Source organism: Budorcas taxicolor, chromosome 20 (genome assembly GCF_023091745.1).
Source record: "Budorcas taxicolor isolate Tak-1 chromosome 20, Takin1.1, whole genome shotgun sequence".
In the NCBI taxonomy this organism is placed as follows: domain Eukaryota; kingdom Metazoa; phylum Chordata; class Mammalia; order Artiodactyla; family Bovidae; genus Budorcas; species Budorcas taxicolor.
In genome coordinates, this window is record NC_068929.1 from 27,863,091 (window position 1) to 27,935,179 (window position 72,089).

At 42.6% G+C, this 72,089-nt stretch overlaps 1 pseudogene; it reads right to left on the minus strand.

Annotated features, from left to right (window-relative positions):
* Positions 1 to 6,615: 6,615 nt before the first annotated feature.
* On the minus strand, positions 6,616 to 7,975 carry LOC128066106 (tubulin alpha-1A chain-like; annotated as a pseudogene).
* Between the last annotated feature and the right edge of the window lie 64,114 nt (positions 7,976 to 72,089).

Consider the following 72,089-nt stretch of genomic DNA (forward strand, 5'->3'; position numbering starts at 1 on the left):
AACCTTCTTTTCTGATAAAAAATGATGTCTGACTCCATCCCATGAGCCTGAAAACACGCTCATCTGCTCTTAACTGTCACAGTAGCTGCAGCTGGGCTACTACTTAGTTGAGTTTGCACTAGTCCACCACCTGCCAGTGTCTGCCTGGTTTCTGCAGCGGGAAGCCTGGTGCATTATATGGAGATATGATGACCATTATTTCTGCAAAGGATGAAATACAAAGGTGGATGAGAGAAAGTTTATTGGTTTGGGAGCACTCTTCCAGTTCAGTTCAGTTCAGTTCAGTCACTCAGTCGTGTCCGACTCTTTGTGACCCCATGAATCGCAGCACGCCAGGCCTCCCTGTCCATCACCAACTCCCGGAGTTCACTCAGACTCAAGTCCATCGAGTCCGTGATGCCATCCAGCCATCTCATCCTGGGTCATCCCCTTCTCCTCCTTCCCCCAGTCTCTCCCAGCATCAGAGTCTTTTCCAATGAGTCAACTCTTTGCATGAGGTGGCCAAAGTACTGGAGCTTCAGCTTTAGCATCATTCCTTCCAAAGAAATCCCAGGGTCGATCTCCTTCAGAATGGACTGGTTGGATCTCCTTGCAGTCCAAGGGACCTTCAAGAGTCTTCTCAAACACCACAGTTCAAAAGCATCAATTCTTCAGCGCTCAGCCTTCTTCACAGTCCAACTCTCACATCCATACATGACTACTGGAAAAACCATAGCCTTGACTGGGCGGACCTTAGTCGGCAAAGTAATGTCTCTGCTTTTGAATATACTATCTAGGTTGGTCATAACTTTTCTTCCAAGGAGTAAGCGTCTTTTAATTTCATGGCTGCAGTCCCCATCTGCAGGATACACCAAAATAAACTAGAGAAGGCCCTGGAAATTGTTGTAGGATGCTGCTAGGATGCCTCCTGCCTGCTCATTTGCTCAGTCGTGTCTGGCCCTCTTTGCGACCCTATGGACTGTAGCCCAACAGGTTCCTCTCTCCATGGGATTTTCTAGGCAAGAATACTGGAATGGGTTGTCATTTCCTCCTCCAGGGGATGGTAGAAGAATGGTGAAAGAGATGAACTAATGAAATGAAGTAAAAAGGCTAGTGATTGCTGTGGCAGGCAAAGGAAGTGGAAGTAAAAGGTTCAGAGAAGGAAGTTTGTGGATATGCTATGTAAAGCTGGAAAGCCCAATTATGTTACGACTTAATTCTATCTATTGGTTTGGTGTCAGGAAGGGAGTAGAGGCAGATTCAGGGGTAAGCGAATTGCATATTGTCTTATGAGAGAAAGACATCTGAGTCTTCTTGTCTATCAAGTAAGTAAATACTTCAAAACAGAGCACCTTGATCTAACTTCAGGAAGAGCTTATTTCAGGAAAAATCCTTCCCCAGAAGCCTCTTCTGAAATAAATGTAGATCCTTGACCTTCGTCTTGTTGTAGCCAAGCATTCAGGCAAACAAACTCACTCAGAAGGACAATGCAGATAGTGGAGTGCATTTTATTATATCGGCAGACCCAAAGCAGAGTCTCCTCTTAGCCAAGGACCCCAACCAGTTTTTGAAAACCTTTTATAACCTAAGAGTACGTTTCCAAACCCACCTCCCCAAATCCCCTGAAACTAGTCTCAACAAAGGAAAAGAAAGATACAAAGTTAACCCGTGATTCATATGCCTTGAGCCTAGGTAGTTAACGGTGGACAAATATCAATAGGCCTGTGGTCATACTCCAATAAGCATAATAGAATTTATGATTCTATTCAGTTACACAGATAATTAGAGTATTGTTTTAGGCAATGGAGAGTCTAGGTACAAGCCAAGGGGGTCTTCCATCTGGGGGGTCTGGTTTCCAGTTGGTATGTTGTTTCCATAGATACTGGGCATATAGCTCAAAGTCCACAGTCCAGCCCAAGATGGAGTCCTTCTTTCAAGATGGAGCCTGTTCTGTCTGTTTCCTCCTTCAGTCTCACTGGAGAAGCAGAACCCTTTGGTAGGCAAGTCATCACTGAATGATGTTTGTTAGATTCCTACCATGTTCTCAGTCATTTCATTCAGCATAAAAAGAGAAAAATCTTGCAGGTTTCTAAATACATCTTCAAAGAAACATAAATAACTTTTGTCACAATTGCTAATATTTAGACTGAGCTTTGAAGGAGTAATCCCACTGCTATTAGAAGGTCAAAGAATTTGTTTTGTTTGTGAAGGGCATTGCTTAACCTTAGCAAAATTTTCAAATAATCTGAGGTTTCTACTAGTAGGTACTCTTGAGCAGGCCAAAGACTTTGATCAAATATACACTGGCCAGCGTTGGGCCCTGGGAGAACATCTGGAATACCAGTCTCAATTCCTCTAGCTTCTTGCAAAATGAGGGAGTGAGTGTAGAACTGTTTCCTAGGGACTTTCAAGGAGCCAGATGTCAAGTCCAGGAATTCCTTCCTCTCCTTGCACTAACTTTACTGTTCTCTGATGCATCCTATTGCTACACCATCCCTCACTCTGAAGCACAGTGGCCCACCTGGCAACCTGGGATGGGGAAGGAGACAGTGTCCTCTGGGGTACCTGCTGGTACCTTGGCCATTCCAGGAGACAGTGCCCACACTGAGGAGACTTGGGAGTGCCTCTCTCTTCCAAGCATATCACAGTTCTTTATCTGGTGGATTTGTTCCAAGTGGGGAAAGAGTTCTGGAGTCATGAATAGTCATTTTCTACAAAATTGTCATTTGACCATATTGTTGCGCCTGCTTTTGACCAAAAGTAGTTTGACCCATTGATTTTAGCTGGATATGTTTCTCCTAATAACTTGGACCCATTTCCCCTTGGCCTTCCCACTGTCTAATTATATGAAAACATAGAAGAAATAACTATTCAAGTCATCCAAAAATATTAAGTAAGACAAAGATCTCTCTATCTCTACTCCTGTCCTCACCCACCTCATTTCCAGTACTGTTACTCAGAACATTCTTGATGCCTAGTAATAAGTACTTTGTGAAAATATCCAAATTCTAGCCCTAAAGTCATCACAAGTAAAGGAATTGAGAAGAGAATGAAGACGAAAATAACCACATTAGCTGTTTGAGTATTTGTAATAATCTTTGAATAAAATGAGTAAATACATGTAAAGCATTTAAATAGTATTTATTGCATGCCTACTATATACCAGAAACTGTTCTGTTTATTATTTTACATATTGCAACTATGACAACTGCCATGTTATCATTTCCACTATAAGCATATTAAAATGTACCAGGTAATGGGCTGTGCTTGTCATTCAATTAATTATAGCATAACTGATTTCACATACTTGGATGCCAACTTGATAGGTTGTTGCTGCCTATTGTGTAAAAAATATACTAGAAAGTTGCTGATGACTTACATGTGTTTAGAAAGTATGAGAATGGCTAGTTACAGTACTCATTTCTTAGAATTTTATAATTTTGTGAAAGGAATGCATTACTTACTGCCCCAGAGGTATTTGGGGCCTGAGGCTAGCACTCATCTCCCAGAGGGCCTAAATTATAAGATAAAGCCACTTTTGTCAGACCAACTGTGTGGGAGGGTCTGAAGAACCAAGAACCTGGATAGACCTGCCTGAGATCTACCACCTATAAGCCATGGGGTCGTGGCCATGTTACTTGAACTCTGAGATTTTGTTTATTCATCTGTGAAAGGGACATAGAAATACTCACTGCAGTATTACTATGAAGATAGAGTATAAAAACTGTATGTAAAACATACAATAAATAGAAGATATCTTTACTGTTATTTATGTTATTATTAGCTGAGATTCCCTGAAGTACTTGCAGGAATGAATTATTTTCTAGTAAACCAGTCCCTTTCTGCATCTCTAATTCCTCATCCATAAAATGTGAATAATTATGGTACTTAGTCCAATGGCTCTTGTGAGGATTAAAAGAATTAATACATGTAAACTCCTTAGAATAGTGCTTGGCATACGGCAAGCCTTATTCAGGCTCATGCAATTTCAATTTACACTTTAACCAAATACAAAGATATAAACTACTGTTCCTCCAAAGAGATGTTTGATTTAGACAAAAGTATTATATCATTTTTCCTTCATTAACTGCAGACTTCACTCTTCAAAAGGCCTTTTCTTATTAACTGGAAGAGACAAAGTAAGCTGGTTTTGTTTAAAAAAAAAAAAAAGTGCCGGGCTTGGCTAGTAAGTAGTGGAGGGTGGTTCCAATGTGGCCTTGGAGAAGCTGTGTTCAGACCTTCAGTTTTCTCATCTGACAGATGGAAATAACATCCTCTCCAAACTACCTGAACACCTACTTGGGTGATTTAAGATCATACAAGATGAAGGAGATTCTTGCCCCTTGCCTTTTGTGATATTGCTGTTGCTGCTGCTGCTAAGTTGCTTCAGTCGTGTCCGACTGTGCAACCCCATAGACGGCAGCCCACCAGGCTCCCCCGTCCCTGGGATTCTCCAGGCAAGAACACTGGAGTGGGTTGCCATTTCCTTCTCCAATGCATGAAAGTGAAAAGTGAAAGTGAAGTTGCTCAGTCGTGTCTGACTCTTCGAGACCCCATGGGTTGCAGCCTACCAGGCTCCTCTGCCCAAGGGATTTTCCAGGCAAGAGTGCTGGAGTGGGGTGCCATTGCCTTCTCCGTGTGATATTGCTAGTGTTAATGAATAATGCTTGGCTTCTCCCAGTCCACATGATTGACTCCTAGACTTCTTCCTTGGCTATTGGGTTGGATGTAAATGAGGTAGCTATTTGAGGGTGCTCCTGGGATTCACTAAGGATGCTAACTCTGAGGAACAGTGTTCAAGCCGCCAAAGTTTAACATTCAAAATACTACAGCAAATACCACTGAAGAAGACTTAACCACTTTATACAGAAACACTGGACACTGAAGCTTAATGATGTGAAGGATTTTAGAAGTAGTCTATTATGGGCAGAATTATGTCTTTCTAAATTCATATGTTGATGTGTTAACCCCTAATGCTTCAAATGAAGTCATTAAGATGGGCCCTAACCCAGCATGTCCTTCTAAGAAGAGGAAACTTGAGCACACACATGTGCACAGGGAGGACAAAGTGAAGACACAGCCATTTATAAGTCGAGGTGTGCCCAGGATTGCTGGCAACACCAGAAGCTAGGGAGAGGCAAGGAAGGTGCTTCCTTTTAGGGCCTTCAGAGAGACAGTGATCCTGTTGACACCTTGATTTTGGACTTTTAGCATCTAGAACACTGAGAGATTACATTTATATTGTTTTGTTGTTGTTCAGTCAGTCGCTGAGTTGTGTGCAACTCTTTGCAACCCCATGGACTGCAGCATGCCAGGCCTCCCTGTCCATCACCATCTCCCAGAGCCTGCTCAAACTCATGTCCATTGAGTCGGTGATGCTGTTCAGCCATCTCATCCTCTGCCATCCCCTTCTCCTCCTGCCCTCAATCTTTCCCAGCATCAGGGTCTTTTCAAATGAGTTGGCTCTTCATATCTCATGGTCAAAGTATTGGAGCTTCAGCTTCAGCACACTGTTTAACCTACCCACTTTGTGATGCTTTGTTCTGGCAGCCCTAGGCAGATGATCACAGTGTCCCAACAGCCTCCTAGGCAGCTCTAAGTCTGTGAAGCTTGGAGCCTAAAGGAGGGAGTGAGGATTAAGGAGGAGACAGGGTCCATTCTCCTTTTTTTCAACCATTGTAACTCTTTATCAGTATTAGTTATTGAACTTCCAAGAAGAGTTTTGTTTCTGCTAAAAAATTTTAGTAAAAGAGAAGTTTGGAAACTACTGCTCCAGTGTAAGAGACCCTGTCAATATGCCAGCCCATGAGTCCTTCACTGTTTTTCCCTCCCAGGCTCTCTGGGTGCTTTTACTCCCAACAGCCTGAAACTGGATAATTGGTTGAGGGCAGCCCTCAAGTTAATGCCAGGGTTTTCTTTGCCTGCACAGAGAAAATTGGAACAAGAGTGGCCTGCAGTCAGTGACTGAGCTATGGGGGTATAAATACTGCAGCTCCCTCATGCCTGATCAGGACAGCTCTGAGGTGGGGCCTGCACTGTCTCCAGAGCTTCCCTGTGGGACTTGGCCTACACCTCACCCTTCTAGGCTTTCTACCTTTTTATCTGCTTCTTTCCCTTCTTTCTTAGAGGAAAAGAAAAGGTGGCCAAAGTATTAGAGCTTCAGCTTCAGCATCATTCCTTCCAATGAATATTCAGGAATGATTTTCTTTAACTGACTGGTTTGATCTCCTTGCTGTCCAAGAGACTCTCAAGAGTCTTCTCCAGCACCCACAGTTCAAAAGCATCAATTGTTCAGCACACAGCCTTTTTTATTGTCCAACTCTCACATCCGTACATGACTATTGGAAAAACCATAGCTTTGACTAGATGGGCCTTTGTTGGCAAAGTAATGTCTTTGCTTTTTATTTTTATTTATTTATTTTTTTCATTTAAGACAGGGAATACTTTATTCAAACCCATCAGAGAAATGGATAGCTTGGGTCTGTAACAAAGCATCATGTTTTAAAGCATAAGTCAGTAATTGTATATGAGCGTATACACTGCAACATACAAATTAACTGATCAGACCACAACTTTTCAATGTTTGAAACAGAATAAGCTTCCCTATAAAAGCAGCACCTTTGTGACATTTTAACTTTAGTATTCCGCTCCTTCTTCCTCTCCGTCTCCTTCCACAGAATCCACACCAACCTCCTCATAATCCTTCTCAAGGGCAGCCATGTCCTCATGGGCCTCAGAAAACTCTCCTTCCTCCATGCCCTCCCCCATGTACCAGGGAACAAAGGCACGCTTGGCATACATCAGGTCAAACCTGTGGTCCAGACGAGCCCAGGCCTCAGCGATGGCTGTTGTATTGCTCAGCATGCACACAGCTCGCTGTACTTTGGCCAGGCCTCCACCAGGTACCACAGTGGGAGGCTGGTAATTAATGCCAACCTTGAAGCCAGTGGGGCACCAGTCCACAAACTGGATGGTGCGCTTGGTCTTGATGGTGGCAATGGCAGCACTGACATCTTTGGGAACCACATCACCACGGTACCACAGGCAGCAGGCCATGTATTTACCATGGCGAGGGTCACATTTCACCATCTGGTTGGCTGGCTCAAAGCAAGCATTGGTGATCTCTGCTACAGAAAGAAAGCTGTTCATGGTAGGCTTTCTCAGCAGAGATGACAGGGGCGTATGTGGCCAGAGGGAAGTGGATGCAGGGATAGGGCACCGGGTTGGTCTGGAATTCTGTAAGATCCACATTCAGGGTGCCATCAAACCTCAGGGAAGCAGTGATGGAGGACACAATTTGACCTATCAACCTATTCAGGTTAGTATATATCGGGCGCTCAATATTGAGGTTTCTACAGCATATGTCATAGATGGCCTCATTGTCTACTGTGAAGGCACAATCAGAGTGCTCCAGGGTGGTGTAGGTGGTGAGGATGGAGTTGTAGGGCTCAACGACAGCTGTGGAAACCTGGGGAGCTGGATAAATGGAGAACTCCAGCTTGGACTTCTTGCCATAGTTGACAGAGAGGTGTTCCATCAGTAGGGAGGTGAACCCAGAACCAGTTCCCCCACCAAAGCTGTGGAAAACCAAGAAGCCCTGAAGACCTGTGCACTGGTCAGCCAGTTTCCGAATTTGGTCCAAGACGAGGTCAATGATCTCCTTGCCAATGGTGTAGTGACCTCGAGCATAGTTACGGGCAGCATCTTCTTTGCCTGTGATGAGCTGTTCAGGGTGGAAGAGCTGGCAGTAGGTGCCAGTGCGAACCTCATCAATGACTGTGGGTTCCAGGTCTACAAACACTGCCCTGGGCACATGCTTGCCAGCACCTGTCTCACTGAAGAAGGTGTTGAAGGAGTCGTCTCCTCCCCCAATAGTCTTGTCACTTGGCATCTGGCCATCGGGCTGAATGCCATGTTCCAGGCAGTAGAGCTCCCAGCAGGCACTGCCGATCTGGACACCAGCCTGGCCAGCGTGGATGGAGATGCACTCACGCATAATCGCTGTTTTGCGGTTGCCGAGCAGATGGCGGAGAGAAGAAGTTGTTACTTCTTACAGCGTGACTCTTAGGCGGTCGATGTAAAAGAACTTGCCGTGTCTTTGCTTTTTAATATGCTGTCTAGGTTTGTCATTGCTTTTCTCCTAAGGAGCAACCATCTTTTAATTTCATGGCTGTATTCATGGTCCACAGTAATTTTGGAGCCCAAGAAAATGAAGTCTGTCATTGTTTCCATTGTTTCCCCATCCATTTGCCATGAAGTGATGGGACAGGATGCCATGATCTTCATTTTTTGAATGTTGAACTTTAAGCCCAGCTTTTTCACTCTTCTCTTTAACCTTCTTCAGAATCTCTCCAATTCCTCTTCACTTTCTGACATGGGTGGTGTCATCTGCATATCTGAGGTTATTGATATTTCTCCCAGCAATCTTGATTCCAGCTTATGTTCATCCAGCTTGACATTTTGCATGATGTACTCTTCATATACGTTAAATAAACAGGATGACAATATATAGCTTTGATCCACTCCTTTCCCAATTTTGAACCAGTCCATTGTTCCATGTCTGATTCTAATTGTTGTTTCTTGACCTGCATAGAGGTTTCTCAGGAGGCAGGGATATAGTCTGGTATTCCCATCTCTTGAAGAATTTCCCACAGTTTGTTGTGATCTACACAGTCAAATTCTTTTTATAATTTTGAAATGTAGTTTCATGGTTTTTGAGTCCAGTAATAAAAATAGGGACTAATTTTAATTGTCCTTTTAATTTCATTTTTCAGCAATTTATTTCTTATTGTATTTTGTAAAAAACTGACTTTCTCTTTTGCTTTTGTTTAGTCACCAAATTGTGTCTGACTCTTTGCGACCCCATAAACTGCAGCACACCAGGTTTCCCTGTCCTCAACTATCTCCATGAGCTTGCTCAAACTCATATCCGTTGAATCAGTGATGCCATCCAACCATCTCTTTTTCTGTTGCCTCCTTCTTCTCTTTCCCTCAATCTTTCCCAGCATCAGGGTCTTTTCCAATGAGTCAGTTCTTCATTCTTCACATCAGTTGGCAAAGTATTGGAGCTTCAGCTTCAACATCTGTCCTACCAATGAATATTCAGAGTTGATTTCCTCTAGGATTGATAGGTTTGATCTCCTTGCAGTCCATGGGACTCTTAATAGTCTGCTCAAATACCACAGTTCAAAAGCATCAATTCTTTTGCGCTCAGTCTTTCTTATAGTCCAACTCTCACATTAGTACACGACTACTGGAAAAACCATAGCTTTGACTATATGAACCTTTGTTGGCAAAGTAACGTCTCTGCTTTTTAATATGCTGTCCAAGTTGGTCATAGCTTTTCTTCCAAGGAGCAAGTGTCTTTTAATTTCATGCCTGCAGTCACAGTCCACAGTGATTTTGGAGTCCAAGAAAGTGAAATCAGTCACTGTTTCCCTTTTTCCCCATCTATTTGCCATGAAATGATGGAACTGGATGCCATGATCTTAGTTTTTTGAATGTTGAGTTTTAAGCCAGCTTTTTTACTCTCCTCTTTCACCTTCATCAAGAAGCTTTTTAGTTCCTCTTCACTTTCTGCCATTAATGTGGTATCATCTAGATATCTGAGGTTGTTAATATTTCTCCTAGCAATCCTTATTCCAGCTTGAGCTTCATCCAGCCCAGCATTTCACATGATGTACTCTGCATATAACTTAAATAAGCAGGGTGACAATATACAGCTTTGACGTACTCCTTTACCAATTTGGAACCAGTCCATTATTCCACGTCCGGTTTTAACTGTTGCTTCTTGTTTTGCATACAGGTTTCTAGGAGCCAGGTAAGGTGGTCTGATATTTGTATCTCTTTGAGAATATTCCACAGTTTGTTGTGATCCACACAGTCAAAGGCTTTAACATAATCAGTGAAGCAGAAGTAGATCTCTTTTTTAATTCCCTTGCTTTTTCTATGGAGAAGGCAATGGCAACCCACTCCAGAACTCTTGCCTGGAAAATCCCATGGACGGAGGAGCCTGTTAGGCTGCAGTTCATGGGGTCGCTAAGAGTCACACACGACTGAGCAACTTCACTTTCACTTTTCACATTCACGCACTGGAGAAGGAAATGGCAACCCACTCCAGTGTTCTTGCTTGGAGAATCCCAGGGACGGGGGAGCCTGGTGGGCTGCCGTCTATGGGGTCGCACAGAGTCAGACACGACTGAAGCGACTTAGCAGCAGCAGTAGCTTTTTCTACAGTCCAACAGATGTTGGCAATTTGATCTTTGGTTCCTCTGCTTTTTTAAAATCTAGCTTGTACATCTGGAATTTCTCAGTTCACATTCTGCTGAAGCCTAGCTTGAAGAATTTTGAGTATAATCTTGCTAGCATGTGAAATGAGTGCAATTGTAGGGTAATTTAACATTCTTTGGCATTGCCTTTCTATTGGATTGGAATGAAAACTGATTTTTTTGACTCCTGTGGCCACTGCTGAGTTTTCCAAGTTTGCTGGTATATTGAGTGCAGCGCTTTAACAGCATCATCTTTTGGGATTTGAAATAGCTCAGCAGGAATTCCATCACCTCTATTAGCTTTATTTGTAGTAATGCTTCCTAAGGCCCATTTGATTTCACACTCAGGATGTCTGGCTCTAGGTGAATGACCACACCTAAAATCATCCCCAGCATGAAGGCCTTGCTGAAAGTGAAAGAGGAGAGTGAAAGAGTTGGCTTCAAGCTCAACATTCAGAAAAGGAAGATCATGGCATCTGGTCCCATCACTTCATGGGAAATAGATGGGGAAACAGTGGAAATAGTGTCAGACTTTATATTTTGGGGCTCCAAAATCACTGCAGGTGGTGACTGCAGCCATGAAATTTGAAGACGCTTACTCCTTGGAAGAAAAGTTATGACCCACCTAGACAGTATATTCAAAAGCAGAGACATTACTTTGCCGACTAAGGTCCGTCTAGTCAAGGCTATGGTTTTTCCTGTGGTCATGTATGGATGTGAGAGTTGGACTGTGAAGAAGGCTGAGTGCCAAAGAATTGATGCTTTTGAACTGTGGTGTTTGAGAAGACTCTTGAAGGTCCCTTGGACTGCAAGGAGATCCAACCAGTCCATTCTGAAGGAGATCAACCCTGGGATTTCTTTGGAAGGAATGATGCTAAAGCTGAATCTCCAGTACTTTGGCCACCTCATGAGAAGAGTTGACTCATTGGAAAAGACTCTGATGCTGGGAGGGATTGGGGGCAGGAGGAGAAGGGGACGACCGAGGATGAGATGGCTGTATGGCATCACGGACTCGATGGACGTGAGTCTGAGTGAACTCCGGGAGTTGGTGATGGACAGGGAGGCCTGGCGTGCTGCGATTCATGGGGTGGCAAAGAGTTGGACATGACTGAGTGACTGAACTGAACTGAACTGAACTGATGGGCCCTCCACTCTGGCTTTTCTAGTGTCCCCTAAGTGGTGAGAGTGGGGAGCCTGGCCTACAGCTGCTCAGGACCTTCCTGGGCTGTGTGGGGGAGAGTTGAGGGGTGGGGGGAGTCGGGTCCTCAGACATGTCATCTTTCCCAAGGGCAAATCTTCACCGTTCCTCTTTCCAGTCATACCCCAGTGCCTTACCATTTCCACCTTCTCTCTTTCCCTTCACTAAATGATTTTCAAAGTTTATTTTAACTTTTTGTTCTCTTTCTTTGGTCAGTTTTTTTGAGAGTGCATGCTCTCCACATATTTCACATGGCCTGCATTTTTATGAATCCAAGAATAAATGCATTTTTGGCCAACTACTAAGAAATATTTTTAGACACTAGGGCTATATTTTTGTCTTTTGCAGAGCATAATTTGAAGCAGATTCAGTTGCATGCAGAGCTCTTAATTCTGAACCCCATTTCAGATGTCCTACTGACATTCTACATCCCTTGAGAAATATGGTAACACTTTAATGAAAACCCATCTGTTATGAAGTATCTTAGTTTAGAGGGATGAACCATTCAAAGTACAAGGAGATGGGGTTTTGTTTGTTCCTTCAAACTGCTTTGTTCAGCTGCCATTTGACCTTTGCTTTGCCGAGAAGAGGGGATTTTGCTGTGGAGATGTTTAGCAAGCAACTAGAAGAGAGGATGGAGGGTGGTCAGTTCAGTTCAGTTCAGTTCAGTCACTCAGTCGTGTCTGACTCTTTGTGGCCCCATGGACAGCACCATGCCAGGCTTCCCTGTCCATCAGCAGGGAACTTACTCAAACTTATGTCCATAGAGTTGATGATGCCATCCAACCATCTCATCCTCTGTCATCCCTTTCTCCTCCCACCTTCAGTCTTTCCCAGCGTCAGGGTCTTTTCCAGTGAGTCAGTTCTTCACATCAGGTGGCCAAAGTATTGGAGTTTCAGCTTCAGCATCAGTCCTTCCAATGAATATTCAGGACTGATTTCCTTCAGGATGGACTGGTTGGATCTCCTTGCAGTCCAAGGGACTCTCAAGAGTCCTCCAACACCACAGTTCAAACGCATCAATTCTTTGGTGCTCAGCTTTCTTTATAGTCCAACTCTCACATCCATACATGACTAATGAAAAAATCATAGCTTTGACTCTCACATCCATATGTGGAAAAAGCATAGCTTTGACTAGACAGACCTTGTTGGCAAAATAATGTCTCTGCTTTTTAATATGCTGTCTTGGTTGGTCATAGCTTTTCTTCCAAGGAGGGTGTTTAGAGTCGGGCTAAGTTTCAAAGCACAAAGAGACCAGGCGGATGGCAATCGGGAGGCAGATGAGACCTTGCTCAAACTAATCACTGTTGTTGCCCACCTGCGACCCCCCCCCCCCACCCCGCCCCCGCACCACTCCAAGCGCCACGATGGAGCAAGAATAGATCCAGGAGAATTTGTATGACAGAGAAACCTACCAATCTGTCTCAATAATGGAATCTCCCACTTGTCAACAGATCTGGAAATAGCCGCTTGTCATCGTCTAGTACAAATTATATAGCTGTGCTCAAAGGCTCCATTTGGTTCTAACCTGGCTTTCTGTAATTATCATCTAACTAGATGTCAAGAAGTTCTTTGAACAAGTGGATGAATGAATGGAATTGAGACCCAGCAAAGGTTAAGCACCTTGTCCAAGATGACAGAGTTCAAAATATATCAGACTTATCTCCATACAGTTTAGCAGGCCTGCTGTCAGTACCAACAAAGAAGAAGCATGCTCTTGTTGTGAACCAGACTTGGCACTGGTTTTCTCCTGGCTAGCTAAGGGTTAAACAAAATGTCCCAGCTGGATTTAACTGGCTCTAGAAGCAAGAATTCTATGCATTTTAAAGCAAGAGGTCCTGGATCCCAACAGCTGGAAAGTTTCTTGCGGCTGGAAGGGCTAAATCTGAGTGAACATTCTGTATTATCTTATTTCACCTTAGAAAGTAGAAGCTAGGTTATGGATGGTTGGCCATAGTTGAAATTCTTTCAGTTCTACTATGATCAGAGCTAAGAGGGCATATTTACCATTTTCCCAGTAAAATAAAGAGCAAAGTTTGCCCCCCTGCCCCGCCACCAATAATCTTCCAAGTGTTGCAGATTTAAGCGTCTATTAGAATCAAAATTAAGGAAATAGCAACAGCATTCTGTGGCTAAAAGCTCATCTTACGTTGTCTAAAAACCTCATTCAGAGTGTGGGAATAACTCCAGAGAGAATAAATGACATGTAACTAGGATGCTCATCTGTCAGTATCTGACTGGGGAAAAGACTAGCCTGGAAAAGAGACCATGATCTTTGCCTCACAGATGGGCAGTGTGAACAATGAACAAAAGCTGTGATGTAGCACAACACGCCCGGCTGCTGTCAGAAGACTTGATGGGGCAGGTGATGTGCCTGCTCGAGCTTTGTTTTCTTCACATGAGAATGATCGTCACAATACTTCTCACAGAGCTGCTGTGATGAGGGTTATTAGGAGAAGGCATTTGGGTGGGCTAAGTTGCTTCAGTCGTGTCTGATTCTGTGTGATCCTGTGCACTGTAGCCTGCCAGGCTCCTCTGTCCACGGGATTCTCCAGGCCAGAATACTCGAGTGAGTTGCCATGCCCTCCTCCAGGGGATCTTCCAGACTCAGGGATCAAGTCTCCTATGTCTCCTGCATTGGCAGGTGGATTCTTTAACTCTGGCACCACCTGAGAAGCCCTATTAGGAGAATAATTTTATGTTAATAATAACAGCTAAAATTTTTCTGTGTGTGCGCTCAATCATGTGTGACTCTTTGCAACGCCTTGGACTGTAGCCCACCAGGCTCCTCTGTCCATGGGATTCTCCAGGCAAGAACACTGGAGTGGGTTGCCACGCCCTCCTCCAGAGGCCCAGGGATCGAACCTCTGTCTCCTGTGTCTCTTACATTGCAGGTGGATTCTTTACCCACTGAACCATCTCAGAAGTCCACTAGCACTTACTATATGCTAAGGCATTTTTCTGAGTATTTTTTTTTTTTGATACTGACTTATCTCAGAAGCGACTTGGGCAAATTATCCTTTATCCTCTCAGCTTTTATCCTTTGTTAAGAATAAGCCTCTGGAAATTAATTTTACTTACCTCAGAATTGCTGCAAAGATTAAATAAGTCAATCTAGGAACACACTTATCTCAGGTTATACAACCCATGTTAAGTCCTCAAAGAGTGTTAGCTATTCGGATCCATTATGTTATACGGCCTAGTGGTAATTAACAATATAATACTGAGTTCCCATGAATATTGCCTGCAGGAGGAGGGAGAAGAAGTGGACAGTTAGGATTTTGGTGACTGTGGGAAGTTTCCATTTTGTCCCTCCGTATAGACGCTCCCCCTTGCTCTATTCCCAGGGAGGCTGAGATATATGGGCTACATCAAGAGGTTTCCTCACCCTCTGACTTCTGGTTAGCTCTGCTAATGCAGAGCCTGAGCAAAGAAGGAGGAGGGTGGGAGAAGAGTGAGGTAAAGGCATTCATTCCCTGCTTCTTTCCTGTGGGCCATCTGGCTGCAATCCTTGCTATGACCCTCTTCACACAGCTTTTTCTCTGGGGCTCTACATAGGACTTCCTCCCTTAGCCCCTTCAGGCCAAAGGATGGTAAGTGCCGTTTGTCGCTAGCTGAGAGCACTTCACTATCACATGTGGTTTCCCTGTATTCTGCTCACACTTTGGAAACAGTCCCCTTATCACGCTCTTCTTGAATTGCCCAAGCAAGGCCCATATAGTCTCCCTGGGTACTGTCTCTTGCGTTCACGCCTTTCCTGTGCTAACATCCAATACAGGTAGCAAACACTTACTTCAGAGGAACAAGTTCAATCATTTCCAAATTGGTCCCCCTGGTGTGTTTCTTTTACACATCTGTACTTCTTCTACTCCCTTCCCATCTCACTCACATGGGAGGATTGTGACCCTATTCAGATTTTTCTAGACAAGGCAATGGAAGGACAGCTTGAAGACTCTGGAGTGTGGGTAAAAGGGTGTTGGATGAATTGGGGCTAAACAGTTTAAGAATGAGGCCAGGAAGGTGCTAGTAGACGGGAAGAAGATTAAAGAGCTCCAGGGACTAATGATCTGCATGAGGCTGAAGTTCAGGTGATAAGGGAGTGAATAGAAGGGATAGCTGAAAATATAAGAAGTTCTGTCTGAGGGTGAGATAGTAGGTTGACAGGGTTAGAACAATTATAAGAGATGACAAGAGCCAAAGTGTGTGGTGGGATTAGGTGGGCTAAGTGGAACAAATATGTCAGCCACTGTATTTGAGGAGTTCCAGGAAATGGAAGGCAAGGTGAAGGGTGAGTTGCCCATGTGGTCACTTGAAATCAACAAGGATGGAGTCACTAGCACCAGACTGGTGCTGGAAGGACAATGAGCTGGGTGCTGAAGATGTCAGTGAAACCTGGGAGTGAACCAAGAGGTTAATAGATGACAGCAATAGAAGGGACAGCTATGTGGCACAACATCTCAAAGGAGTAACTCCAGGGCAGTTATTCCCATTTGTGAATGTCAGTGCCTCTAGGCCCTAAGGAAGATTTATGGGAGAATAAACAACCTCCTGTGCAACTTGACTCATAGCAGAAAATAGATGGCACACTTACTAATATTTTGGGTAAAACATTTTAGGACAGTGGGAAATTAGAGTAAGAGATGAAGGACTCCCACTTGGAGAGGAAAGAGATCATGACAAACATGTTTATTTAAATGTTGACCTAAGTCTCTAAAAATCTCAAAAATTCTTTCCCATAATTTTACCTTCCCAATAGAAATGTTTTCATACTCATTTTTTAGCATTTGTGTAATATGTTCTTCCTTTAAATACTGTAGTTTTGCAAGAATTTCCTGGTTTAACAATAAATAAGTCCCGCAAAGTTACACAATCCATTTCTCATAGTTTGCTTGAAAAATGAGAAGAAAAAGAACAAAAGATCTAGGATATGAGATTAGTTTCCACTTGATTTACTGTAAAATACAATTTGCCATTTCATTTGGTGTTTGATCTCTAGAATCAATTTTAAACTTTTTGCAAAGGAAAGACTGAAAATAAGAGGAATATTTAAACAATACAAATACATTTCTTGAGGCCGACAGAATTCTTCATGGTCACTTTTGGCCTCTAGCTGTTCAACTTTTGCTTCTGGCAGAGAAGCCAAAAGTTACTTTAGTTTTGCACTTAGAGAGGGCAGGATCTTTTTTCAGGCTGTATGGCACATTGCCTATTTACCCCATCATCCACTTTCTCTTCTTTTCCATTTCCCCTGGATTTATCACTGGACTGACTACGACCACCCAGAATAAAGATAGTATTTCCCAGCCTTGGTTGGAACTAGGCTTGAGCATGTACCTAAGTTTCAGCCCATTGGTGACTGCAGCCATGAAATTAAAAGACGCTTACTCCTTGGAAGAAAAGTTATGACCCACCTAGACAGTATATTCAAAAGCAGAGACATTACTTTGCCGACTAAGGTCCGTCTAGTCAAGGCTATGGTTTTTCCTGTGGTCATGTATGGATGTGAGAGTTGGACTGTGAAGAAGGCTGAGTGCCAAAGAATTGATGCTTTTGAACTGTGGTGTTTGAGAAGACTCTTGAAGGTCCCTTGGACTGCAAGGAGATCCAACCAGTCCATTCTGAAGGAGATCAACCCTGGGATTTCTTTGGAAGGAATGATGCTAAAGCTGAATCTCCAGTACTTTGGCCACCTCATGAGAAGACTTGACTCATTGGAAAAGACTCTGATGCTGGGAGGGACTGGGGGCAGGAGGAGAAGGGGACGACCGAGGATGAGATGGCTGGATAGCATCACGGACTTGATGGATGTGAGTCTAAATGAACTCCGGGAGATGGTGATGGACAGGGAGGCCTGGCATGCTGTGATTCATGGGGTCACAAAGAGGTGGACATGACTGAGCGACTGAACTGAACTGAACTGATGTATTTGAATCCATTGATGAACAAAGTTCACTATTCAGGTTGCTACGAGTTCCACAGAATTTGCCTTGATGGATAGGAGCACAGAAATTAGCATCTTTTTCTGCACACGTCAGGTGTGTCATGTGGGAGCATCACCTAACCTCTTGCTGTTGTTGTTTAGTTGCTAGGTCTTGTCCAACTCTTTTGCAATCCCATGGACTGTAGCCACCAGGCTCCTCTGTTCATGGGATTTCCCAGGCAAGAATACTGGAGTAGGTTGCCATTCCATCTTCAGGGGATCTTCCCCACCCGGGGAATCAAACCCATATCTCTGGCATTGTAGGTAGATTCTTTACTGCTGAGCCACCAGGGAAATCCTAACTTTGCTACCATCTGTAAAATGAGAATAATATATCCACCTCATGGGGTGATTGTGAAGATAGGGGGGAAAATGATACAGTAAAAAACAGTGTTTAACTGGGCACTTCCCATGTGTCAGGATCTAGGTACATATATTCCGTATCACACATTTAATAAATGCCAGCACAAGGCTCCCAGCCTCCTAGCCACACTGTGAACACTGTGCTGCCCTAGACTCCCAGACAAGTCTACATGCATCTCGGCCCCAGGGCTCTTCCCTGCAGCACATGGGTTAGAATTCACAGGAACTTTAGTCTCATGGGACAATCTGAGTGAAAACAACACTTCTGTGTTCAAAATAGTTCCTTTCCTACCCTTGACCTTGATATATTGTAGTTAAGCCAAATAACATGAGTCACCCCAAATTGTTCTTGTCTCTCATGCAAACGAAGGAGGGAAGAAAATGTGCCAGATATTCCTTGCAATTTTGTTTAAGTTCCCTGGATATGTCTAGGCATGTTTGAATCCCAGGGTGAACAGTCTCCAGTGGAGACCTATTCACCCTCTCCCCACCCCACCCCTGCAGCAAACACTGTACACATCACTCCTCAAAATGCAGGGTTGGGATACTAATATCTCTTGACATGTTACTGTGGTACAGTTGTCACCTTTTGGGGACAAAAGGGTCTCTGAACCCAGGAGATTTTTTTCCCCACAACATGCGGGCTGGAATCAAAGAAAGACAGTCAAGAATCACATCAAAACACTAAGAGCCGCTACCCTCAGCAATGTGGGCCCAGGTCATTTCACCCTTTGGGTCAGATCCGACATTATTATTGAGAAGCTGATAAAACCAGGGGGATGTGTCAGTAATCATTACATAATGGCTTTCCTAGTGGCTGAGTGGTAAAGAATTCACCTGCCAGTGCAGGAGATGAAAGTTCAACCCCTGGATGGGGAAGGTCCCCTGGAGAAGGAAATGACAACCCACTCTTGTATTCTTGCCTGGAGAATCCCCATGGACAGAGGAGCCTGGTGAGCTACAGTCCAAGTGGTTGCAAAGAGTTGGATGTGACTTAGTAACTTAAACAAAAACTGCCAAAGAGCAGGTGACTTACATTCTGATCTGGCTTGGTGGTGGTGACTGGGGGCAGCTCAGATCTTAGGGATGGTTTTGTCCCCACAAGATGCCCTGGGCCTACTAGCTTGAATACCAAATCCTGGCCCAGTGACCCAGAAAACCCAAAGCAGGGGGAGAGGTGCAGCTGTACTGCTGGCCTTTTCCTGCAGTGCTGCTGCGGAGGGCTGCCACTGGGACGGTGGGCATGCAAACTGGCCCTGGCCGCTCAGTCTGCCAGGGGTCATCAGCCAAGGCTATGTTTTCAGAAGGAAGCCTGGGGTGCTTGGCGGCACACAGGGTCACTTGGGGTGTCAGGAGAAAGGACTAAAGAGAGATTTAACAATTTTGTGAGGAAGAAAATGAAGCTTCTATTAAAGACATTCCTTGATCAGTGTACGAAATGCCGCGGGAAGAAGGAACCACCCCTATGGAGCGTTGAACAGGGCCTTTTATTGGGCGGTCGCTCTCGGGCAGAACGCCCGGGGTGGTGGGGGGTGGGCTGCGAAGCAAAGGGAGTCTGTGGGGTAAAGGGAGTCTGCGGAGTCTGCGAGGTGTAAGGGGTGGGGAAGGGGTTTTATAGCCCAGGCCGGTGCTCCCATATAAGGAAGAAAACGCGGGCTCAGCGGTGATTGTTGTTCAAGGGCTCCGTGTCGGTTTCTGATTGGACGGCGAGGGCTTCGTGTGGGCTCCTGATTGGTCGGCTTGGTTGCCGGCCCGTCTCCGGGGTGTGTCTGCAGCGCCCTCTGCCGGGGCATGTCCCGACATGCCCGGGCATGCCTCAGCACACCTGACCTTTCCCTGACCTTTCATCCTGACCTCGCCCTGACCTTTCAATCAGTATTTTAGTTTTCTGCCAGTTTAAAATGTGCGACTATATGGTGTCTTGTGTAAGTGTGCTGTATGTGTGTGTAGTGTAGAGTGTGTATGTGTGCATGTGTGTGACTATATGTGTCTGTGAGCCTGTATACAGAACAGTGCATTTCCACCCCCTACCACTGGGGAAATGGAGTGACAGCTTCTATAAAACTAACTTTGCAGGGACCTTTTGCCATGGGTTTTCTGAGACAACCACTATTTCAAATATCTGGGTCAGAACATACTTTCTGAATTGGATAACAGGACATGCGTTCTCAGTGTTTAATGTCATGTGTTATTAAGATGTTTCATCAACTACCCAACTTTCTCTAAAATACTCATCAGTGCCCCACCCCTAGTCTCCAAAAGCATCATTTAAAGTTTATCAGAAAACATACTTTTACCCTCCTCAAAACGTTTTTATTGAAGTTTTCTCATGCATTCAACTTTGATTCTGGAAACACTGTCTTTTTCTCTGTTTGCCACAGATGTCGTGAAATGATATGTTTTTTAAAAAGTGGGATTAGGGTTGGGGAGGTTGGAACACCAAGAAAGAATGGAGAGGAGGGCTAGACTTCAAAAATATATAAGCATATACACTACCCTATATAATATAGGCAGTCAGTGGGAACTTGCTGTGTCACTCAGGGAACTCAAATTGGGCTCTGTGACAACCTAGAGGGGTGGGATGGGGATGGATGGGACATATATACCTATGGCTAATACATGTTGATGTATGGTGGAAACCAACACAAATTTGTAAATTATCCTTCAATTAAAAATAAATTTCTTAAAAAAGAAAAAACATGTATATATATAAACATTTCTGCTTTGCAGCTGTTAGATATGGAGTATAACTAAAAAGCTACCTCTAACTTTCTAGGGTTGATCCTCAGCATAAGGCAATTAGGTGGCTCTCTCCAGATACTTTGTAACCATAAAATAATAGCCTTAGAATTGTCCACATTCATTTGCTACTCAAAGCGAAGTTCAAGGCCTGGAAGCCCTGGCAACAATTGGGGCCTTCTCAGGAATGTAGCTAGAATCAAGATTGCCGGGAGAAATATCAATAACCTCATATATGTAGATGACACCACCCTTATGGCAGAAAGTGAAGACGAACTAAAGAGCCTCTCGATGAAAGTGAAAGAACAGAGTGAAAAAGCTGCCTTAAAACTTAACATTCAAAAAACTAAGGTCATGGCATCTGGTCCCATTGCTTCATGGCAAAGAGATGGAGAAACGATGGAAACAGTGAGAAGCTTTATTTTGGGGGGCTCCAAAGTCACTGGAGATGGTGACTGCAGCCATGAAATTAAAAGATGCTTGCTCCTTGGAAGAAAAGCTATGACAAACCTAGAAAGCATATTAAAGAGCAGAGTCATTACTTTACAATACTCATGAAACTATGAGCCACGCCATGTAGGGCCATCCAAGACAGACGGGTCATGGTGGAAAGTTCTGACAAAACATGCTCCACTGGAGAAGGGAATGGCAAATCACTTCAGTATTCTTGCCTTGAGAACCCCATGAACAGTATGAAAAGGCAAAAAAGGCATGACACTGAAAGATGAACTCCCAGGTCGGTAGGTGCCCAATATGCTACTGGGGAAAAGTGGAGAAATAATACCAGAAAGAACGAAGAGATGGAGCCAAAGTGAAAACAACACCCAGTTGTGGCTGTGACTGTGATGGAAGTAAAGTTTGATGCTATAAAGAACAATATTGCATAGGAACTTGGAATGTTAGGTCCATGAATCAAGGTAAATTGGAAGTGGTCAAAGAGGAGATGGCAAGTGGTCAAACAGAAGATGGCAAGAGTGAACATCGATATTTTAGGAATCAGTGAACTAAAATGGACTGGAATGGGTGAATTTAACTCAGATGACCATATACTGTGGGCAAGAATCCCTGGGAAGAAATGGAGTAGCAATTATAATCCACAAAAGAGTCTGAAATGAAGTACTTGGATGCAATCTCAGAAATGACAGAATGATCTCTGTTCATTTCCAAGGCAAACCATTCAATATCACAGTAATGCAAGTCTGTGTCCCAACCAGTAATGCTGAAGAGGCTGAAGTTGAACAGTTCTATGAGGACTCACAAGGCCTGCTAGAACTAACACCCAAAAAAGATGTCCTTTTCATTATAGGGGACTGGAATACAAAAGTAGGAAGTCAAGAGATACCTGGAGTAACAGGCAAATTTGGCCTTGGAATACAAAATGAAGCAGGGCAAAGGCTAACACAGTTTTGCAAACAGAATGCACTGGTCATAGCAAACACCCTCTTCCAACAACACAAGAGAAGACTCTACACATGGACATCACCAGATGGTCAACACCAAAATCAGATTGACTATATTCTTGCAGTAAAAAATGGAAAAGCTCTATACAGTCAGCAAAAACAAAACTAGGAGTTGACTGTAGCTCAGATAATGAATCCCTTATTGCAAAATTCAGATTTAAATAAAAGAAAGTAGGAAAAACCACTAGACCATTCAGGTATGACCTAAATCAAATCCCTTATGATTATACGGTGAACGTGACAATAGATTCAAGGGACTAGATCTGATAGACAGAGTGCCTGAAGAAATATGGACGGAGGTTAATGATTGTACAGGAGGCAGTGATCAAGATCATCCCCAAGAGAAAGAAATGCAAACAGGTGAAAGGGATGTCTGAGGAGGCCTTGCAAATAGTTGAGAAAAGAAGAAAAGTGAAAGGCAAAGGAGAAAAGAAAAGATATATCCATTTGAATGCAGAGTTCCAAAAAATAGCAAGGAGAGATAAGAAAGCCTTCCTTAGTGATCAATGCAAAGAAATAGAGGAAAACAATAGAATGGGAAAGATCTCTTCTAGAAAATTAGTGATACCAAGGGAACATTTCATACAAAGATGGGCACAATAAAGGATGGAAATGGTATGGACCTAACAAAAGCAGAAGATATTAAGAAGAGGTGGCAAGAATACACAGGAGAACTATACAAAAAAGATCATAATGATCCAGATAACCATGAAGGTGTGATCACTCACCTAGAGACAGACATCCTGGAATATGCAGTCAAGAGGGACTTAAGAAGCCTAAATATGAACAAAGCTAGTGGAGGTGATGGAATTCCAGTGGAGCTACTTTAAATCCTGAAAGATGATGCTGTCAAAGTGCTGCACTCAATATGCCAGAAAATTTGGAAAACCCCAGCAGTGGCCACAGGACTGGAAAAGGTCAGTTTTCATTCCAATCCCAAAGAAAAGCAATGCCAAAGAATGCTCAAACTACTGCACAATTGCACTCATCTCACACGCTAGCAAAGTAATGCTCAAAATTCTCCAAGCCAGGCTTCAACAATATGTGAACCGTGAACTTTCAGATGTTCAAACTGGATTTAGAAAAGGCAGAGGAATCAGAGATCAAATTGTCAGCATCCATTGGATCCTTGAAAAAGCAAGAGAGTTCCAGAAAAACATCCATTTCTGCTTTATTGATTATGTCAAAGCCTTTGACTGTGGATCACAACAAACTGTGGAAAATTCTTCAAGAGATGGGAATACCAGACCACCTGACCTGCCTTCTGAGAAATCTGTATGCAGGTCAACAAGCAACACTTAGCAATGCATATGATTAACTTATATGCACAGTATATCATGAGAAATGCTGGGCTGGACGAAGCACAAGCTAGAATCAAGATTGCCGGGAGAAATATCAATAACCTCAGATACGCAGATGACACCACCCTTATGGCAGAAAGTGAAGGAGAACTAAAGAGCCTCTTGATGAAAGTGAAAGAGGAGAGTGAAAAAGTTGGCTTAAAGCTCAACATTCAGAAAACAAAGATCATGGCATCTGGTCCCATCACTTCATGGCAAATAGTTGGGGAAACAGTGGAAACAGTGTCAGACTTTATTTTGGGGGGCTCCAAAATCACTGCAGATGGTGACTGCAGCCATGAAATTAAAAGATGCTTGCTCTTTGGAAGAAAAGCTATGACTAACCTAGACAGCATGTTAAAAAGCAGAGACATTACTTTGTCAACAAAGGTCCATCTAGTCAAGACTATGGTTTTTCCAGTAGTTATGTATGGATGTAAGAGTCAGACTATAAAGAAAGTTGAGCACCGAAGAATTGATGCTTTTGAACTGTGGTGTTGGAGAAAACGCTTGAGAGTCCCTTGGACTGCAAGGAGATGCAACCAGTCAATCCTAAAGGAAATCGGTCCTGAATATTCATTGAAAGGACTGATGTTGAAGCTGAAACTCCTTTTGCCACCTGATGTGAAGAACTGACTCATTTGAAAAGACCCTGATGCTGGAAAAGATTGAAGGCAGGAAAAGAAGGGGATGACAGAGGATGAGATGGTTGGATGGCATCACTGACTCAATGGATATGAGTTTGCACAAGCTCCCAGAGGTGGTGATGGACTGAGAAACCTGGTGTGGTGCAGTCTATGGCATTGCAAAGAGTCGGACTCGACTATCTACTGAACTGAACTGAACTGAACTGACATTACTTTGCTGAAAAAGGTCTGTCTAGCCAAAGCTATGGTTTTGCCAGTAGTCATGTATGGATGTGAGAGTTGGACCTTAAAGAAGGCTGAGTGCCGGAGAATTGATGCTTTTGAACTGTGGTGTTGGAGGAGACTCTTGAGCGTCCCTTAGACTGCAAGATCAAACCAATCAATCCTAAAGGAAATCAGTCCTGAATATTCATCAGAAGACTGATGCTGAAGCTGAATCTCCAATACTTTGGGCCACCTGATGCAAAGAACTGACACCTTAGAAAAGACCCTGATGCTGGGAAAGATTGAAGGCAGAAGGGGACACAAAGGATGAAGTAGTTGGATGGCATCACGGACTCAATGGACATGAGTTTGAACAAGCTCTGGGAGTTGGTGATGGACAGGGAAGCCTGGCATGCTGCAGTCCATGGAGTTGCAAAGACTGAGTGACTGAATTGAACTGAACTAAGAATGCAGAAGCCCAGGCTCTGAGTCTTCCCCGCTAAAAAGGATCTACATTTCAACAGGATTCCCAGGTGGCCTAATGCAGAACAACACTTGAGAAGTACTAGTGTAGAGATTATCCCACTTCACAGGTGTGGAAACTGAGGTCCAGAAATCTCAAGGAATGTATCCTGGAAGTCTTCTTTGTTATAAGTCTGCAAAGATGACTTTATTTCCCTGCCACTGAACCTGGATTTTGAGCCCAGATTTCTGGCCTGTAGAAGAAATATTATGCTTGCTAGTCAGGATAACTTGGCAGTTGTGGATGGTTTCAGTTCTTGTGGGTTGGGAAGATCCCTGGAGGAAGGCATTAAGAATCCCCGTGGACAGAAGAGCTACTCTTTTCTCCTAACCTCCTGTGCAAGAGTGATCTTCAGCCCTGGAATTAGAGAAGCAGCGTAAGGCTGACAGGGACAACTGTATTGTTTGCTCATCACAAGGTACCTGGAACCAGAGGCAAATGAGGCTGAAATACCTTCCTTGTGCTCAACTCTCCAGGTTAGAGCCCTTGGTGGGGGCAGTTCTGTATGGAAGAAGAGGTGCCTTTTACTAATTCACACAAAATTTCCTGGACAGGACAGCTTAGCAGAGGCCCTGGGTCAGGGCTCCATGGTGATCCCCAGTAGAGAACAGCATGTACAGAGAGAAACCTCATCTCCCCGTGTCAGCTGAATGGTCCTGCAGGGACTGACTGACAATTCAGAGAAGCTGAGATAGCTGTGCAAAATTCATCCAGAGAGCGTTTTTATGATCTTGGGGTCTGGAGAGCTTATAAATATGAAAGAATGCAAGTTCCTCTCTGGGTTTTTGCATTTCTTTGCTTCTTAAGATACATACGTCTTTTTCAAGGGACTTTAATCAACCGATAATCCCAAGTGTGAATCTCAATCTTTTTGAGCAGATCACAGAATTAGGAAATTTATAACTTGCCCTTAGAGGGTAGAGGTCATTTTCTTACAGTTGTGATGTCTATTTGATAGCAACTACAAGTAGGATAAGATACATCCCGCCAGGGTCTCATGCCCCTGGCCAGGTCATCTGAGTTTGGTCTAATTCAAGAGAGAAGCAAACTGAGAAAGTTATCCCTAAATATAGTGTGGGGTACAGTAGTCTCCTTAGTGGAAACAGGGAGTTTTGGAACTGCATATAAAAATGTGTAAGGATACCAAGCAATAATATTGATGTTTTATATTAATGCATACAAATGCTTATAATGTTTAGGAGCTGGGCTTATTAGAATAAAAGATCAGCCATATAACTCCAATTTGAAATTTATAACTGAGTAATTGATTTTAATGTATTATTTTTCTTAATATATATTTTTTATTGAAGTATAATTGACTGACAGTGTTAGTGTATTACTTCTATATTTGATCTTAGCCAAAAGTCTAAGAAGTGATAACAGATTATTTTTAAGTGAAAATCTTACAGTTCTGTTTTCTCTTGGGAAGTTAGAAAATTGAAGTGGAAATAAAGTGGAAAGTTCGTTAAGTGAAAATAAACATATTAAAATACAACGTCATTTGAAATATTTGAATGTGTTTAGCTTCATAAAGGGAACCAAACATTAAGCAAATTTCTCCCCAAAAACAATGACCGGAATAATATCTGCAAGACCAGCAAACTTTATTCACAAACTGCACTTAAAAGCTAAAGGTAGGACCAGGTTTTCAAATGTGAAACCTTAATAAATCAGTTACTAATTTAAAAACAACAAAGCAAACCTCAGAACAGTTGCCTCTGCAAAACCACAGTTATGGGCAGTTATGCTGCCGCTGCTAAGTCGCTTCAGTCATGTCCAACCCTGTGTGACCCCGTAGACGGCAGCCCACCAGGCTCCTCTGTCCCCGGGATTCTCCAGGCAAGAACACTGGAGTGGGTTGCCATTTCCTTCTCCAATGCATGAGAGTGAAAAGTGAAAGTGAAGTCGTTTAGTCGTGCCCGACTCTTCGCGACCCCGTGGACTGCAAGAGTACTGGAGTGGGGTGCCATTTCCTTCTCCTATGGGCATGAGAAACAGCTATCAATGAGCTAGCCTTCATTGCTAAGGTCCTTAGTTCAGTTGGGTATAAGGCCACACACCTTGACCCCACAAGATACTTCCTGAGAGAGCTCGCAGTGCTCTCCATGGTCAGGATGGGGTAGGGTGGGAGTTCCTACAGCTGCCCATTGCCCATGCCCCAGACACTACACTCAGTCTTTCCTGTTCTACCACTCAGTCACCATGGTGGTCAGGAGCTTCTTTATGGAGCATCATCTTCTCTGTGGACCAGCATCTCCTGAACTACATCTGGGCAGAAAGACCCATCTCCCCTCTGCCCTGGTACCCTCCTGTCCTGGGTTTCTTCCCCCCACCTTCACTGCAGGGTTTTACTCAGGAGAAGCTAGGGTTCTCACCACCTTTCTCATGGAGCCACACACATAGCTCACTCTACGTCCTCTTCCCTCATTGGGAGGCTTCTGCCTCAGAAAGGCAGAAATCTAGCTTTTCGTCTGGCCTCTTCCAATCCATCGTTTAATGCTTTATACCCTCTTCTTCAGGTTCTGGGTAGTGACAGACTGTGTTTTCCACAATGGGCACAACAATACTTTCGCTTCACAGGCTTGTCTCCCATATTCAGGTGAGAGAAGGCTCCAGATCCCTCTAGCTTACTCCTCTGAGTTAGAAAACAGAAGCAGTAAAGGCGAAAGTGGAAATGTTGTCCAGAGGGGAGAGGAAGCAAGGGCGTGACATGCTGGATATTTATCAACTCATTCAGTCATTCATTCAACAAACCACTGGCAGAGAGGATCAGATTGCATCCTTGGAACAATAGTAACAACAGTCTTTCACTACCATGTGCTAGGCTCTGTTCTGAACACTGTACACATATAACATTACATCTTCACAACAATCCTGTGATGTTGTCATGAACCCATCTTACTGACGAAGACTTAGGTACAGAGTGATTTAGCCAAGTCCCACACCGAGTGAGTGATGAAGCTGGGATTCAGACCCCGCTAAGAACAGGGTCCTGGCAGGAGGCATCAAAGAACAAGCAGTACCCACTCACTTGCTCAGCAAGCGTTTATGAAGCACCTGCTGCTGCTAAGTTCTGGGGGGATAAGGATGAACTGAAGCCAGTCCCTGCCTTCCTGAGGCTTACAGAATGGTGGGGGAAACTGATACTGAAACAGGCACTAAAATAGAGTGTGATAAGTTGTGGGGGTTCCAAACCCAGCTCTTGGACACCAGGCAAGGCTTTTCCAGGGAAGAGGGGAGGAATAAATGGAACTCTGAAGGAGGCATGCAGCTGGCTTACCAGGTGGGGTAAAGGGAGGGGAAGAAAAGCCACATCCACAGACTGAAAGAGCAGCAAGCCATGGCTGGAGAGGGAAGCGAGGTGAGGAAAGCCCAGAACCCAGATGCTCTTGAAGGCGATTAGACACGTGACGTTCTAGCCCCACTGGAAGGCCACTGAGGGGGACAGGAGGCCTGGCTTTAGGTAGGGAAATAGTGTCGCACCAACCACAGACCTTGGTGGGCTTCACAGAGACAAAGATTCTCCCTTGACTGACTCGAGGCGGACCCCTCTGATCCCTCTTCTCAGCTGGGCCTCAGCCTTGGCCTAAAACACCTGAACAGGCACGAACATGCCGGGGGAAGGGATGGTTAGGAAGTTTGGGATCGACATGCATACTCGGCTATATTTAAAATGGTGCACATCAACATGTAGACCCACTGTAGAGCACAGGGAGCTCTGCCCGATGTTTTGTGGCTGCCTGGATGGGAGGGCAGTATGGGGGAGAATGGATACATGTATATATGTGGCTGAGTCCTTGAAACTATCACAGCATTGTTAATCAGCTAAACTTCCACCTAAAATGAACAGTTTGAAAAAAAATTTCTGACAGCTCAAGGCCACGCTCCCAGGGTGACTCTCACTGCCCTTAAAGTGCTTGCCTGAGGAAACTCAGGAATTTACTGTCTGTTCCAGCAACGAGCCCCTGAGACTGTCCCTTGACCACCCTTTCTTAGAGCATTTACTGGAAAGGGATTGCCGTTGTGAGCCTTTCCCCTGCCCCTTTGAGATTCACACGAGTGTCTTTCTCAAGGACCTGGAAGCCATTCCTCACAATGTGATCATCAGGAAGAACAGGGCCTCTGTCCCCCAGTCTTTGTAGGAGGACAGAATTCTAACTCTGATATAACTGTCAACTAACAGATGCTGCTGGTCTAATGGCATCTACAGCAACCACGCATCTGTGATCTTTCACTTCCCTGATTCTACTGAACACCACCCCTCCTCCCCACCCAGTCATTCTGCCGTTAAAACATCCAGTCACCTCTGTACAAATTGAAGTTAAGTTCAGTTAACTCTGGATTCTTCTCCCTATTATGATAGTGTATTACTGATTAAAATCTGCCCTTTCCACTTTAACTAGAATCCGGCTTTGGTTAGCTTTAACGATAGTTCAGCTCCAAACCATACGCAAAACCAACAAACTCACTGGGCAGAATTATTTCAGCTTGTGTCCGGCCACATACAGTGTAGTATCTGTTTGCACAATCCCCAAGGCCTGATGCACAGAGGCTCATCCACACTGGGCCATTCACAAAGCTCGCCTTCTGGGCCTGACGTGGTCAGTTATACCTCCATGTAGAACAAGAAACCGCTGACTCACAGAAAACAGAGCACATTTATAAACAGGAAGCTGAGTGTGTGACCACAGACATTCAGCATCTGATAGCAATTGCTGGATGTGGCAAAAAGAAAAAAAAAAAAAATTCAATTAAAAAAAAATCTGTGCCACTAAATTAGAATTCTCTGGTTCATGGAAATACAATCCTACTATTGATCATGTATTCAAGACTTAAATATGGCAAGTTCTTATTTGGTCAGCCCGAGCTGCTGAGTCAGGCAGCCTGCAAATATTGATTGAATCCCTTGGAGCATGTGGTTTTCCCATTTTTCATTCTCCTCCTTTCCCAAGCAGAGCAAAAAGGCTCCTTGATGAAGTTCTCGTGGTCCTTACAGAAGGGATTTGTTTTCCCTTTGCCTCTGAAGCCTGCACTGCAGGCTCTGAGCACTGTCTCCATCAGGGGGGTGCCCAGAAAGGATGCACAAATACTGGCACTTAAACCCTGCTGTGCAGTGACACCCACAAAGCACTGAGTGGCTGGTGCTGAAGTGCAGACGTGCTGGGAGCCACCAGAGCAGGGTATGTCGGAGGACTAGTTCTTTCTCTATTTCAGCAGCAGAGGAGCTGCTCATTTTCCCTCTCATTCGCGGTGGGACTGGTTTCGAGCAAACTGACCCAAGAAGGCTGAATTCAGTGGCCAAGGAAAGAGCTAGATGACGATCCCACAAAGTTTTCCAGCAATGGGCACCATTGCCATGTTTGTCCTCAGGGCAAAGGTACCTGAGTGATATTTGGAATCTCTGCACTTCCTGTCTGGAATATCATGCTCTGTGTAATAATAGACCAGTACCTGCTACATGTGAAGTTATAGGGAGTAGCTAAGGGCTTTATGTGCACAGTGTGGTTTAATCTGCACAATAGCCTTAGGAGAGAAGTATTGACAGCCTGGTTGGGTGAATCAGTAATAACAGCTCTGGGGAACCAGTGAATGGCCAGGAGTTGGGATTCTGGCTCAGGTGTGCCTGGTTTCAGACCATAGCCATTTGTCTAACTTAATGCTAAAGTTTTAGAGCAGGATATATCCCTTACTTTATACTATAATTAGAAGTACTGATCTTCAAGTATTACCTACAAAGAAAACATTTGTTTGGTTTTCAGCTTCCCACAGAGCAGAAAGCACTGCTTCTTTATTATTTACAAAGAAAATGCTCTTAGAATTTGCAAGTAGCAGTGATGTGTCCTGGTGACTTTGTGGTAAAGAATTCGCCTACAGGAGATGCGGGTTCAATTCCTGGGTCAGGAAATCCCCTGCAGAAGGAAATGGCACCCACTCCAGTATTCTTGCTGAGAATTCCCATGGACAGAGGGGCCCGGAGGGCGACAGTCCCTGGAGTCACAAAGAGTTAGACATGACTTAGCGACTGAGTATGCAAAAAAGAAAAGAAAAGACAAGCTCATCCAAGTACCTTGGACAACCTGTAAATATTGATATTTATAATAACTAATGTTTATGGACAGGGAGGCCTGGCGTGCTGCGATTCATGGGGTCACAAAGAGTCGGACATGACTGAGCAACTGAACTAAACTGAACATTTATGGAGTATTTTTTTACAGCATTAATTTCCATTTTTATTTCATGAAATTGGAACAAGAACTTAAAAGACACTTGTGAAATAATCTGAGTACAGATTTTTTCTGGAGTCTTCCAATTTTTTTCCAAATCTTTTACTACTTTTTTCCCAGGTTTAATTTAATTATTTTTATTTTATTTTAATTTTAATTGGAGGCTAATTACTTTACAATATTGTAGTGGTTTTTGCGATACATTGACATGAATCAGCCATGGGTGTACATGTGTTCCCCATCCTGAACCCCCTTCCCACCTCCCTCCCTATCCCATCCCTCAGGGTCATCCCAGTGCACCAGCCCTGAGCACCCTGTCTCATGCATCAAACCTGGACTGGTGATCTGTTTCACATATGATAATATACATGTTTCAATGCTATTCTCTTAAATCATCCCACCCTTGCCTTCTTCCACAGAGTCTAAAAGACTGTTCTATACATCTGTGTCTCTTTTGTTATCTTGCATATAGGGTCATCATTACCATCTTTCTAAATTCCATATATATGTGTTAGTATACTATATTGGTGTTTTTCTTTCTGATTACTTCACTCTGTATAATAGGCTCCAGTTTCATCCACCTCATTAGAACTGATTCAAATGTATTCTTTTTAATGGCTGAGTAATATTCCATTATGTATATGTACCACAGCTTTCTTATCCATTCGTCTGCCAATGGACATCTAGGTTGCTTCCGTGTCCTGGTGGTTATTATGAAGTATTTATTCTGTGCTGAATAGTACACTTTTTTGTAAGCTCCATTTTAAAGATGAGGAGTCTTGAGGCTTAGAAAGGCGAGGCAGGATTTTAATGCAAGCATGCTGACTCCAGAGCCCCTGCTCTCAGTCATTTGCTATACTGGGAAAGAACTATGTCTGGACCTGGGGTTATATTTATATAAGGAGCAAGCTACTACTTCCTCATTTCATTAAAGCCTGAAGAAAGGGTTCCTTGAGCAATGACAATGACTACAGACTTAGACTGGAGTTTCCAGAAGCAGATACTGAACCAAGTCCTTCTACAAGTGACCATAAGGAAGTGCTCCCATAATGAGTCCAGTAAAAAGTAGAGGAAATAGCAGAGAAAGGAAGAGTGAAAAAGCTGGCTTTAAACTCAACATTCTAAAAACGAAGATCATGGCATCCGGTCCCATCACTTCATGGCAAATAGATGGGGAAATAATGGAAACAGTGAAAGACTTTATTTTCTTGGGCTCCAAAATACCTGCAGATGGTGAGTGAAGGCATGAAATTAAAAGACGCTTGCTCCTTGGAAGGAAAGTTATGACCAATCTAGATAACATATTAAAAAGCAGAGACATTACTTTGCCAACAAAGTTCTGTCCAGTCAAAGCTATGGTTTTTCCATGTATGGATGTGAGAGTTGGACCATAAAGAAAGCTGAGCACTGAAGAATTGATGCTTTTAAACTGTGGTGTTGGAGAAAACTCTTGAGAGTTCCTTGGACTGCAAGGAGATCCAACCAGTTAATCCTAAAGGAAATCAACCTTGATTATTCATTGGAAAGACTGATGCTGAAGCTGAAACTCCAATACTTTGGCCACCTGATGTGAAGAACTGACTCATTGGAAAAGACCCTGATGCCGGAAAAGATAGAAGGCAGGAGGAGAAGGGGACAACAGAGGATGAGATGGTTGGATGGTATCACCAACTCAATGGACATGAGTTTGCGCAAGCTCCAGGAGTTGGTGATGGACAGGGAGGCCTGATGTGCTGCAGTCCATGGGGTCTCAAAGAGTTGGACATGACTGAGTAACTGAACTGAACTGAACCTATAACAAGTCCAGTAAAAAGTAGAGGAAACAGGAGAGAAAGGAAGAGCAAGCCTAGCAAAGGTGCGCTCTCAGGCGATATTAGTCCTGAAGAGGGGAGCCTCTTCGGAACTGGAGCAGGATGCTATGGGACGTGTGCAGATGGAGCTCCCTGGGGGCTGTGCCAACTACTTATTATCAGTCTAGTGCTAAAACTAGTGCTAGATGCTAAAACTCCATCTCCCAGAAACAGTACAAAAGTCTCTCTCCTATAAACAAAGCCTAAAGATGAGCAATCTGGGACCGTGGTGGGCTATAGCAGTTGACAAACCCCATCCCCATCAATGCAGGCCCACTGCCTACTCTCAAGAATTTATTTTATATTTCTAAATAGTTGACAAAACCATTTTCCAAAAAAAGTGTACAATTTCGTGACATGAAAATTACATGATTCAATGTCAGTGTCCATAAGTAAAGTGGTACTGGAACTTACATTGAAACATATTGGAATTCATTCACTATATATTATCTGTGGTCATTTTCACTCTAACATGGCATTGTTGATTACTTGTGACAAAGATCTTAGGTCTGCAAAGCTGAAAATATTTACCATCTGGCCCTGTACAGAAGAAAATTTCTATAGTATCAAGGAATCAAGATTCTTCTATTTTGTTGCTTTGCCATCCTCAACATGCATTAGTATCTCATGGCTTGAGATGGCTGCTAAAGTTCCAGCCACTGTTTCTGCTTTCCAGGCAGTACAAAAAAGAACATACAGAGGAGAGTTCATTTTTTCCCTGTAAGAAAACTTCTGAGAATTGCACTCTTCATTTCTGCTTTGTCTAGCCAGAAGTTATTCTCCTCACCTCACTTAGCTATAAAACATTACTCCGATATGCTATGAGACCAGCAAAAAAGGTAGTATTCCATTTTGAGGAAACTTTGTGTCAGGCATGATTGGCAATTTTGCCTAATGTAGTTAAGGCAGTTTTGAAACAAGAGAATTTAAGAGTAGTATGTAATTATATAAAGCACAAAAAACACCAAATTGCCCTTTTTACACTTAAATAATATTTCTTCTCTATTGTCAATATTCATTTCTCTCAGGCCTTAACAAGATTAGCAAATTAGATAAGTACTCTATTTTCCTTTCTTCTAGCCAGCTCTTATTCGTGAAAGAATGCATTCTTCTCAGAAACTTTCTTTTATTCATTGTGAAATTCATATGTCCCCAGAAAAGAAAATCTGAGGGCTCTTTGGGGAAATGACTGAAACCAAGTCTAGGGCAGAAAACCTACAAGAGGAGTCTACAGCATCTCTTCAAAACAGAAAGTAAGCAAGGACCTCTGGGGCAACAAGAAAGGAATCCAGGAGGCACCTTGATAGGTTCCCACTGACAAGAGAGGGAATACTTTTAGCATCAATAAGAAGATCTGGAAGAAAAATTCTGTAAAACAATTATCTTTCATCTAAAAAATTTTTTTTAAAAAAGAACATCTAAAGCAGATGAAAATACATCAAATAAGTCTAAATCTATGAGTTCACAATGAAAAACACACACATTTGTCACCTTTGTAGGTTCTAATAATAAAAAGGGAAACAACTCATTATTTTGAAAACTTTACAGTAAAGAAATCAGGCATTTACTTTCCTTTTCCTACATTAATTATTCCTCAAGTAACCAAATAATTTATAAATGAAAGTTTCTCTGTGTCAAATTATTTCAGCTAATAAAACAAGAATGATAGGAAATATCACTATGAACAAAGCTAGTGGAGGTGATGGAATTCCAGTTGAACTATTTCAAATCCTGAAAGATGATGCTGTGAAAGTGCTGCACTCAATATGCCAGCAAATTTGGAAAACTCAGCAGTGGCCCCAAGACTGGAAAAGGTCAGTTTTCATCCCAATCCCTAAGAAAGGCAATGCCAAAGAATGCTCAAACTACCGCACAATTGCACTCATCTCACAAGCTAGCAAAGTAATGCTCAAAATTCTCCAAGCCAGGCTTCAGCAATACGTGAACCGTGAACTTCCAGATGTTCAAGCTGGTTTTAGAAAAGGCAGAAGAGCCAGAGATCAAATTGCCAACATCTGCGGGATCATCAGAAAAGCAAGAGAGTTCCAGAAAAACATCTATTTCTGCTTTATTGACTACAAAGCCTTTGACTGTGTGGATCACAAATTTTGGAAAATTCTTACAGAGATGGGAATACCAGACCACCTGACCTGCCTCTTGAGAAACCTATATGCAGAACAGGAAGCAACCATTAGAACTGGGCATGGAACAATAGACTGGTTCCAAATAGGAAAAGGAGTGCGTCAAGGCTGTATATTGTCACCCTGCTTATTTAACTTCTATGCAGAGTACATCATGAGAAACACTGGGCTGGAAGAAACATAAGCTGGAATCAAGATTGCCGGGAGAAATATCAATCACCTCAGGTATGCAGATGACACCACCCTTATGGCAGAAAGTGAAGAAGAACTAAAGAGCCTCTTGATGAAAGTGAAAGAGGAGAGTGAAAAAGTTGGCTTAAAGCTCAACATTCAGAAAATGAAGATCATGGCATCTGGTCCCATCACTTCATGGCAAATAGATAGGGAAACAATGGAAACAGTGTCAGACTTTATTTTTCTGGGCTCCAAAATCACTGCAGATGGTGACTGCAGCCATGAAATTAAAAGACGCTTATTCCTTGGAAGGAAAGTTATGACCAACCTAGACAGCATATTGAAAAGCAGAGACATTACTTTGTCCACAAAGGTCCGTCTAGTCAAGGCTATGGTTTTTGCAGTAGTCATGTATAGATGTACGAGTTGGACTATAAATAAAGCTGAGTGCAGAAGAACTGATGCTTTTGAACTGTGGTGTTGGAGAAGATTCTTGAGAGTCCCTTGGACTGCAAGGAGATCCAGCCAGTCCATCCTAAAGGAAATCAGACCTCGGTATTCACTGGAAGGACTGATGTTGAAGCTGAAGCTCTAATACTTTGGCCACCTGCTGCAAAGAGCTGACTCATTTGAAAAGATCCTGATGCTGGGAAAGATTGGGGGCAGGAAGAGTAGGGGACGACAGAGAATGAGATGGTTGCATGGCATCACCGAGTTTGGATAAACTCTGGGAGTTGGTGATGGACAGAGAAGTCTGGCATGCTATAGTCCATGGGGTCGCAAAGAGTCAGACACGACTGAGCAACTGAACTGAACTGAAGGATATCATCTTGCAAACCTCTAATCAAATAATGAATCTGTGTTCCTCAATAGCAGCAAGCACTATAAAGAGAGAAGGAACTGGGCATTATGTGTCTCCTGGTAGAAACTTGCCACGTTTGAACCTAAACCTGATTAAGACCTGGACTTAGCCACCAGCCTCAGAGAGAGGCAATGACATGCCAAAATAAGAGGACTTTAGATAAATCCCTGAGGAAATTTTCCATCAAAAGAATGGGTAAAAGAAGGGAAATAATAAAAAAGAGAAGGAGGGGAAAAACTCAGGAGTGCAGTGACATGAAAACCAGAAGATAGTGTTTTAGGAAGAAGGGTGAAATAAAGAGATAAACACGTAAAAGGCGGCAGAGAGACTGGGAAAGAGCTGAAGAATGTCCAGTTGGAACCAGCAACAAGAAGGTGGTTGGTTGGTTGGTGGTTTTGATGAGAAAGCTACAACAAAATAGAGGGCAGAGTCATCAGTTAAATCCCCAGTGAGCTGAGGAGTGCGAGGCAGGTGAGGCAGTGGAGAGAGATAGGTGAGGGACTCCATCCAAGTTAGGGCTGCTTTAACAAAGAACCCTAAACTGCCTGGCTTAAACAGCAGAAACCTATTGCTTCTGGAGGCTGTAAGTCTGAAACCAAAGTGTCAGCAGGACTAGTCCCTTCTGAGGGCTAAAGCAGAAATTTGTTCTATGCTTCCCCTAACTTCTAGTGGTTTGCCAGAAATCTTCAGTATTCCTTGACTTCTGTGCTGTCACCCCAAGCTCTGCCATGTCTGTGTCTAAAGTTCCTCTTTCTATAACAGTAACAGTCATACTGCATTAGGGACTGCCCTAAACGACTCCATTTTCAATTGATTACCTCTGCAAAGACCTTATCTCCAAATAAGATCATGTTCTGGGGTACTAGAGGTTAGGATTCAAATGTATCTTTTTGAGGGGCTGGGTGGTGGACACAATTCAACCCATAACAGAGATGATAAGTTTTTAGTTAAAATATAATATACATTCACTGTAAAACTTTAAGTCATACTAATACAGCAGGAGTAACAATCATAAGATTTTAATACCAAGTTAAAAGGAAGAAGTGGACTGTGAAGGATGAGAAAGACAGTAGCAGCTATAGAGAAGATGGGTCTATGAAGGTCTTGCTTTAGCTCAGGAAGGAAGAGCTTTAAGCATGTGGGAATATAAAGGGAAAGAGCCAGCAGAAAGGAAGAAGCTGAAGACTGGAGATACAGTGTGGTGTGGTATGGTATGGGGTGTGTGTGTGTGTGTCTGTTTTGTACAGAGAGCAGGGATCTAGCCTGAACCCAAAGAGAAATCTAGATCTATCAGGTTGTGTGGGGCTGGCTGCCCCTGAAGTGTGTTTGCATAAGTTTCTTTGCGTGGAGAATGGGGCTGCCAGGAGGAAGTCAGGGCACAGATGCTGGGAGCAGCCTGGAAGCGGCAGAGAGGACAGGGGACCGTGAAGGGGACAGTGTGAAAACTGCTGACTGCTCCCTAGCCAGGCCTCAAGGAGAGAGGTGCTAGAAAGGTAAACCAAACAGGTCAGTTTTAGGAGGCGCTGTCATCCTTGCGAGGTTCAGGCATGACTAGCGTAACACCCAAGCCCAGGTGGGACAGTGTTGAGAAGGGGGAGCGTTTTTCCACTTCCTCCTGGAACACCACACAGCTTGGTCTTAGCAAGGACTGAAGGATTGTTCCCTCTCCAATGTCAAAGTTTAGAAAGCAGTAGGTCTAAGAAACAAGGCTCTAGACAGGGTAACATGACTTCCATGGGGGTCAGGGGCCCCTGATTCAAGGATGAGCTCCTGTGCTTTGAGGGGAGCAGAAATGAGGAGCAGGACAGGAGACACCCCAGAAACTCCTGGTGGAAATAACCGTACGAGACTCAGCAAGGGAGTGCGGAACTCTCCCCTTACACACACACACACACACACATACGCACACTAGTCACGAGTCTAGGTTGTCACCTGTACTCATGACCGAGCAGCTATTTTCAACTGGAGGTTCCCATAACCCCCTCTTGAGCTTTGACTAATTTGCTAGAGTGGCCCACAGAACACAAAGAAAAATTTTACTCATTAGATCGCTGGTTTGTTACTACAGGGTGTAACTCAGGAACACCTGGATGGAAGAGATGCACGAGACAAGTATGGGGAGAGGGCTTGGAGTTCCATGCTCTCTGGACACCCTGCTCTTCCCCACCTACATGCGTTCACCAGCCCAGAGGCTCTCAAACCCTTTCCTCTTGGGTTTTAATGAAGGCTTCATTACCTAGGCATGGTTGATTGAACCACCGGGGGATTGATTCAACCTCCAGGCCCTCTCCCCTCCCCAGAGGTCAGAGGGTGGGGCTGAAAGTTCCAACCCTCCAGTCTCCTGGTTGCCTTCATCCAGCCCGAGATGCTTTCTAAGTCACCTCACTGATGTAACAAGACACATTTATGTTCTCAATGTTTAAGAAATTCCAAATGATTTCGGAGCTCTGCTCCAGAAACAATACAAAGACCAAATATGTACTTATTATAAATCACAATATCACAGAAGGCCAGTGAGCATATAAACTGATTTACTCATATAATGAAATCCTGGAGAAAGCTAAAATGAACAAAGTAGATCTACAAATATCAACATGAATTCATCTCAAAACGTGTTGCTAAGGAAAGAAAGTTACAAGAGGCAATGTAAAAAAACTATGTTCTCTAATATTTATATAAATATTTAAAGTATACAAAAGAATGGTATATTCTTCATTTAAGGGGTATATTAATATAAGTATAAATATATATATATGTGAAAAGGAACATACTATCTTTGGGGTAGCAGTTATCTCTAGGGAGAGAGGTGGAAGATTAACACTTAATATTTTCTTTTTTAAAAAGAGAGAAAATTGAAAAACATTTCAAATAAAGTGAAATGTTAACATGTGTTAATATGGGAGGTCAGTACATAAGTATCTGTTAATATTTTCTCTACTTGACAGTATATTTGAAATGTCATCAGTTAACACCTAAAACTTAAAAAAAATAAGAAAATATGATTGCTTTTGTACACAGAAAAAAAATTTCAATAAATTATGGTATTTAAATTCAGTGTGTAAATATCACAGATATTATGATGCTAATTTCATTGTCTTTTAGCTTATCATAGATTGTTCCCTGGTGGGTAAAGCGTCTGCCTACAATGCCTACCATGTGGGAGACCTGGGTTCAATCCCTGGGTCGGGAAGATCTCCTGGAGAAAGAAATGGCAACCCACTCCAGTATTCTTGCCTGGAAAATCCCATGGATGGTGGAACCTCGAAGGCTACAGTCCATGGGGTCGCAAAGAGTCGGACATGACTGAGTGACTTTACTTTCACTTTAGCTTGTCATAGCCTATTATCATTTAGATAATCATGTTATCATTTAGCTGATAATATACTCATCTCACAGGCTAGTAAAATAATGCTCAAAATTCTCCAAGCCAGGCTTCAGCAATACGTGAACCGTGAACTTCCAGGTATTCAAGCTGGTTTTAGAAAAGGCAGAGGAACCAGAGATCAAATTGCCAACATCCTCTGGATCATCAAAAAAGCAAAGGAGTTTCATAAAAACATCTATTTCTGCTTTATTGACTATGCCAAAGCCTTTCACTGTGTGGATCATAATAACCTGTGGAAAATTCTGAAAGAGATGGGAATACCAGGCCACCTGACCTGCCTCTTGAGAAACCTATATGCAGGTCAGGAAGCAACAGTTAGAACTGGACATGGAACAACAGACTGGTTCCAAATAGGAATAGGAGTACATCAAGGCTGTATATTGTCACCCTGCTTATTTAACTTCTATGCAGAGTACATCATGAGAAACGCTGGACTGGAAGAAGCACAAGCTGGAATCAAGATTGCCGGGAGAAATATCAATCACCTCAGGTATGCAGATGACACCACCCTTATGGCAGAAAGTGAAGAGGAACTAAAAAGACTCTTGATGAAAGTGAAAGAGGAGAGTGAAAAAGTTGGCTTAAAGCTCAACATTCAGAAAACGAAGATCATGACATCTGGTCCCATCACTTCATGGCAAATAGATGGGGAAACAATGGAAACAGTGTCAGACTTTATTTTGGGGGGCTCCAAAATCATTGCAGATGGTGACTGCAGCCATGAAATTAAAAGATGCTTACTCCTTGGAAGGAAATGTATGACCAACCTAGATAGTATATTCAAAAGCAGAGACATTACTTTGCCAACAAAGGTCTGTCTAGTCAAGGCTATGGTTTTACCTGTGGTCATGTATGGATGTGAGAGTTGGACTGTGAAGAAAGCTAAGCACCAAAGAATTGATGCTTTTGAACTGTGGTGTTGGAGAAGACTCTTGAGAGTCCCTTGGACTGCAAGGAGATCCAACCAGTCCATCCTAAAGGAGATCAGGCCTGGGTGTTCATTGGAAGGATTGATGCTAAAGCTGAAACTCCAATACTTTGGCCACCTCATGCGAAGAGTTGACTCATTTGAAAAGACCCTGATGCTGGGAGGGATTGGGGGCAGGAGGAGAAGGGGATGACAGAGGATGAGATGGCTGGATGGCATCACTGACTTGATGGATGTGAGTGTGACTAAACTCTAGGAGTTGGTGACGGACAGGGAGGCCTGGCGTGCTGCGATTCATGGGGTCGCAGAGTCGGACACGACTGAGTGACTGAACTGAACTGAACTGATATCTCTTTTTATGTGCATCTCTAATTAGAACTAATCTCAATTGCATTTTGCTAAAATTTTTTTCTTTTCCATAAATAGCTGCAAATGCCTTATTTAACTGTAGACTTTGCAGTTTCCTTAAATGTGATCACTGGGCTGCTAGTTTCCTAAGTTACAGCTACAGCAACTGACAAGCACAATTGACTCTATTTCCTTGTTTCAGTAAATGGAGCTGGGCCAGCCCCTGTTATGCTTGCGAGGAATCACAGTCACATGTCTGAACAGTCACAAGGAACCTTTCTGGAGACAGTGCAACCACAGGCTGCAGGCCATCAAAGAGGCCCCCAGTCTTTCTACAGTTTTCTAAACAAGGGAGCAGGGCTGGGAACAGCCCCAACAATGTTTCCAGCATTCCTAATTTTATCTCCAGTTTTGAAAGGACTTATTGTTTGAATTAAGAGCAGGGGTAAGAGGTGATGGATTATGGGAATGGCCTGCAAGTTACAGGAGATGAGCCTCATTATCCACAGTGGTGAGTGTGTTTATACAATCTCCATTGTGGTGTAGGCCTAAAATTAATGCTATGTGCGGCCCTTTAAGATGGGAGGGCCTCCAGTGGCCTCACTGTATCCCCCTAACCACTTTGCTCCCTCAGATAGGCTCTCCTAGCCAAACAAGCCTCCTTATCCCAGGGATGAGGCACAGTGCCTGCTTACCCTGAGTAGCAGGCTTCAGTTCCCTGGCAGCCTGTGGAATTACTCAAATAGGCCAATCGCATATGCTTATAAAAACCAGCAGTCACTTCACCCTCTCGTTACCCACCTCTACCCAGCCCCTGCTGGTTCACTGTGTTCCCAAGCACAACTCCTGTCCACTCTGGTGGCGCAGTGCCTTCCTTCCCTGGACAGTAAAATGCCATTGAGCTACTGGTCTTGGGTGTCACGTGTTCCACATCCTCATGACTCTAGGGTAGAATCCCTCCCTCACCAGCTGGTGAAGAAGGAGCAATGGAAACACTGATCGCTTTCACTTTTTCCCTCTTTAGACCAAACGTTAGCTTTACTTGCATGTCTTTTATTTCCAACCAATTTACTCTGGTTAGGAGGATGAGAGCAGAAAAAGGTGTAGGCAAAATGTGTTTCATGATCCATTTGTAGTTGAATATTAAGATGTTTCTGCTTTGAACTCTTTAGTCATACAGAAAGTGAGGGCAGAGGGTGGCACGACTAAGGATAAAAAAATATTAGTCAGAAGATTGGATTTCCTAGAGATCCCAGCATGTTCAGAACGTTCAGAAACCAAATAATGATCACACAAAAAAGATTTTATCACATGGTGTAGAGTTGTTGTTCAGTTGCTAAGCTATATCTGACTCTAGAGTTAGACAATAGCAACTCAGTATTACATAGTCAGCCCAACATACAAATGATGAAAGATTATTATGTCATGAACAGTATCACATCATGATGTCACTGCCATGCTGTCACTGGTTGTCTGTCCTTTGGTAAGTATTTGGCCATCGAGATATCACTGAACATCATTCCACAGCCCACACAATGTAGCATATCATCCCTCAATTTATTACCCTTGTATGCTTTTTTTGCAGTCATAAAAACAACTGAGTTACAATGTTAATGTTGTTTAGATGTTTTGGTGTTTAGAATCCTTGATATATATTTCTTTTGTGTTCTTTTAGTAATTTCTTTTGTGGCCTTGGGCAATTGTACTTTATGTTTCAAAAGTGCTTTCATGTTTATTTAATTTATTTTCACATCATAGATGAGTCTGGACTGAGATCTATTCACCAAAAAATAGAGGTAATAATGAAACTTAGAGAGGTTAAGTGATTTCTACCCCGCCCCCCCCCCCCCCCACCCCCCGCCTTGAGTTTACACAGTTAGATATATAGATTCTTGACTCAAAAAGATTTTCTGGTTCTTAAATCTAATGTTCTTTCTACTACTAGATTCTCTTAAGCTTTGCTTCTTTATATTTCAGTTCCTCATAAGTTGATTAGACTAACAAATATCTGAGAAAAATAGAATGTTAGAGTTTAAGAGGCTTTTAGAGATTATTTCAAGAATCAATCTACACAAAGAAGGAAGATATCAGGTGTCTTGAACAAGGACTGTGATTTTATTGAGGAATATTCATCAAAGCGCATTGTAGATTTCGTAATATTCTACCTAGTCCCCTCCTGTATGATTAATAACATTCCAAAACTATACTTTGTTCCACTTAATTTGCTCAAAATACTTTTTATACTGAAGGTCTAATTTGCTAAGTGTTTATTAAACAAGAACTAGAAAATGAAAAACATTTGTGGTTAGGAAAGTGGGTAGACATTGTCTCTGCATTTAAGATAGGAAAATTAAAATAGGATAGAGTTTTAGAAGCTACTTGGTCTGATTCAGCTGGCCAGCAGGGCTTCCTCCCTGTCCATGAAGTGCTGGAGACAGTGTCTCTGGAACATATTCCCCTCGAACGCTTTTCCTGTATGTACTACTTGGAGCACAAAGGGGCACCAGTTGTTCCTGGATATCCTCCCAAGATTAGAATGATAATCCTTAACAATACTACCCAACACTAATTCAGAGCTCTTCAGCTCAGTTCAGTTCAGTTGCTTAGTCGTGTCCGACTCTTTGCGACCCCATGAATCGCAGCACGCCAGGCCTCCCTGTCCATCACCAACTCCCGGAGTTCACTCAGACTCACATCCATCGAGTCGGTGATGCCATCCAGCCATCTCATCCTCTGTCATCCCCTTCTCCTCCTGCCCCCAATCCCTCCCAGCATCAGAGTCTTTTCCAAAGAGTCAACTCTTCTCATGAGGTGGCCAAAGTACTGGAGTTTCAGCTTTAGCATCGTTCCTTCCAATGAACACCCAGGGCTGATCTTCAGAATGGACTGGTTGGATCTCCTTGCAATCCAAGGGACTCTCAAGAGTCTTCTGCAACACCACAGTTCAAAAGCATCAATTCTTTGGCGCTCAGCTTTCTTCACAGTCCAACTCTCACATCGAAACTATAATACCAGCTGTTCATTCAGACTTGTTGATGGCTCAGCGGCTCATTAGGACAAGCTTAGAGGATGAGAAGGAGGATTAATTTCCTTTCCTCTGTTCTTCGGTAGTAAAATAAAGTCAAGTTTTCTGTCTTCTAATTCCGCGGCAAGGTTTGGCACCATGACTATTTGTATCAAAGGGATTATAATCTATTCTAAAGGGCTTATATTTCTGATCAATACAGGGTAACAGCAACTAGACTTACCCTCCTATTGAGATGGTAGAAAAAATCTGAACAAAATATATAAAACAGTAGTGCTCAAGATATTGGACATCAGGCTACAAAGGACAATGATCACTGAGAGATGGGAAAAAACCAAGATGAACTCAAAGATTGTTCACAGTTTTTTCCACTACATGGCCACAGCACAGGAAGAGAAATCCTAGGCAGAGCCCATATGTTTTTCTGAATAGAGGACACAGAGCTTAGGATCCACAGAAACTATGGGAAAAAGAGAGCTGCACAGAGAACTCCAGGGTTCTGAAGAGGACCTTCTTTGAGTATTCAGCTGAGTATTAATCAATGTGTGTACGTGAGAAAACTACCCAAGATCAGGAGAAGAACTACCTGAAAGAATTAGAGGAAATAGTCTTCAGACTTCACATAGGCCTGAGAAGAGTACCTTTTGCCAACAGCCCTAGTGGAAAGCCTCAAAGTTAAGACAGAATTTAGAGAATTAGAAGAATTTCACCCCAGTAGCAGAGAAAAATTGATCCTAGACTAAAGGCAACTCTTGTCGAGATCAGGAAGCTTGAGAGTAAGACCTGAAGGGTCAGATAATTTCCAAGGAACTTAATTGCATCCAGAACAAAGCTCAATAACATTTACAGGAATAAAACATATCCAGAAGTCAATGTGGTAAAATTCACAATATCTGGTTTTAATAAAAAATTATTAGACATGAAAAGAAACAGGAAAATATGACCCATAATAAGGAGAAAAATCAATCAAACTGACCCAGAAAAGGCACAGGTGATAGATCCAATCAACAAGGACATTAAGACAATTATGATTATGATTCATATGTTCAAGAGCTGGAAAAAAGATTAAACATGCTAAGTAGAGACATGGAAGAAATTTGAAAAGACCTAAATTATAGAAAAGCTAGAGGAGAATTATAATACCTCAGACAAAAAGTATACTAGATGGGATCACTGGCAGAATTGACACTGCAGAAGATTAATAGACTTGAAGACAGGTTTAAAGAAAGAAACAAACAAGGAAACAGGAAGTATGACTAAGCAAAATGAACAGAGTTGTTGAACTGTGGGACAAATTCAAGCAATGACCATACATGGATTGTGAACGCCTCCATTTGAGTGCTGCTGCTGCTGCTGTGTCGCTTCAGTCGTGTCCGACTCTGTGCGACCCCATAGACGACAGCCCACCAGGCTCCGCCGTCCCTGGGATTCTCCAGGCAAGCACACTGGAGTGGGCTGCCATTTCCTTCTCCACCATTTGAGTGCTAGTGAGACTGAAAAACTATCTGAAGAAATAATAGTCAATCCTTTTCCAAATGTGACCAAAACCATCAACCATATACTTAGAAATCTCAAGCAGATGAAGCCTGAAGGAACTTATACCTTGTTGTTACTATTTAGTCACTAAGTTGTGTCCTACTCTTTTGTGACCCCATGACTATAGCCCACAAGGCTCCTCTGTCCATTGGATTCCCCAGGCAAGAATGCTGGAGGGAGTTGTCATTTCCTTCTCCAGGGGATCTTCCTGACCCAGGGACTGAACCCACATTGCAGGCAGATTCTTTACCACTCAGCCACCCAGGAAAGCTCACATCTATTCCTTGTTGTTGTTGTAGTTTCTCAGTTGCTAAATTGAGTCTGACACTGTGACCCCATGGACTGTAGCATGCCAGGCTTCCCTGTCCTTCACTATCTCTCAACGTTTGCCCAAACTCACATCCATTGAGTCGGTGATTCCATCCAACTGTCTCATTGTCTGTCGTCCCCTTCTCCTCCTGCCTTCAATCTTTCCCAGCATCAGGGTCTTTTCCAATGACTCAGTTCTTCTCATCAGGTGGCCAAAGTTTTGGAGCTTCAGCTTCTATATCAGTCCTTCCAGAGAACATTCAAGACTAATTCCCTTTAGGATTGACTGGTTTGATCTCCTTGGGTCATCTGGTAGCTCAGATGGTAAAAAATACGCTTGCAATATGGGAGACTGAGGTTCAATCCCCGGGTCAGGAAGACCCCCGCCCTGGAGAAGTGAATGGCTACCCTTTCCAGTATTCCTGCCTGGAGAATTCCATGGACAGAGAAGCCTGGTAGGCTACAGTTCATGAGGTCACAAAGAGTTGGACGTGACTGAGTGACTAACACTTTCACTTTAAATCTATACCTAGGCACACCATAAACAAATTGTTTAAGTCCACTGATAGAAAATCATAAAGGCAACTAGAGAAAAGACAAGTTACAGAGGAACAAAAATAAGGATAACATCAGTTTTCTCCTTGGAAATAATGTGAACTAGAAGATAATGGAAAAACATCCCCTTTTTTTTTCATTTTTTTAAAACTTGAGATAAAGTTGACTTGCAATGTCATATATGTTTCATATCACATAATGATTCACCATTTTTAAAGATCATACTCCATTTATAGTTGTTATAAAATATTGGCCATATTCCCTGTGCTGTACCATATATCGTTGTAGTTTATTTTATACAGAGTAGTTTGTACTTCTTAACCTCCTACCCCCATCTTGCTCATCCCCCTTTCCCTCTCCTCACTGGTAACCCTGAATGTGTTTTCAATATCTAGGATTCTGTTTCCTTTTTGTTATATTCAGTACTGTTTTATTTTTTAGATTCCACATGTAAATAACAACATACAGTATTTATCTTTCTCTGTCTGACTTACTTCAATAAGCATAATACCCTGCAAGTCCATTCATACTGTAGCAAATGGAAAATTTTCATCTTTTTATGGCTGAGTAGTAGCATGCTCTATAGGTATGCCACGTCTTCCTTGTCCATTCATCTCTTGATGGACATTTAGGTTGTTCCCATATCTTGGCTATTTTAAACAACGCTACTGTGAACACTGTGGTGCAGCTATCTTTTTGAGTTAGTGCTTTCACTTTTATTGGATATATACCCAGGTGTGGAATTGCTGGGTCATATAGTAGTTTTATTTTTATTTTTTTTTCATGAGTCTCCATACTGTTTGGAACAACATCTTTAAAGCACTGGGGGGAAATGCTATCAACCCGTGATTTTTGTTTTTTAGTCAGTGAATATATCCCTGGCAATTGAAGGCAAAATAAAGACCTGTCAGATACCTAAAAGCTCAAAGAATTCATCACCAGAAGACCAACACTACAAGAAATTTGAGACAGTCTTTATGATACCAGGTAGAAACCTAGATCTACATAAAGGAATGAAAAGCACCAGAAGTGATTGCTACATGGATAAATATAAAATCCATTTTAGTACTGAAATTTCTTTATAAGATAACCTGCTTTTTAAAGTAAAAATAATATTGTATTCTGGACATTTATTTTGCTTTAAGTATAACAATGTATTGTAAGGTTTATAACATGTATGGAAATAAAATGCAGAAAAATCACAGCACAAGGGAAAGAAGGGGAGAAACAAGTATAATTTTGTTAGGTTCTTACTAAATGTGACTGAGTATAATATCACTTGAAGTGATCATTTTTAACTGTAATCAGTAAAACAAAAGCCCTAGAGTACATCTAATTATCCAATAAAAGATAAAATTAAATAATTATAAATATTCAATTCAAAAAAGGTATAAAAAGAGGAAAAAGGAACAAGGAATAGATGGGACAAAGGGAAAACAAATAGCATGGTGGTAGATTTCAACTCAACTATGTCAATAATCACATTAATTATAAATGATCTAAACACGTCTTTTAAAAGGTAGAGATTGCAAGATTGGATTAACAAGAAATATCCATTATATCTCACTTTAAATATAGAGATATAAAATGGTTAAAAGTGAAAGTATTGAAAAAGATACACCATGCTAACACAGATCCACAGAAAGTTCTAAAAAGTGACTATATCAAAGTACTACAGAACATTACCAAGGTTAAATAGAGCCAATGATAAAAGGATCAGTTTATCCGGAGGACATAACAATCTACTAAATATTAATTTCTTTTCCATGGGGATGGTCTTGATCTCTGTCTCCTATACAATGTCACAAACGTCTGTTCATGGTTCATCAGGCACTCTATCTAACAGATCTAGTCACTTAAATGTATTTCTCACTTCCACTGTATAATCATAAGGGATTTGATTTAGGTCATACCTGAATGGTCTAGTGGTTTTCCCTACTTTCTTCAATTTAAGTCTGAATTCAGCAATAAGAAATTCATGATCTGAGCCACAGTCAGCTCTTGGTCTTGTTTTTGTTGACTGTATAGAGCTTCTCCACCTTTGGCTGCAAAGAATATAATCAATCTGATTTTGGTGTTGACCATCTGGTGATGTGCATGTGTAGAGTCTTCTCTTGTGTTGTTGGAAGAGGGTGTTTGCTATGACCAGTGCATTCTCTTGGCAGAACTCTATTAGTCTTTGCCCTGCTTCATTCCGTCCAAGGCCAAATTTGCCTGTTACTCCAGGTGTTTCTTGACTTCCTACTTTTGCATTCCAGTCCCCTATAATGAAAAGGACATCTTTTTTGGGTGTTAGTTCTAAAAGGTCTTGTAGGTCTTCATAGAACAACTTCAGCTTCTTCAGCGTTACTGGTTGGGGCATAGACTTGGATTACCATGATATTGAATGGCTTGCCTTGGAAAGGAATAGAGATCATTCTGTCGTTTTTGAGATTGCATCCAAGTACTGCATTTCAGACTCTTGTTGACCATGATGACTACTCCACTTCTTCTAAGGGATTCCTGCCCACAGTAGAGTAATAATGGTCATCTGAGTTAAATTCATCCATTCCAGTCCATTTTAGTTTGCTGATTTCTAGAATGTCAGTGTTCACTCTTGCCATCACCTGTTTGACCACTTCCAATTAGCCTTCATTCATGAACCTAACATTCCAGGTTCCTATGCAATACTGCTCTTTATAGCATCAGACCTTGCTTCTATCACCAGTCACATCCACAACTGGGTATTGTTTTTGCTTTGGCTCCATTCCTTCATTCTTCCTGGAGTTACTTCTCCACTGACCTCCAGTAGCATATTGGGCACCTACTGACCTGGGGAGTTCCTCTTTCAGTATCCTATCATTTTGCCTTTTCATACTGTTCATGGGGTTCTCAAGGCAAGAATACTGAAGTGGTTTGCCATTCCCTTCTCCAGTGGACCACAAATAGCTGTGAAAAGAAGAGAAATGAAAAGCAAAGGAGAAAAGGAAAGATATAAGCATCTGAATGCAGAGTTCCAAAGAATAGCAAGAAGAGATAAGAAAGCCTTCCTCAGCGATCAATGCAAAGAAATAGAGGAAAAGAACAGAATGGGAAAGACTAGAGATCTCTTCAAGAAAATTAGAGATACCAAGGGAATATTTCATGCAAAGATGGGCTTGACAAAGGACAAAAATGGTATGGACCTAACAGAAGCAGAAGATATTAAGAAGAGGTGGCAAGAATACACAGAAGAACTGTACAGAAAAATCTTCATGACCCGGATAATCACGATGCTGTGATCACTAATCTAGAGCCAGACATCCTGGAATGTGAAGTCAAGTGGGACTTAGAAGGCATCACTATGAACAAAGCTAGTGGAGGTGATGGCATTCCAGTGGAGCTATTTCAAATCCTGAAAGATGATGCTGTGAAAGTGCTGCACTCAATATGCCAGAAAATTTGGAAAACTCAGCAGTGGCCACAGGACTGGAAAAGGTCAGTTTTCATTCCAATCCCAAAGAAAGGCAATGCCAAAGAATGCTCAAACTACCACACAATTGCACTCATCTCATACGCTAGTAAAGTAATAATGCTCAAAATTCTCCAAGCCAGGCTTCAGCAATACGTGAACCATGAACTTCCACGTGTTCAAGCTGGTTTTAGAAAAGGCAGAGGAACCAGAGATGAAATTGCCAACATCTGCTGGATCATGGAAAAAGCAAGAGAGTTCCAGAAAAACATGTATTTCTGCTTGATTGACTATGCCAAAGCCTTTGACTGTGTGGATCATAATAACCTGTGGAAAATTCTGAAAGAGATGGGAATACCAGACCTGCCTCTTGAGAAACCTGTATGCAGGTGAGGAAGCAACAGTTAGAACTGGACATGGAACAACAGACTGGTTGCAAGTTGGAAAAGGAGTATGTCAAGGCTGTATATTGTCACCCTGCTTATTTAACTTCTATGCAGAGTACATCATGAGAAACGCTGGGCTGTAAGAAGCACAAGCTGGAATCAAGATTGCCAGGAGAAATATCAATAACCTCAGATATGCAGATGACACCACCCTTATGGCAGAAAGTGAAGAGGGGCTAAAAAGCCTCTTGATGAAAGTGAAAGAGGAGAGTGGAAAAGTTGGCTTAAAGCTCAACATTCAGAAAACAAAGATCATGGCATCTGGTCCCATCACTTCATGGGAAATAGATGGGGAAACAATGGAAACAGTGTCAGACTTTATTTTGGGGGGCTCCAAAATCACTGCAGATGGTGACTGCAGCCATGAAATTAAAAGACGCTTACTCCTTGGAAGAAAAGTTATAACCAACCTAGATAGTATATTCAAAAGCAGAGACATTACTTTGTCCACAAATGTCCGTCTAGTCAAGGCTATGGTTTTTCCAGTGGTCATGCATGGATGTGAGAGTTGGACTGTGAAGAAAGCTGAGCGCCGAAGAATTGATGCTTTTGAACTGTGGTGTTGGAGAAGACTCTTGAGAGTCCCTTGGACTGCAAGGAGATCCAACCAGTCCATTCTGAAGGAGATCAGCCCTGGGTGTTCATTGGAAGGAATGATGCTAAAGCTGAAACTCCAGTACTTTGGCCACCTCATGCGAAGAGTTGACTCTTTGGAAAAGACTCTGATACTGGGAGGGATTGGGGGCAGGAGAGGACAACAGAGGATGAGATGGCTGGATGGCATCACTGACTCGATGGACCTGGCGTGCTCGATTCATGGGGTCACAAAGAGTCGGACACGACTGAGCAACTGAACTGAACTGAACTGAAACATTAATTGCTTCAAATAGTAGAGCTTCAAAAATCCATGCAGCCAATCTAGTCCATGCAAGGAGACCATATGCAAGAAATTTGAGAGCCAACTGAAAGATCTGATCAAATGGTTGGCCAGATGTTCATGCCAAATAACTAGTTTCTGAATCCTGTATTAAGCCTCCAATGTGATATTTCCTTGGCTTCTTAGGTGGTGCTAGTGGTAAAGAACCTTCCTGCCAATGAACGAGTCTTAAGAGACAGGGGTTTAATCCCTAGGTTGGGAAGATCCCCTGGAGGAGGAAATGGCAAGCCACTCCAGGATTCTTGTGTGGAAAATTCCATGTGCAGAGAAGCCTGGCAGGCTACAGTACACGGGGTCACAGTCTAACACAACTGAAGTGACTTAGCGTGCATGTGATACTTCTATAGTATCTCATACACAGCTCTTCTACAACATTTATTACATTGTACCCTAATCAGTTGTTTAGCATTGTTTATGGATTTGTCTTTGCCACCAGATGGTGATCTCCTTATTGATAGGGACCCTTGTCTAACTTAACTTTGCATTTCTTGAATACAGCAGAATACAAGATATATGGAACTAAATAAGTATTTGCCACATTAATACTATAATAATACCTACTTATTCAGGCAAACTTTTCAATAACACCTCATTTAATACTTATATAAGCATTGTAAAATAGATAGGGTATCTATTCTCCCCATTTTACAGATGAGGAAGCTGAGACAGAATAAATAATTGCCCAAATATGCTTTAAATTTTGGGCTGCTGAGTCATTCATTCCTTTTTCTGCACTCTCTTTTAATCATAATTTGGAGATGATTCAGTTCCCAAACATTAAGTTATTTGATGCAGCAGAGGGTGCTTCTTGTGTGTTTAGCTCCTTTCTTCCATATTTAGGTACGTGAAGTATGAAGATGTCTCTAGGTAATGGAACTGTAGATTTTAGAATCACAAAATAAGGAGGCACACGTTAGCATAAATTCTTGGTTCTAAAGACTATAGGTATTAATTTTTTTTTTCTCACTATTCCATGTGGCCAAGTTTTGAATCTCACGTTGCTCTATGTTATAGGCTGAATGCTTATATCCCCCTAAAATTCACATGTTGCGGCTGTAATCCCCAATGGGATGGTATTTGGAGATGGGACTTTTGGGAGGTAATTAAGGCTCGATGAGGTCATGAGGCTGAGGTTCTGGTCTGGTGGAACTAGTGCTCTTCGGGGAACTTGCTCTCTGCCATGTGAGGACACAGTGGCCATTTGCAAGACAAGAAGAGAACACTCACCAACACTTGACCATGCTGGCACCTTGATCTCAGAATTTCAGCCTCCATAAGTGTGAGAAAATAAATTTCAGTTTTTCTAAGCTCCAGTTTATGCTGTTTTGTAAGAGAGCCCAAGCTGACCAATTCCCTTTAAATAGTAGATTTTTTAAATTCCTAAACTATGGATGATTCTAGTCCCCTACTGTTAAATGTAATGATTCAGTTCAGTTCAGTTCAGTTGCTCAGTCATGTCTGACTCTTTGTGATCCCATGGACTGCAGCATGCCAGGCCTCCCTGTCCATCACCAACTCCCAGAGTTTACTCAAACTCATGTCCATCGAGTCACTGATGCCATCCAACCATCTCAACTTCTGTCGTCCCCTTCTCATCCTGTGTTCAGTCTTTCCCAGCATTGAAGTCTTTTCTAAGGAGTCAGTTCTTCACACCAGTTGGCCAAAGGTAATGATTAGAGAATTATAATAGCATTTATAAAAGTTTAATCTGCCTTATTAGGCCTAAGAGCTTCCTAAGTGGTGCTAGTGGTAAAGAATCTGCCTGCCAATGCAGGAGACGTTAAGAGATGCAGGTTCGATCCCTGAGTCAGGAAGATCCTCTGGAGGAGGGCACAGCAACCCATTCCAATATTCTTGCCTGGTGAATCCCATGGACAGAGAAGCCTGGCAGGCTATGGTCACAAAGAGTCAGACACAACTGATGCCACTTAGCACACATACACATTTGGGCCTAAATGCTGTTCAGTTCCTTCCAAATGACCGTGTAGATTGGCCTTCTCAAAGATTCCATTCCAAAAGACGGTAGCTCCATTTCTCTGCACCTGATTCCTAATGTGGAGCTTAATCATTGTGGTTCTTTTCCGGTCAGAAGTTAGGAAAACCATGTTCTTAATCTTTGATCCTATAATCTGCTTTGGAAGCAAGAATAATACCAGTGTGATTTCTGAATTGCAACTCATGACTGTTTCCTCGATTTACTTAGATTCTCAAATTGCTGTGATGATGATGAAAGACGTGTCCCGGGAAGTGCAGTTACAGCATCAATGGCTATAGGGGATATCTGTTGTGCTGAGCTGAATTTTAACTCCTTGAGGTTTCTTAAGTAAAAAGGTGGTGAGTTACTGAAAAGGAGGTTCTTCATCTTCACCCAGTAAGAGGCCCGTCTTGTGGCTTTTTTATCAAACGCTTTTCAGAAGAAAAGTACAGTTTCTTCATCATTATGGTAATATTCTCGTAAGTCATACAGATATGTCAAGTAGAGGGACTGTGGACATTTGCTTTTTGGTTCTAAATAGAGAAAACTAATAATGAGAACAAAGACTGGAGACAGGAAATAGGCTAATCTTAGAACCTCCCCTTCCCCCTATAGTTCCCTTTCCTGTTCGCCAAGCAAGCTCTCCTGCTCAACCCCCAGAATCCCAGACCTATATGGTAACTGACAGGTAACGATCCATGGTGCTGACCACCTTGTCTTTTCAATACCAATTAGGTTTGGTTCCCATCCCTGTAAAACTGATCTCTATTTTCATAATCATCTGTTTGTCCTCACAGTAAACGTATAAACTGGGGATCAGAAAAGTGAAGACAGAGAGATGTTGAGACCAACTGACATGTTTGGTTTGATTAATGCATTATGACTAAACCTATTTATATTTTCTTTTAAAACACCTTTGGACCTATTGTCCTGTGCTCAGCCTGCTCTGGGAAGTAATTGCCAGGCTCCCGCAGCAAATGGGAATTGTGATTACTGAAGCTAATCGCCACTAATGTGCAAAATAATACATAAGCTGTTTAAACCTTTGGCTAACGGCTTCTAGAAAGCCACGCTAATTGGAAGGTGTCCATGGATCAGTGCTAAGACACTTCAGTGAGAGAGAGACCTGATGCAGGAGTGTGGAAGAAATAGCTTTGGTTAATTAACATTCAAGTTTATTAATGCACTTTCACAAATGACTGGTTGAATTTAGGTGGCTTTATTTGATTGGTTCTAGAGTTAAATTGTTTCAAATAATGAAGACATGAGCTAGAGGTTATGTTTTAAGTTAATAAAAAAAAAAAAAGAATTATTTCTTAGATTACACACACCAGAGAGGCTAATGGATGCTTTGTCTGGAGAAAACACAAGAAGAGGAAAATGAAAGGGTGTGAGTAAGGCACAGCTGCCCTGGCTCAGCAAAAAAAAAAAAAAAAAAAAAAAAGAAAGAAAATAAAAAAGAGCAGGAAAGGCCAGGCTCAAAGTTTGAAGATTCTTTCCCTCTACAAAGGTTTTCAGAGTATTTAAAGACAGAAATACATCTCTTTCTCTTCCTTCCTCTTTCTCTTCTTTTTAAAATGTTGGTCTGTGGTCTTGGACAGTTTATATTGTAAACACTGATGGGTTAATATAAAAATGAGTTTTCTGCTATATTTTGTTGCTCCCGTATTGCTCCTGGCTTGGCAGAGCTGTGAAGCTCAGAGGAAAGAGATCTCTTCATATTTCCATTCCATTGTTGTCTTGCAAAAATGTTGGAAAGACTAGAGTTGTGTGCTCTGCACACAAATGAGGCAGATGAGCCATCCGAAGCTTATGGCAAACGTCTCCCATCTATGCCTCTGGTGTTATGATTAAAAAAAAAAAAAAAAAAACTTTAATTCAACTTTTTCTTTCATTAAGCTAAAACTCGGATCATGACAAAGCAGATGGCTTAAAGTAATAGAGTAAGAGTAAGATTCTTTTACAGGCTGATTTAATTTACTAACAAGCTAATTCCTGTATCAAGGAAGTCTCCATAGCACCACCATCCATTTTTGAGGGCTTTGGCCAATTAAATGTCATGATGTCTTGAGAGAAAAAAAAGGCTCAAGATGTTGGGAATCAGAAGGAGTCATGGTCAAGGACTTCTCTGCTGGCCCAGTGGTAAAGAATCCTGCCTTGCAATGCAGGGAACTCGAGTTTGATGCCTGGTCGGGAAACTAAGACCCTGCGTGATTCAGGGCAACTAAACCTGCGTGCTGCAACTAGAGAAATCTGTGCACTGAAACAAAGACCCAGCACAACCAGTAATGATCATAGCGGGAATGACGCTCAGACATGAGGACTGATGGTGTGTATAGTGAGTGAAATGAAAACAGATCCAAGAGGCAAAGGACTTCGGTTCAAGTCCTGGCTCCATTTACTACTTGCTTTCTCCCTGTGGGCCTTGACTAAGACATTTAACTTCTCCAAGCCTCAGTTTCTTCACCTGCAGAAGTTAAATAACAAGTGTGACTACCTCATGGGGTTATTGTGAAGATTTCACATTACATACTTCAATTAAAAAAAAAAAAGTTCTTTTGTTGTTATGATGTCAGGATGAATAACACACTAGTATCTTTATTAGACTTTAATCTCCCTTCTTTAAGATGTCTGCTTTAGATTGTCTGACATGAATAATTGTGTTTAACGTAAACTCCTTTTGGAAAAGAGAAAGGCAAATAAGTTGTGTGATTATTCAAGTTATCATTAATGAACTAAATAGCTGTTTCTTGTCTGTGCTCTGCATTCATTATTTTCAGGGCATCCACTGTCCAAACTCGGGAAGAAGTCAGAGCCAATTTGAAAAGATAATTGCATTCCCTATAGTTTAAGAGAGACAGCTGGTTATTAAGCAAGACGCCTATGTCAACATCACAGCTGATAAAGACATTGGTGGTAGATGAAATCATGTTTCTCTCACCTTCTACAGATTTGATTTTTACAAGGTAACATTTCATGTTGTTCCAAGCCCCAAATGGAGTTGGAGTCAGATATAATTTTAACAGAAGTTTCCTTTTTGTATTTCTGGTGTGTGATTCTCTAGTCAGACCAAGTTATCTGTTTCCTAGAGGATGATTTAATTATTTTGAGGGGAACTTAGTGTAAAATTAATGTGGGAAGCATGAACATGACTTGGATTTTATCTTTTAAGAGACTTACTTACTTGAGTTTCACCAAACTTGCAAACTTGTTAGCAACTGATTTTGAAAATTCAGTTCAGTTGTCTCTCAGTTGTGTCCAGCTCTGCGACCCCATGGGCTGCAGCATGCCAGGCTTTCCCTGTCCATCACCAACTACAAGAGCTTGCTCAAACTTGTTCATCAAGTCGGTGATGCCGTCTAACCATCTCATCCTCTGTCATCCCCTTCGCCTCCTGCCTTCAATCTTTCCCGGCATCAGGATCTTTTCTGAGGAGTCAGTTCTTCACATTGGGTGGCCAAAGTATTAAAGCTTCAGCTTCAGCATCTGTCCTTCTAATGAATATTCAGGACTGATTTCCTTTAGGATTGACTGGTTTGATCTCCTTGCAGTCTAAGAGACTCTCAAGTGTCTTCTTCAACCCCACAATTCAAAAGCATCAATTCTTCAGCACTCAGCCTTCTTTATGGTCCAACTCTCACATCCAGACATGACTACTGGAAAAACCATAGCTTTGACTAGATGCATCTTTGTTGGCAAAGTAATGTCTCTATTTTTTAATATGCTGTCTAGGTTAGTCATAGCTTTTCTTCCAAGGAGCAAGTGTCTCTTAATTTCATGGCTGCAGTCACCATCTGCAGGCATTTTGGAGCTCAAGAAAATAAAGTCTCTCACTGTTTCCATTATTTCCCCATCTATTTGCCATGAAGTGTTGGGATTGAATGCCATGATCTTAGTTTTTTAAATGTTGAGATTTAAGCCAGGCTTTTCACTCTCCTCTTTCACTTTCATCAAGAGGTTCTTTAATTTCTCTTTGCTTTCTGCCATAAGGGTAGTGTCATCTACATATCTGAGATTATTGATACTTCTTCCGACAATTTTGATTCCAGCTTGTGCTTCATCCAGCCTGGTATTTCACTTGACCGATTCTGAGTATAAGTTAAATAAGTAGGGTGACAATACAGAATTTTCTAAAAATATTTGAAGATCAGATTTCTGTCAGAGAAAAGATTTCTCAAATCCTTTATTTCTAGTTTCACATAGCTAGAATCACACCTGGAGCACATGTCTCTACACTAAGAAATAAATATGTTCTGGGGCCAAACACATTTTCTGCTATGATGTGTTCATTGGGTATATGATGTTCACTGGGTAGGAGGGTTTGCTGTGCAGGAGGAGAAAAATTCTAGCCTTTTTCAGCCCCAAGTGATCATAGGAAAAAGGAGGGAAGAAAAGGCAGGGGAGGAAAACTGTCAGACATACTGGTCCTGCATTTCTTTTGTATCATTTTCTGTTTTGAACCTGCAAGAGGCTTCTGGGCAATGGACCCCATGAAACAAGAGACAAGCAGCTGAGTAAAATGGTCAGTATTTGGATGGAGAATCTAGATTGCACTCCCGGGTCTCCCCTGATTCCTGCATGGCGTCAACACCAAAGAGAAGGCCAGGGAGGTGGAGATCTCATGGTACAGGATGGAGCAGGAAAGTCTGGGTCAAGGTTCTAGGACACAGCAGAGACTCAGAGAGTTTGAGTCTCGCCTGCAAAAAGCAAGGGAGTCAAATCAACAAGAAGTGGACACAGGACTCTGACTAAACTGAGAAAACATTCGGCAACGGCACACCACAATCAGATCTTCCACAGCTGAGGCCATCCGGGATTGGGAGGGCATCAGGTAGGTCTGAGACCCTTTTACTCAAATGCGTTTCCTCTTACACAACAGATGCCATCTGGAAGAAAGTCCAGTGAGAATTTGTTGTCTCGTCTCTAAGTTGTTTCCAATTCTTTTGTGACCCCATGGACTAGAGCCCACCAGGGTCCTCTGTCTATAGCGTTTCCCAGGCAAAAATACCTGAGTGGGTCACCACTTCCTTCTCCAGGGGATCTTTTTGAACCAGGGATTTCTTTACTGCTGAGCCACTGGGGAAGCACTCAAGTGAGAATAAATGAGAGCAATTATCTTTGAAGTTTAATCTTTACCCAATGAGGCTACTTAAGAATGGCAATAGACAGAAGTTTCACTGGATTGGACATTTAGCTTTCTTTTTTCTGTAAACCCCAACTATCAAGCAAGGGAACCATCTTGAGAAAGGTTATGCCTAGACTTAATTTTGGGGGGCTCCAAAATCACTGCAGATGGTGATTGTAGCCATGAAATTAAAAGACGCTTATTCCTTGGAAGGAAAGTTATGACCAACCTAGATAGCATATTCAAAAGCAGAGACATTACTTTGCCAACAAAAGTCTGTCTAGTCAAGACTATGGTTTTTCCAGTGGTCATGTATGGATGTGAGAATTGGACTGTGAAGAAAGCTGAGCACTGAAGAATTGATGCTTTTGAACTGTGGTGTTGGAGAAGACTCTTGAGAGTCCCTTGGACTGCAAGGGGATCCAACCAGTCCATTCTAAAGGAAATTGGTCCTGGGTGTTCATTGGAAGGAATGATGCTAAAGCTGAAACTCCAGTACTTTGGTCACCTCATGCGAAGAGCTGACTCATCGGAAAAGACTCTGATGCTGGGAGGGATTGGGGGCAGGAGGAGAAGGGGACGACAGAGGATGAGATGGCTGGATGGCATCACTGACTTGATGGACATGAGTCTGAGTGAACTCTGGGAGTTGGTGATGGACTGGGAGGCCTGGTGTGGTGCGATTCATGGGGTGGCAAAGAGTCAGACATGACTGAGCGACTGAACTGAACATCTATCTGTATGACTGAGTTGCCATGTGAGCAAACTTGCAAGCCTATTGCATACTGTTTCCTAAGCAATAGAACGTATTTGAAATACATTTATTGCACAGCTTCTTATTTGTCAAGCACTGTGCTAGGGGCAATAGATTTAATGAAGAATCAGGTATAGTGTAATCCTTGACTTTAAGCTCATGGTTTAGTGAGTGAGTCACCTCAGAACAAAAAATATTCTGTTTACTTGTTACACTTCAAAAATTTAGCAGCTTAAAGAAAAGAAGCTTATTTCTTTCTCATCTAATAGTCATGGTATGTGTGTTTTAGTCAGGAGACCCATTATCCTCTATAATCATTCAGGGTCCAGGCTGGAGGATTTAATGGTCTAGACCGAGAAGTAGAGCAAACCATTATGACTCACATTCTTGAGAGAGAACTTGGACCTAGGGTCACACACGACTACAGTGGGGACTGGGAATTTAGTCTGGTCATCCGTCTAAGTAGAGGGGGAGACTGGATTTTGGAGGACAACTAGATACGTTCTTCACAGTGCAAGTTTCATTGACAATATCATTGACAATGTAACAGGTATAGCGGAATGCTTTGCTGAAGATGAACTTAAACAGTTTTTGTTTTGAACTGTAGAAAGTGGGGTTCAGAGGGTTTTCAAGCAGCATTGGGAGAGTAACTCAAGGTCTTTCTTCTTCCATCTCTAATCACAGAGATGGAGTTGTGAGCAGATCTATTGTGTTGGCAGACTAGAATCCTCTTGAAGGTAATCCCATTCGATTGTCCAAAAAGAATGAAAGAATAGCCTTTTAGAGTTCAGAAAGAGAAATGTCCAGGTTTGATTGGGCGTCACACCTCCGGCAACAACCTGCTTTTTTGTATTTTTCTCCAGCAGAGAGGCAGATGAACTCTTGTCCTACAAAGCATTTAGGATGAGAGATTTGTGGTTTAGGTCATAACAGAGGAGGGATTGGGACTCTGAGATAGGAAATTATTATGTGGGCTCTGAGGTAGGAAATTTTCTGGACAGAAAATTTACCAGGTGTTCACCATGAGACCTGGACTTGGGATCCGTCAGTGGCTCTAATGGGACTGGGGCCTGTGGACGGAGAAGAGCTCAATGAGCAGGCATCATGTGGTGTTTGTGGAGTGACTGGACCAAACTATGGTTTAGAAGGTCTTGCCTAACAGGTTGCTGATCTGTAGTTGAATGGAGGCTGTCTCATTTCTGAAGTTCAGACTCCTGTCCTTTAGTGTCTTTGGAGTTAGCATCACGGATTTCTCAGCCACTGTGAAACAGAGCTGCTCAGCAAGACCACTGCACACTCATAATCTTAGGCTGTGTGTGTAGGTGTGGGGGAGAGATGCTCTTTCAGAATGGCCTCACTTACTACTCCATGGATGAAGAGCTGAGCAAATGATTCCATCAACATCTAATTGCCCAAGTGGAAAAGCTAGTAGCAAATCTTTTTTTAAAAAAGCAAATCTTGCTTTCACATTCTTCTGCTGCTGCTACATTCATTTTCTCACCAAATTCTGTCAATTTCACATCCTAAGTATTTTCTCAACGCTCCTCACTTCTTTCCAATTTTGCTGCCACCACCTAAGCTTAAATCACCACCATCTCTCTCACCTATCATCCTCCCCGCCCAGGCTCCTTGAATTGACCATTCCCTGTTCTTCCCTACAATACAATCCATTTTCCACTGTATGCAGAGAGAAAAATTTTGAATGGAATTTGTTTTTTTCTGTTTAAATGCTTTACTCTCATCCCATAACTCTCTGAACTGAGCTAAACCCTTAAGTGTTGCTCACAAAACTTGGCCCAACCATTTTTTCCCTTCAATCTCATCACAGACCACATCCCTCCTTGACCTTCCCTTCTCCCATCCAATCACACTGACCTTCTTCCAGTTCCTGAAGCAACTAACCCTGCTGCTTCCCACTTTGAGGTGCGCTGTACCTGGGGTGCTGCTCACCACCTGCTTTGGTTCAGTTAACTCCCCATTATCCCCCAGGATGTAGCAGGTGACTCCAACTCCTCCAAGGTGAGATCAGTTGCCCATCCCCTACTATATGGCATGATAAACCTTTTCTTCACAGCATCATACCTGGTGGTAATTATAAACCTAGTCACACAGCTATTCAAATGACACCCATATTCTTCTCTAGACTGTAAGACCTATGAGAATGCTGCTGCTGCTAAGTCGCTTCAGTCGTATCCGACTCTGTGTGACCCCATAGACGGCAGCCCACCAGGCTCCCCGTCCCTGGGATTCTCCAGGCAAGAACACTGGAGTGGGTTGCCATTTCCTTCTCCAATGCATGAAAGTGAAAAGTGAAAGTGAAGTCACTCAGTCGTGTCCGACTCTTCGCGACCCCCTGGACTGCAGCCTACCAGGCGCCCCCCGTCCATAGGATTTTCCAGGCAAGAGTACTGGAGTGGGGTGCCATTGCCTTCTCCAGACCTATAAGAATAGGAACTATGTAATTTTCCTTTTTTTTTTTTTTTTTTTTGTTCTCACCGTTTGCATTCTGGACCATTCTCTTCTGCTCACATTTTATCTCCAATGCCTGACATAGAGTAGGTGTTCAATAAATTCTTGTTCAATGAAGGCATAAGCAAACACACTGTAATATCAGCAATGACAACAACCACAGCACATGCTTCAGTGTTTTCAAAGCCTTTTCACACACATTATGACAGCTGACAAGGAAGAGGGACAGGGAGAAAGAGAGTTAGGTTCCATTCTCAGGATGCTGCTCCAAAAGCTTTAAATAGAATCTGCTATTAAAAGGGTAATACTTAGGCATTTGAGGCCAGGTTACAGTGTGGAATTTGATAAATGGGGCCTGTGAGATGCTTCCTGTAAAGCTTGCCCTTGGGAACAAGTGTTGTATATTCACTACATATATATTTTTATGAACTCTGAACAAAATAGGAGTTAAGAAGGAAAATGGCTGGAAAAGTGCCAAAGGGGAACTCGTGTGGGAAGTTTGTAAAGAGGCAATAGTCAGAAAGAGTAAAATAAAGCTGAAGTAAGCTAATGGGTAGATAGGGAGGAAATAGTATTCATCAGTAAAATAGATAACATAATGGCTAGAGAGAAAACAGGAAAGATACCGTTGAAGAAAAATTGCCAAGAAAAAGTGCAAACGGCAGAAGGTCAGAGAGTCATTTCAGAGAAGGGGCTTAGAGATTAAGGATGATGACAATACCTTCTACAGGGCCATTCTTCTGAGTAAGAGTTGATTTGTGGATGTACTTAGGTGCCTAGTTGAAAGGCAAAAGCACAATACTCGGATACACTCACTGGCCTTCTTTCATCTTGACATCTATCATTATCATTAAGGAAACGTGAACATGGAAAATCACTTAGGGAATGTAAGGAGAGAAATTCTAAGGCGGAAAGGAACTAGGTCGTAGGATCCTCAATCTTCCTTTCTCAGGTCTCCGGATAACAACTGGTCATTGGCACTCTGGGCTTCCCCAGTGACTCAGTAGTAAGAATTTGCCTCCAGTGCAGGAGATGCAGGAGATGCGGGTTCAATCCCTGGGTCAGGAAGATCCCCTGGAGGAGGAAATGGCAATCCACTCCAGTATTCTTGCCAGTAAAATCTCATGGACAGAGGAGCCTGGCGACTGAGTACACAGGCACTGCCTGCTCAACTTTGTGCCTCCTGTCTTTCCTTCTCCTCAAATACATCACAAGAAGGAAAAAATTTTATCTGGTATAATTTCCTAAGGATTTTATAAAAATTCAAAGCACGTACAGTATCCAATCCATGAACTCATCAACTTAGCATGCATCCAAGTATTTGGAGAAGACTGGAAAAAAGGAAACAAGCCAAAATAGAATATACTTCCTTTCTTGTTTGATTTTTTTCTTATTTGATTTTCATGAAATATTTCTAGATTAAAAAAATGTGTATAAATGAGTATATTTAAAAATTTTATTTTAAAAGTTTTTGTTTATTGTTAATGAGGTATACTTTTGACAGGGAGAGCATTTGAAAGTGACAATGTGACTCTCTAACACCAAGACCTAGTCCCTGCTATCTGCAACACCAGATGGAAAAGATAAACTCAGTTTTGAAATCATGATGTCACAACTTTGAGTCTGGCTGTCAAGCCTTGATAGAGTCCACTAGCTGCTGTTAGCTGACTAGAGAGGTACATATTGGCAGGGTATATACATACCTGCAATCCAGAACTCTTCCTGCATCCCTATCTCCTCATTACTGGAGCCCAGAAAGGCACACTTGAGATATAAGCCCTATCTTGGATCAGTTAGGCCCTTATCTCTTGGCAGTTTATCTCATCTGCAAGGAGAAGATGGAGGAGGCTGTGGAGGCCACCAGGGCTCAGCTTGTAGGTACTTTCACTCATCAGTCATTCAGTCTGCAAGCCAGCAGATCTCTATTGAGCACTTACTATTTGTGCTGCGTGTAGGGCACAGGTAGGGGAGATATAGGTCTTCTCAGACAGGGCTAAGCTTCCCTGGTGGCTCAGAAAGTTAAAAAATCTGCCTGAAATGCAAGCAACTTGGGTTAGATCCCTGGGTTGGGAAGATGCCATGGAGAAGGGAATGGCTACTCACTCCAGTATTCTTGCCTAGAGAATTTCATGGACACAGGAGCCTGGTGGGCTACAGTCTATGGGGTGGCAAAGAGTCAGATACAACTGAGCAATTAATACTTTCACACATTGAGTAGGTCTTCCTCCCCCTTCCCTCCCACTCACCCCAGGCCAGGTGTGTTATATCAGCCTAGAGTATAGCTTCATTTTCAAACTGAAGTAATGATGACCCTAGGATTATCAAATGTACAACAAAATGCACTCTTGTGACCTAAGACCTTGCCAAAATGTGGGTGTTTTTTAGATTTTGGGATGAAAAAAGAGGCGAGAGAGATGGGAGAATGATTTACCATTTATTTGCACAAGGAGAAAATTAAAATGAAGAAGTTCACCCAGGTCCACTCTTTTTTTCCATTTTCTTGAGTGAAAGTGTATAAACATTTGATGGCTAGAAAGAAGAGCCAGATTGAGTTGTGCTCACTCATTCCTTCAGCACATTTTTATGTGTCCAGCCTCCTGCCAGGCCTTAGAAATACAACTGTCAACAAGACAGTCTGTTAAGATGCTAAAATTCTGACCTGCCTCTTGGCAAATGAATCTCATGGTCCTGAGAAGACATTTCTCTTTTCTTGTGTCCCCATCTCTACAACGGGACTGACACCAGAGAGTGGCCACCATTCTCCAGCTTTCTTCTAGCTCTGTCACCCAGGAGCTCTAAGAGCAGGAAGAGACTCTTATGATGGAGATGGAAGTCCTGGTGCCCCTCCCTCTGCAGGAAGGGCTGGGAGGCTGCCCCTGGGGGGGTTCTCCTCCAGACAGGACTCCCGAGGGTCGAGGGGAAAGGAAGTGGTCTGACAGCAGCTCCACAAACGGCTCCCCTCTCTGGCTCCTCTGCTGAGCCTGGCCTCCTGCCCCTCAGCACACAGCGCTTTGTGCTGACTCTCACACGGCTGTCAGCACAGTGACGGCATTCTGCTGTGTCGTGCATGCTTCAGGCTTGGCAGCCACTGAAAACTCAGTTCTGAAACTAGATAAAAAGGGTAGAGCAGTGTCTGATGCAAACCCTGGGCAGGAGGAGCTCCCGGTGCTGGAGGAGCCCAGGCTTGCTACAGAACCTTCTCCTCCCTTGGTTGACTATGGCTCCTGCATATCAGTTTCACTGACCATGTACATCCCATGCTGGTAGACAGCCGGCCGGGCAGCTGGAAGATCCTGCCTTCTTGGCCATGCAGAACTTATTCGTAGGAAGTGTAGTAAGTTTCCCTGTACATCAGTAGGGAGAAACCAAACTCCCAAATCCAGAATCCTTAAACATTTCTGTGCCCTTCGGCTGTCTGGTGAAACCTATTGACCCCTTCTCAGAAGAATATTGTTAAATGCAAAAAGTTAAATGCACACATAGGATTTTAAAGGACACCAATCATGCTGAAATTCAATTATAAAAATATTGAGTTGTGATAAAGTAAGATACATGCTTCTGTATTAATATATACAAGATATTCTGCTATAATTTTGGAGTCATGATGATATATTGACTCTCCCTTCAATGACTATGCAAGCTTGTGCTAAGTTGCTTCAGTTGTGTCCAACTCTTTGTGATCCCATGGACTATAGCCTGCCAGGCTCCTCTGTCCATGCGGATTCTCCAGGCAACAACTGGAGTGGGTTGTCATGCCCTTCTCCAGGGGATCTTCCCAAGCCAGGGATTGAATCCTCATCACTTATGTCTCCTGCACTGGCAGGTGGGTTCTTTACACACTGAGCCACCTGGGAAGCCTATGATATAAAAGTAACTGTGATCTCAATTGAAGACAAAATCCCAGGTACTGCTAATATGACTGTATGCTGCCTACTGTATTGGTTATCTATTGCTGCATAATACAACTCAGCAGATGACAAATAACGTTGCACTCCATTTCTGAGGGTCAGGAATCCGGGAGGAGATTCTGGATGCTCCTACTCAGAGTCTCCCACAAGGTTGCAGTCAAGCCGTTGGCTAGGGCTGTGTCATCTGAAGACTGGAAGATCCACCTCCAAGCTCACTCATGTGGCTGATGGCTGGTGTTAGGTCCTCTGTGGCTCTTGGCTGGGTGTCTCCTTTCCTTGTCACCTGTCCTCAAATCATGGCAGCTGGCTTCCCTCAGAGTGAGTGATGGAGAAAAAGCAAGGGTCCAAGATGAAGCTTTTATAACCTAATCTCAGAAGTAGCATGCCATCACTTCTGTATCCCATGGGTCACACAGACCAACCCTGATACATGTGGGAGGGGACTGCACCGGGGTGTGAACACTCGTGAGGTGGAGGCCATATGGGAGGCTGGTTATCACACGGATGCTCAAAACAGAAGGACAAAGTAAACTGAAGTTAAAGCTTGGTATAAATAGAGATGTAAATTTTTCTCATCCAAGTTCCTACACTCTGAACTCTACGCAAAGACTCTAGGTTAACAACTCCTGATAGATTGAGAGCATCTTGATTTCTAGACAATTTCTGAGTTTAAAGGAAAGTGCTGTGGGATCATCAAAATTGCAGACCACCCTCTTAAAAACAAAGCTTTAGTTAGGGTCTATGTGCAAGCCTGAGAAGCTTTCCTCTGATTAGTGATTGTTGAACTCATTGTTGGCACTCTTGGCCTTGCATAGAAATTAACAAATGAGAGATGATATGTTTTCACTGGATAGAGAGACCTTGTTGATTAGTGCATTTGGGATCAAAATATATTAAACTCAGGAAGAACCTTGGAGACCATCCAGGTGATAATTTTTACAGAAAGAAATATACCAGCCTTGCACTTGCCTGGAGAACTTTGCATGTTCTATTCACTCTGCCTGGAACGCTCTTCCTCCAGGTATGCCATTCCTCCTCTTCCTCTCTCATTTACTTCCTGCCTTTATTTAAATGTCACCTCAGTGAGGCTTCCATTGGCCACCCTATCTGTGGTAGACAGCTTCTCAGATGGCCCCCAGTGATGCTTACACTCTGGTCTTCATTCTTTTGTATAATCCCCTGCCTTTGAATGTGGACTTGGCCTAGTGATTCACTCTTAAGGAACAGAATTCACAATTTTTCGTGACATTGTACAGGAGACAGGAATCAAGACCATCCCCATGGAAAGGAAATGCAAAAAAGCAAAATGGCTGTCTGGGGAGGCCTTACAAATAGCTGTGAAAAGAAGAGAGGCGAAAAAAAAAGGAGAAAAGGAAAGATATAAGCATCTGAATGCAGAGTTCCAAAAAATAGCAAGAAGAGATAAGAAAGCCTTCTTCTGCGATCAGTGCAAAGAAATAGGGGAAAAGAACAGAATGGGAAAGACTAGAGATCTCTTCAAGAAAATTAGAGATACCAAGGGAACATTTCATGCAAAGATGGGCTCGATAAAGGACAGAAATGGTATGGACCTAACAGAAGCAGAGATATTAAGAAGAGGTGGCAAGAATACACAGAACAGCTGTACAAAAAAGATCATCAGTTCAGTTCATTTTGTCGCTCAGTCATGTCCGACTCTTTGCAACACCATGAATCACAGCACACCAGGCCTCCCTGTCAATCACCAACTCCCGGAGTTCACTCAGACTCACGTCCATCGCGTCCGTGATGCCATACAGCCATCTCATCCTCGGTCGTCCCCTTCTCCTCCTGCCCCCAATCCCTCCCAGCATCAGAGTCTTTTCCAATGAGTCAACTCTTCACATGAGGTGGCCAAAGTACTGGAGTTTCAGCTTTAGCATCATTCCTTCCAAAGAAATCCCAGGGCTGATCTCCTTCAGAATGGACTGGCTGGAACTCCTTGCAGTCCAAGGGACTCTCAAGAGTCTTCTCCAACACCCCAGTTCAAAAGCATCAATTCTTCGGTGCTCAGCTTTCTTCACAGTCCAACTCTCACATCCATACATGACCACTGGAAAAACCATAGCTTTGACTAGACGGACCTTTGTTGGCAAAGTAATGTCTCTGCTTTTGAATATGCTATTTAGGTTAGTCATAACTTTTCTTCCAAGGAGTAAGCGTCATTTAATTTCATGGCTGCAGGCACCATCTGCAGTGATTTTGGAGCCCCCCAAAATAAAGTCTGACACTGTTTCCACTGTTTCCCCATCTATTCCCCATGAAGTGATGGGACCAGATGCCATGATCTTCGTTTTCTGAATGTTGAGCTTCAAGCCAACTTTTTCACTTTCCTCTTTCACTTTCATCAAGAGGCTTTTTAGTTCCTCTTCACTTTCTGGCATAAGGGTGGTGTCATCTGCATATCTGAGGTTATTGGTATTTCTCCCGGCAATCTTGATTTCACGACCTGGATAATCATGATGGTGTGATAACTCATCTAGAGCCAGACATCCTGGAATGTGAAGTCAAGTGGGCCTTAGAAAGCATCACTACGAACAAAGCTAGTGGAGGTGATGGCATTCCAGTTGAGCTATTTCAAATCCTGAAAGATGATGCTGTGAAAGTGCTACACTCAATATGCCAGCAAATTTGGAAAACTCAGCAGTGGCCACAGGACTGGAAAAGGTCAGTTTTCATTCCAATCCCAAAGAAAAGCAATGCTAAAGAATGTTCAAACTGCCACACAATTGCACTCATCTCACATGCTAGTAAAGTTATGCTCAAAATTCTCCAAGCAACGCTTCAGTAATACATGAACTGTGAACTTCCTGATGTTCAAACTGGTTTTAGAAAAGGCAGAGGAACCAGAGATCAAATTGCCAACATCCGCTGGATCATGGAAAAAGCAAGAGAGTTCCAGAAAAACATCTATTTCTGCTTTATTGACTATGCCAAAGCCTTTGACTGTGTGGATCACAATAAACTGTGGAAAATTCTGAGAGAGATGGGAGTACCAGACCTCTTGAGAAACCTGTATGCAGGTCAGGAAGCAACAGTTAGAACTGGACATGGAACAACAGACTGGTTCCAAATAGGAAAAGGAGTACGTCAAGGCTTTATATTGTCACCCTGCTTATTTAACTTCTATGCAGAGTACATCATGAGAAATGCTGGACTGGAAGAAACACAAGCTGGAATCAAGATTGCTGGGAGAAATATCAATCACCTCAGATATGCAGATGACACCACCCTTATGGCAGAAAGTGAAGAGGAACTAAAAAGCCTCTTGATGAAAGTGAAAGAGGAGAATGAAAAAGTTGGCTTAAAGCTCAACATTCAGAACACGAAGATCATGGCATCTGGTCCCATCACTTCATGGGGAATAGATGGGGAAACAGTGGAAACAGTGTCAGACTTTATTTTTGGGGGCTCCAAAATCACTGCAGATGGTGACTGCAGCCATGAAATTAAAAGATGCTTACTCCTTGGAAGAAAAGTTATGACCAACCTAGATAGCATATTCAAAAGCAGAGACATTACTTTGCCGACTAAGGTCCGTCTAGTCAAGGCTATGGTTTTTCCAGTAGTCATGTATGGATGTGAGAGTTGGACTGTGAAGAAGGCTGAGCACCGAAGAATTGATGCTGTTGAACTGTGGTGTTGGAGAAGACTCTTGAGAGTCCCTTGGACTGCAAGGAGATCCAGCCAGTCCATTCTGAAGGAGATCAACCCTGGGATTTCTTTGGAAGGAATGATGCTAAAGCTGAAACTCCAGTACTTTGGCCACCTCATGTGAAGAGTTGACTCATTGGAAAAGACTCTGATGCTGGGAGGGACTGGGGGCAGGAGGAGAAGGGGACGACTGAGGATGAGATGACTGTATGGCATCACAGACTCGATGGACGTGAGTCTGAGTGAACTCCGGGAGTTGGTGATGGACAGGGAGGCCTGGCCTGCTGTGATTCATGGGGTCGCAAAGAGTCGGACACGACTGAGCGACTGAACTGAACTGAACTGAGTGCCGCTTCTGAGATTAGGTCACAGACGGTCTGGGGGTCCTTGCTTGGCCTCTCTTGTTCTCTCAGTTTTCACTCTGCTGGAAGTCATCTCCCATGGTGTGAGTGGCCCTATGGAGAGGTTGGTGTGGCAAGGATCTGAGGGAGATCTCTAGCCATGAGGTGAGAAGGAGCTAAGGCATTTAGTCCAACAGCTTACAAGAAACCAAAACATTGCCTAAAACCTCATGAGTGACCTTGAAACTGGCTCCTCCCTGACCCAAGCCCCAGAGGACTGCAGCCCTCGGCAACACCCCCATGACCGCCTTAAGAGCCTGAGCCTGAGGACACAGCTAAGCCGTGCCTGGATTCCTGAGCCTTGGTAACTGTGAGATAATAGATGTTTGTTGTTTCAAGCCACTAAAGTTTGGAGTAATTTGTTATTCAGCAACAGATAATGAACACATTATCAGAAACTGTAACATGTCACTCCCACATTTCATGCCTACTACACATTTTTCACTCCTTACCACTATTCACTATAAACTGTGTGTATGTGAGACTTCCCTGGTGGTCCAGTGGCTAAGACTGTGTATTCTTGATGCAGCAGGCCAGGGTTCGATTCCTGGTCAGGGAACTAGATCCCACATGTTGCAACTACGAGTTCACATGCTGCAACTAAAGATCCCACACACTGTAACTAAAATAGATCCCTGACACCACAAATAAGACCTGGCACAGCCAAATAAATAAAAGTATTTTTTCAAAATGTGCTTATGTGTGTTATACGTTTGTGTATGTTTACTTACCAGGGCTTCCCTGATGGCTCAGATGGTAAAGCGTCTGCCTGCAATGCAGGAGACCTGGGTGCGATCCCTGGGTTGGGAAGATCCTCTGGAGAACAAAATGGCAACCCACTCCAGTACTCTTGCCTGGAAAATTCCATGGATGGAGGAGCCTGGTAGGCTACAGTCCATGGGATCGCAAAGAGTCGGACACGACTGAGCAGCTTCACTGTGTTCACTGTATTGTTGTCCCTCATTAGAATGAGTGTTATGAGGTTAGGTATTTTGGGCTAGAATGGTGCATAGAACAGTGCTTAGCACAAACTTGGTGCTTAATAAATACTTGGTGAATGAATGAAGGGGCATGGGGATGGGGTATGCCTGTTATGTTGGCGCTTGTGAAAGCAACCCCGGGATATGTTAGCTATACTCATAGTACTTATTCTTCTTCACTTTATAGTGATGTTTCTCTCCATATCCCATTCTGCTGCCCTTGACCTGGACAGGCAGGGGGCCCTGTCCCAGCTCTCACACTCCAGGGGGCATCTTGTCCTGGAGTGTCTTCCTCCTCAAATCCATTAAGTCCCCTTCTGGGACCTGGGACTGGCCTAGGCCAACAGTGCTTCTGGCAAGTTGTTCCAAGCCCAGCCTGGGTTCCAGGCAGCCTTGATTCAGTTCTCCCCTATTTCTAAAGAGAGACCCCTTTAGACAGGGGTCTCATGGGTGACCCTGTCCTTCCCCATTTAGAATCATTAGAGTGAAGCACTGTCCGGGATGAGAATGCGTAAGTCAGGAAAAAAATGCTACTTATAAATCATGGTATAGATTAAAGGAGGCCTACTAACATAAACTTTGAATTCTGTTTTGTTTTTTTTCTTAAAAAAAATAGCTATAAGGACATTTCAGGGACAAGGGGGAAATCTGAATATGGATTGGATATAAGATTTTAAGGGAATTATCAATTTCCACAAGTATGATGATGATACTGTGGTTAGGTTGGGTTATTCCATCTTATGGGGGAATGCTAAACTATCATGCTGAAATATCATGCTATTTGCAACTCACTTTTAAGTAGTTCAGTGAAAACTATTTTTAAAATTAAATGTCTATATGTACATAGATACACACATGTGTGAGAGTGTGTGTGTGTATATATATAAATATGTATAGCTAGACAACTACAGAAAAAACGTTAACACTTATATATATATATATAATTAAACAAATACAGAAAAAATGTTAACACCTACACACACACACATATATACATATATATAGTTAAATACAGAAAAAATGTTAACAACTATTATTAAATATTGTCCTTTCTATTGTTCAATCTTTAAAAATGTTCATAATAAAAACTTTTTAAAAATATCTAAACATATATTCATTTCAAATAGAAAACTGGGCTTCAGAGAGATGAAAGGGAGCTGCTTGCTCCTAGTCCAGCTAGTCAGTGGCAGATTGAAAACCTAGAAGACTGGACTCCCAATCCAGTTTTCTACCAATCACATTCAGAATATCCTTCCTTAGTCTTTTCCCAGCTCTGAAACAAAGGCTTCATCAAACTGATGAGTTAGGAAAGCCACAAGGGACATATCCCTCTGTCCCCAATTCAATGGAGTCAGGAATTATTATCAATTTCAAACGGACCCACAGTTGATCATTTTTCCTGGAGCCCATATGCTTGTCATCATGAAAAGGCTCTATGTGATTTAAGCAACCTAGTAGCAACAAAAGGATGTTTCTTCTGTTCTCATTATCTAGGTGTTTAAAAATATTAGAGATAAGATTTCAACAGAAATACAGTTTATATACTTAAGTCCTCTGCCAAAAGGTGACTTTTCCCTCTGCTGCTTTTTGACCTGGTTCAACTCTTCACACACCCCCACACTCCCACCCCTGTCTCCCTGATTTGTTTTTAACTCCTAGTCATCCAGGCTTCCCTGGTTGCTCAGTGGTAAAGAATCCGCCTACCAGTGCAGGGAACGATGGTTTGATCCCTGAGTTGGAAAGATCCCACAGAGAAGGAAATGGCAATCTGGTCCAGCATTGTTGCCTGGGAAACTTCATGGATGGAGGAGCCTGGTGGGCTACAGTCCATGGGGTCGCAAAAGAGTCAGACACAACTTAGCGACTAAACAATGATAAGCCGGTCATCCAAGTCTTGATGTAGAATAGGCACTGGTTCTAAACAGCCTGGGTTGAAAATTCAGCTCTAAGACAT